This window comes from Myxine glutinosa, chromosome 2, assembly GCF_964187855.1.
Source record: "Myxine glutinosa chromosome 2, kmMyxGlut1.1, whole genome shotgun sequence".
NCBI classification, from domain to species: domain Eukaryota; kingdom Metazoa; phylum Chordata; class Myxini; order Myxiniformes; family Myxinidae; genus Myxine; species Myxine glutinosa.
The window spans coordinates 216,254,721-216,317,782 of record NC_136262.1 but is presented as its reverse complement, the minus strand read 5'-3'; the positions used below and the strand labels follow the sequence as shown (position 1 = coordinate 216,317,782).

The 63,062-nt window shown below is 50.6% G+C and overlaps 2 protein-coding genes across 2 annotated transcripts; both read right to left on the bottom strand.

Annotated features, from left to right (window-relative positions):
• Nucleotides 1-3,457: 3,457 nt before the first annotated feature.
• Nucleotides 3,458-13,492, bottom strand: LOC137420846 (uncharacterized). The gene has a single exon (XM_068106284.2). The coding sequence runs from the start codon at nucleotides 12,430-12,432 to the stop codon at nucleotides 4,306-4,308; it is 8,127 nt and encodes a 2,708-aa protein (XP_067962385.2). The 5' UTR covers nucleotides 12,433-13,492; the 3' UTR covers nucleotides 3,458-4,305.
• LOC137422164 (uncharacterized) lies at nucleotides 12,906-45,280 on the bottom strand. The gene is made up of 9 exons (XM_078772697.1): nucleotides 45,111-45,280; nucleotides 42,562-42,716; nucleotides 36,723-36,810; nucleotides 26,196-26,325; nucleotides 20,638-21,119; nucleotides 20,038-20,174; nucleotides 17,904-18,030; nucleotides 14,069-16,434; nucleotides 12,906-12,936 (listed from the first exon to the last, which is right to left on the bottom strand). Exons 1-9 carry the CDS (start codon nucleotides 45,246-45,248, stop codon nucleotides 12,906-12,908), a joined length of 3,654 nt encoding a protein of 1,217 aa, XP_078628823.1. The 5' UTR covers nucleotides 45,249-45,280.
• Between the last annotated feature and the right edge of the window lie 17,782 nt (nucleotides 45,281-63,062).

The window sequence follows — 63,062 nt, the reverse complement described above, 5'->3', positions numbered from 1 at the left end:
TCAAATGATCAAAAGATGCCCTCCTCAATTTCATCGAAATTGTGCCCATAGTTTCAGAGGAAAATGCAAATACCTATTTTGGGGGGTGGGTCAAACCTGGATCCACTTTGACCTCGGTAAACCCCCTTAGAACCCGAATTTTTTTTCATGCCGTTAACAAACTGTAGTCACAGCACAACAAATATAATTTGTGCCAAGTTTGGTCACAATCCCTTCTGCGGTTTCGGAGAAGAAGTTGCAAGTGTTTATGGACGGACAGACGACGCGCCATCCCAGTAGGTCAATGGGGGACCACTAGGAGACCAATAGAATACCAATACATAAATGAACAGGATTAAGAATAACAAATGGACATACACTACATGGCCAAAAGTATGCGGACACACCTAATTAGTGGCTGAATTAGTTTCAGCCACACCCATTGCTGACAGGTATATATAATGAAGCACACAGCCATGCAATCTCCGTAGACAAACATGGGCAGGAAAATGGGCCGTACTGAAGAGCTCAGTGACTTTCAACATGGCGCCTTCATTGGATGCCACCCTTCCAACAAGTCAGTTCGTCAAATTTCTGCCCTGCTAGAGCTGCCCCGGTCAACTGTAAGTGCTGTTATTGTGAAGTGGAAACGTCGAGGAGCAACATCTCAGCCGCAACGTGGTAGGCCACACAAGCTCACAGAACGGGACCGCCGAGTGCTGAAGCGCATAGCGCATAAAAATCGTCTGTCCTCGGTTGCAACACTCACTACCGAGTTCCAAACTGCCTCTGGAAGCAACGTCAGCACAACTGTTTGTCGGGAGCTTCATGGAATGGGTTTCCATGGACGAGCAGCTGCACACAAGCCTAAGATCACCATGCGCAATGCCAAGCATCGGCTCGAGTGGTGTAAAGCTCGCCGCCATTGGACGCTGGAGCAGTGGAAACGCGTTCTCTGGAGTGATGAATCACACTTAACCATCTGGCAGTCCGATGGACGAATCTGGGTTTGGCGGATGCCAGAACGCTACCTGCCCGAATGCATAATGGCAACTGTAAAGTTTGGTGGAGGAATAATGGTCTGAGGCTGTTTTTCATGGTTCGGGCTAGGCCCCTTGGTTCCAGTGAAGGGAAATCTTAACGCTACAGCATACAATGACATTCTAGACGATTGTGTGCTTCCAACTTTGTGGCAACAGTTTGGGGAAGGCCCTTTCCTGTTTCAGCATGACAATGCCCCGTGCACAAAGCGAAGTCCATACAGAAATGGTTTGTGGAGATCGGTGTGGAAGAACTTGACTGGCCTGCACAGAGCCCTGACCTCAACCCCATCGAACACCTTTGGGATTGACACTCCAACTGCGGGCCAGGCCTAATCACCCAACATCAGTGCCAGACCTCACTAATGCTCTTGTAGCCGAATGGAAGCAAATCCCCGCAGCAATGTTCCAATATCTGGTGGAAAGCCTTCCCAGAAGAGTGGAGGCTGTTATAGCAGCAATGGAGAGACCAACTCCATATTAATGCCCATGATTTTGGAATGAGATGTTTGACGAGCACATACCGGTGTGATGTTCGGGTGTCCACATACTTTTGGCCATGTAGTGTATGTGGGAAAATTACATGCCCATACTGGGAATTGAACCCACGTCCTCAGTTGAACTGCACTAGTGCTCTGTCAACTCAATTATATATGGAACTGTGTGTTTTGCATTTGTTTTTCACAAAATATAATTAAAGTATTTTGGTTTCTGAGTTTCAGACCAGTTGCATCAAATGGTTTCTCTTGGTTTAAACCGAATCTGCTTAGGTTTCTAGTGGAAACTCTACTGGTTTCTACAAAAGCCAAGATTTCCAATAGATCATAGAAATGAGACCCATATAAATGTCCTGCTGATCTCTATTGCTTTCTATGGGACTGAGACTAAGCAAAATCAGAAGGCCCAACATCAGCGCCTCCTGTTTCCATGCAGACAGATTGGTGCCTTGTCATTCTCTATCACTTTTGGAAGAGTCGTGTCTCTTTTGCAATATTGACCTTTTGCCCAACATCCCAACATTTTGGTAGTTGGCAACAACATTTTGCTTTTGACCGGGGCAACATCCCAAGGCCCAACATCAGCGCCTCCTGTTTCCGTGCAGACAGATTGGTGCCTTGTCATTCTCTATCATCGTTGGAAGAGTCGTGTCTCTTTTGTTATATTGACCTTTTGCCTCTCCCATGCCCCATCATGTTGCACACATTTATCCGGTTACCATCTGCTTTTTACAATGCATGGATCAGTTTCATGCTCACTTTCACTCTTTCATCTCCAACATCCCTCTCGAGGGCTCTTCTATGAAACAATCCCCCCACATTTGTTTTCCACATCTTTCATGACACCAAGTCATTGCCCTCATATCGTCTTCCCATACACACCGATGATCTTTTGTGTTGTTTTTTTTTTTTTTTGGATACAGAATCGAGGCTCGTGTATGAGCTAACACATTGAACATGAAAACATGCACAGACACATAAAACATGCAATGAAGGGAGCGGGAGACAAGAGGGGGAGAGAGGGGGAAGCACACAAGTACAACAGTAGAGAACAAGGACGTCGGTAGATCTGTGGAAGGGGGAGGGCTGGGAGGAGGGAGGGGTACATGGTATAAAGCAAATGAACACCACGAGGAATTTCACTACTAGGAATTTCAGGAAAGAAGTTGGGGATTGAAAGAGGCGGATTTGGGGTGTTTTAACGGGGGTGGAAAAGATCAAGGTTTTGGATGGGGGAAGACAACAGATGGTGGTGAACAGCTGTTTTAAAGACCTGGAGGGAGGAGAGGGATTGGAGGGAGTGTGTTATTGCTAAATTACCTTCTTCCTCTATATACCTGCAGCTTTATCTATTCTGATATTGTTTGTTGTCTGTCCTTTTCTGCTTTGCCGCCTACACCCTGTTGTTAGTTTGTCAACCTTCCATCTACTGTTTAACTCTTCCTTGAACTTAGTCCTCTAAAAACACTAGCAAACACACACCAAACACGAGAACGGCACTCCGCCAGTGGAGTGCATAGCTCCGCCAGTCTGAACAGTTTACCCTTTGGATCGCAATGAAAGGCCGGATCGGACCTGCTCCAAAACCTAATCGGCTTGTTCTTGTCACCTAACCACCTCATTCACCAAGTTTTGTCATAAATCATCCACAACTTCTTGAAATATCATGCTATATATTGTTTTTGGTCCCATCGCTCAATGGTGAAGAATCACTAAAAAATTATTTGATCCGAATCTTCACCAAAATGTAATCATTTCATCCTTGTTACATACTCAACCTCTCCACCAAATTTCGTTCGAATCCATGCACAACTTTTTTTGAGATATCCCATTCACAAAGAAACAGGACAGACAGACAAAGAGACAGAGGGGGTGAAAAGATAACCTCCGTCTACCTTCGGTGCCGGAGGAAATAATATTCAAACCCTCAATAAGAAAGAATACATTTTCACGTAATATTTATAATTATATTGTACAAGAATTCTTTTTCTGAAAAGCTCATTTTCATTGAATACTTTCTTAAATAGAGAAAACATGAAGATAACATCATAAGATCAAGCCTTAGGCTTCCAAGTTCAAGACATCTACAAGCAATGCAACTGATATTACAATTTTCCTCATTGCTATTTACAACATTTTCTAGGACAAGGAAAATAAAATAAACAATAAACTTTTCATTACAGAACTGTTAACGATGAGAAGAGTCCTCTGGGTTTTGCAAACCAATTTTTACAAAATAATCCACTGTGCAATCGTGGAACGCTTTTCTTTTGCAGGCATTTCTACCCGTTCGTCCTGAGGACAAGTCTGCAGATCCTGCAGGTAGTTCAGCAAGTTTATAAGGTGTGAAATGTCTCTCCAAGGCATACCGCTATGGCTGATAGAGGTAGGAGTGATGAAAAGGTAAGGGAGAAAGCTTTCAAGAAAACCTATTATAGACCAACATAATCCATCCTGTAGATTGTACAATAATGTTGCCAACTGTACACAGAGAAAAAGAAAATAGAAAACGAAACAAAAACCTTTTAGAATAATGACAATTTTTTTGGAGAAAGTGGAGAATTTTGTTCCTGAACTACAAACTCGTACAACTGTGGAAATTTTTAAATAGAAAAGAGAATATTCCTTCCATTAAGAGTTAAAGGAGCACCTGCTCACCCCTATTAATTTTGTTGCCAATCAAACGTAACAAAAAAACGATAACTAAGAAAGTTGCACCAGCTCTGATACACCAGAAGCAAACATTGGGTTAAACCAACCCTTAAAATCAAGTTGGCAGGATAATATGGTCAGTGGGCAGGTGCTTTTCCAACCGGGGGATATAAAGAAAAAAGTGAATGGCTATGATCTCGAGATGTTTGACGAGCAAATTTATGCCGGACCACAGCGTGATTGGCCAAGGCCTGGCGGGTCTGCCCCACAAAAGAACACCTGGAGCATGGAAAGGACAGTGGGCGAGAGACAAGGGGAAACAAGGCATTTCGAGCAGATGGACTAGATGGTGCTGAAACGTGGGAAGTGCAACTCTGATGAGCTTTAGTAACAATTGTACTGTGGGAATTTGTGTTTGAGAAAATCAGAGGCTGGGTTTTCAATGAAACCGGAACACAGCGATTTGGTGAATAAGGTAACTGGTTTTGATGTGGTAACGGAGGATCTTGTTTCTGCGCGGGACAAGGACCTTGGAGCTGTGTGGGCCGAAGATCTTGGAAATGTGTGGGCCGAGGACCTTGGAGCTGCACTGGCTGTGGACCTTGGAGCTGCGCTGGCTGTGGACCTTTGAGCTGCGCTGACTGTGGATCTTGGAGCTGCGCTGACTGTGGACCTTGGAGCTGCGCTGACTGTGGATCTTGGAGCTGCACTGACTGTAGACCTTGGAGCTGCGCTGGCTGTGGACCTTGGAGCTGTGCTGGCTGAGGATCTTGGAGCTGCAGGGGTCGAGGAACTTGCAGATGCGCAGACCGAGGGCGTTTCAGATGTGGGGACCGAGACTTGACAATTTGAGAAGCAGAAAGGTTTAAAGGAGCTGAAGGCCCTGCATTTAGAAAATGAGAAGAAGCATCTAAAATATTTGAATACATTTTTTCCTCTTTGTCAAGTAACTCTTCAAAAAGTGGGCTGCAAGCATGAGTTACAAAGTCTGAATCAGAAGTGTAAAGAAAGAAGCAAGAATGACAGAAGCGGTGGCGGAGAGATGATGCAGTAATATTTGGTGGGGAAGGTGTGTTAGGCTTAAATGTCCTTGTTTTCTTTCTTTGTGGGTTTGATTGTTTTGTTTTCTTTGTGGGTTTGATACACAAGATTTGTTCTTTACCAGCTGTTTCATGTGGAACAAACACTCTTTTTGAATGCTGTTCTGTTTTTTGAGCCCAACAAATCTCTTTAATAACTTTGCTGTCTGTCTTTTGCACTTCCTTCTTCAATAGTTTTAATGGCAATCCATTCGCTTGAGAATCATTTCCTTCTCCATTTGCATTACATTGAGTTACTCTTTTCCTTTTCGTTCTTTCTTTCAGTTGTTTCAGCTTCAGGCTTGCACCATCATTCTTATTTCCATGGGTTTTATCATGTCCACTCTGCTTTCCTCGTTTTTTCTGTTCAACATTTTGATTTTTCTGTTTTGCAATACATTGATTTTGTTTGAGTCCAACTTTTTCAGATTGCATCCTGATTTTATTTCCATGCAGCTCTTTCTTCCCTTCTATTCTTTTCTTTTTTATCTCCACATCAGAAACAATTTGTTCTGCTCTTCTTTTACTTTTCTTTTTTATCTCCACATCAGAAACAATTTGTTCTGCTCTTCTTCTTTTGCTTTTCTTTTTTATCTTCACATCAGAAACAATTTGTTCTGCTCTTCTTCTTTTACTTTTCTTTTTTATCTCCACATTAGAAACAATTTGTTCTGCTCTTCTTCTTTTACTTTTCTTTTTTATCTCCACATTAGAAACAATTTGTTCTGCTCTTCTTCTTTTACTTTTCTTTTCAGCTACAATACTTTTCTGTTGGTTCTTTCTTTCAGTGTTCACCCTTTTTGTAAATGTAACTTTTTGACGAAGACTAGCCTTCACCTCCTTCCGATGGAAAACATAACCCGCCTTATTCTGATGGGAAGCAACTCCAGCATTCTTCTGATGGGACTCGGCGCCCGCCGTCCTCCGACGGGACTTGGCGACTTCCTTCCTCTGGCGGGACTCGGCGACCGCCTTCCTCCGGCGGGACTCGGTGACCGCCTTCCTCCGACGGGACTCGGCGACCGCCTTCCTCCGACGGGATTCGGCGACCGCCTTCCTCCGACGGGATTCGGCGACCGCCTTCCTCCGACGGGATTCGGCGACCGCCTTCCTCCGACGGGATTCGGCGACCGCCTTCCTCCGACGGGATTCGGCGACCGCCTTCCTCCGACGGGATTCGGTGACCGCCTTCCTCCGACGGGATTCGGCGACCGCCTTCCTCCGACGGGACGCCGTGAGCGCCTTCCTCCGACGGGACTCCGTGAGCGCCTTCCTCCGATGGGACTCCGTGAGCGCCTTCCTCCGACGGGACTCCGTGAGCGCCTTCCTCCGACAGGACTCGGCGACCACAGTCATCCGACGGGACTCGGCGACCACAGTCGTCCGACGGGACTCGGCGACCGCTGTCTTCTGACGGGTCTCGATGCCCGCCGTCCTCTGACGGGTCTCAACGCCCGCCGTCTTCCAACGGGACTCGGCGACTGCTATCCTCCGAAGGGTCTTGACGCCCGTTGTCCTCCGACGGGTCTCGGCGCCCACCGTTCTCCTATGATTCTCGGTGCCCGCCGTCCTCCTATGATTCTCGGCGCCCACCGTCTTCCTACAATTCTCTGCGCCTGCCATCCTTCTATGGGTCTCTGCACACGCTGTCCTCTGACGGGTCTCGGCCTCCCCTGTCCTCCTACGATTTTCGGCAACCGCCGTCCTCCTACAGGTCTCAACACCTGCCGTTCTCCAACGATTCTCGGCACCCGCCGTCCTCCTATGATTCTCGGCACCCGCCGTCCTCCTTCGGGTCTCGACATCCGCCATCCTCCTATGGGTCTCGACACCTGCCGTCCTCCTACGGGTCTCGGCGCCCGTCGTCCTCCTATGGGTCTCGGCGCCCGTCGTCCTCTGATGGGGCTCGGCGCTCGCCGACTTCTGACGGGACTCAGCACATGCAGTCTTCTGGCGGGACTCGGCACACGCAGTCTTCTGGTGGGACTCGGCGCATGCTGTGCTTCTACAGGACTCAATTTTCGTCCTCCGAAGTGACGCCGTGCCTACTGTCTCTCTACGGGATATAATGCCTGCCTCTCTCTGGTCAGATGCTGCCTGTACCTCCCTCTGCCTGGACATCGCCCGCGTCTCCCTGCCACCAGATGCCGCCAGTGCCACTCTCCAGCCATATTCTGCCCACACATCCTTTATATAGGATGGAATCCGCAACGCTCTCCTGCAAGACACCACATGCCCCTCATTCTGGCTGGATGCCGCACACATCCCACTCCGGCAGGGATTCTGTCTGGAAGCTGCATGCACCTCCCTCCATGCAGATGACGCACATGCTTTAATCACTCTCTCACCATTTCCGGTTTCCGTTTCTTTCCCAAAAACTCCAACTACGGTCCCTCTTCGGATACTTACTGATGTTTTAACTGTCTGACTAGCTTTAGGTCCTATCCTTCTCCAACTAGCATTAGCTCCTCTATCCCGCACACTAGCTACAATTTGAGTCTCTCTTTGACCATCTTCAGATCCAGTGCTTTGATCACCCCTTTTCTTACAAGCCAGTGCCTTAGCTCTTATGGAATATCGGCTTGCTCCCCTTTTATGTTGTTCTTTACCTCTTGTAAAACCAAATTTCCTGGATTCTTTCTTTTGCTTTGGAGATTTGTCTACTTTTGCATTGCTAACATTAAAATACTCTTTTCTTTTTCTCTTTTTTCTTAATCTAAAAAATGTCTGAAACTCTCTCACTACCTGTGACTCCATCCTCATACTGACCTTGTTTTTTCTTGCAACTGACCTTGTTTCTGGCCTCTTTCCTCCATCTATTAACTCCAAATTTTCTCCATCTATTAACTCCAAATAATTTCCAACTTCTTCAAAGTGTGCCACATCTTCTTCCGCAAACCAGTGCCTTGTATTATCTGCAACTTCTTTAACTAGATTTTCTAACTGATTATGATTAGCAAATCCTTGGCCTTCTTCCACCACAGCGTGAGCCCCCTCCTCCACTGGCACATCAGGCCCCTTTTCTGCTGGTGCATCAGACCCCCCCTTTGCCAGCGCACCACGCCCCTCTTCCGCAGGTGCACCAGGCCCCTCTTCTGCAGGCGCATCAGGCCCCTCTTCCGCAGGTGCACCAAGACCATCTTCCGCAGGCGCACCAGGCCCCGCTTCCACAGGCGCACCAGGCCCCTCTTCCGCCGGCGCACCGGGCCCCTTTTCCAGCAGTGCATCAGGCCCCTCCTCCACTGGCGCATCAGGCGCCTTCTTCACCAGCGCACCAGCCCCCTCTTCAGCCAGCGCAGCAGCCCCCTCTTCAGCCAGCGCAACAGCCCCCTCTTCCGCAGATGCACCAGGTTCTTCTTGCACTCGCACAAATGGCCCCTTCTCCGGTGGCGCACCAGGCTCTTCTTCCACCGGTGCCCGAAGACCCTCGCCCGCCAATGACCGAGGCCCGTCTTCTGCAGGCACACTAGACCCCTCTTCTGCAGGTGTACTTGGTCCCTTTTTCACCAGAACGCACTCTTCTTCACAGATATTTGTCTCAACATTGATCATGGTTTTATAACCTTTTGCTGGTACCCTTGGCCCTACCGCTGTTGAATTACAGATATCCACATCAATCAGGATCCCCTCATCTACTTTCAATGAGAAGTGAGACCCTTTTTTTGCTAAGACCAGAGAAATGTCTTCGAGAAGGACAGAAGAGCACATAACCATCAAGGGACTAGAACCGTCTGTCGCAGGGATCAAATAATCTTCTGCTCGGAGATGATTTCTAAGACCTTCTTTTGGTGGAACTTGAGAACATTCCACCGCTATTGCCAAAAGCCCTTTCTCTGCCATAGCCTGGGTCTCCACATGTGCCGGCATCTTAGAATGTACAAGAGAGCCTTCCTTTACTGAGACTGGGGATTTCTCACCCATAAGGGCACCAGAATGCAGTTCCTCCAGGACTCGAGTTCCTCTTTCTTCAGAGACTGGAGTATCATCTTCTGTTGTAAAGTAGGGATTCACAGCTGTCAAGGCCTTTGACCCTTCCTTTGGTAGGATGCTCGAGCCTACCTTCTCTGCTGGGGCACAAGCCACTTCCTCTTCTGCTAGGACAGGAGCCCCTACCATCAGGGATATTCCCCCCAGCGTTGGAACCTGAGAAACTTCCTTTGGAGGGACAAGAGCCACTTTCTCAGGAGGAGTGCAAGCTACATCCTGAGGAGGGACACTAATCACTTCCTCTTCTACCAGAACAGGCATGCTGGAATCAATCAAGGTCCTGGAACCTTCTCTCACTAGAACATGAGTCCCTCTTTCTTCGGATACCAGTGACCCTTTTGTTGGGAAGCATGTCTCTACATACAAGGCCCTAGACCCTACCTCAGGAAGGATCTGAGGAACTTCTTTCTCTGATGGAACTGGGATATTTGCATCCATCAGGGTCTCAGAACATTCTTTTGTCAAGTCTCGAGTCTCTTTTTCTTCTATCGAGGTATTTGGCTTGTTCTTTGCTTTAAGGTGAGAATGCTCCTCCACTACGACTGGAGAAGACTCCTCAGCTGCAATGCAAAAACGTTCTTCCTCCGCAACACAAGAATGTTCTTGCAATGGAACGAGCATCTTTACATTCTCTAGGGTCCCAGAACCTTCTTTCACTCGGACTCGAGTCCTTCTTTCTTTTGACACCAAACAAGCATCTTCTGCTGGGACGTGCATCTCCGCATTCATCAAGTTGCAAGACACTTCCTCCCCTGTAAACTGAGAGTTAGCCTCTGCCACAAACCGGGTCTCTGCCGATGCCCGATGCTCCATATCTATCAGGGTCCTAGAACCCACATATGGTAGGACACGCGCCTTCAAATTTGTCAAGGTGCTCGAATCTTCTTCAAACAGGGTCTGACAATGCTTTTCTGTCGGGACCAGAGATCCTTTTTTTGCCATGGCAGGGATATCCACAGCCACCAGAGTCTTAGATCCCTCTATTGCGTGGTATGTGGTCTCCAATTTAGATGGACAAACCATCATTTCTGCTGCCATGCTTATCCCTTCTTCTTCCACAGTGCGGATCCCTTCCACCACACCCACTGTGCGGAGCACTTCCCCCTCCTTGGCTACCTGGAGCCCTTCCTCATCTTCCAACATGCAAAGTGCTTCTTCCATCTCCTCTTCCAGAGAGAGCCTTTCCTCCTCATCCTCCCCAACCACACATAGCCCTCCTTCCCCCTCTACCACACATAGCCCTTCTTCTTCCTCCACCACACAGAGCCCTTCCTTCTCCTTCATTGCCCTGAGGCTTCCCTGCCCCTCCTTCACTATTCTGGGCCCATCCTTCTCCTCCTCTGCCTCCCTTTGTATTTGCTCCTCCTCTACTGGCCTAAGTATTTCCTCCTGCTTCTCCTCCACCATTCTAGGCATTTCGTCCTCCACCACAGTGAACCTTTCGTCCTCCTCTGCCACTTTCAGTCTTTCGTCCTCCTCTGCCACTTTCAGCCTTTCGTCCTCCTCTGCCACTTTCAGCCTTTCGTCCTCCTCTGCCACTTTCGGCCTTTCCTCCTCCTCTGCCACCACTTTCGGCATTTCGTCCTCCTCTGCCACTTTCGGCCTTTCGTCCTCCTCTGCCACTTTCGGCCTTTCCTCCTCCTCTGCCACTTTCGGCCTTTCCTCCTCCTCTGCCACTTTCGGCCTTTCCTCCTCCTCTGCCACTTTCGGCCTTTCGTCCTCCTCTGCCACTTTCGGCCTTTCGTCCTCCTCTGCCACTTTCGGCCTTTCGTCCTCCTCTGCCACTTTTGGCCTTTCGTCCTCCTCTGCCACTTTCGGCCTTTCCTCCTCCTCTGCCACTTTTGGCCTTTCCTCCTCCTCTGCCACTTTCGGCCTTTCCTCCTCTGCCACTTTTGGCCTTTCCTCCTCCTCTGCCAGTTTAGGCCTTTCCTCCTCCTCCTCTGCCACTTTAGGCCTTTCCTCCTCCTCTGCCACTTTAGGCCTTTCCTCCTCCTCTGCCACTTTAGGCCTTTCCTCCTCCTTTGCCACTTTAGGCCTTTCCTCCTCCTCCTCTGCCACTTTAGGCCTTTCCTCCTCCTCCTCTGCCACTTTAGGCCTTTCCTCCTCCTCTGCCACCACTTTCGGCCTTTCCTTCTCCTTTGCCACCACTTTCGGCCTTTCCTCCTCCTCTGCCACTTTCGGCCTTTCCTCCTCCTCTGCCACTTTCGGCCTTTCCTCCTCCTCTGCCACTTTAGGCCTTTCCTCAGCCTCTGCCACTTTTGGCCTTTCCTCCTCCTCTGCCACTTTCGGCCTTTCGTCCTCCTCTGCCACTTTCGGCCTTTCGTCCTCCTCTGCCACTTTCGGCCTTTCGTCCTCCTCTGCCACTTTGGGCCTTTCCTCCTCCTCTGCCACTTTTGGCCTTTCGTCCTCCTCTGCCACCACTTTCAGCCTTTCGTCCTCCTCTGCCACCACTTTCAGCCTTTCGTCCTCCTCTGCCACCACTTTCAGCCTTTCCTCCTCCTCTGCCACCACTTTCAGCCTTTCCTCCTCCTCTGCCACCACTTTCAGCCTTTCCTCCTCCTCTGCCACCACTTTCAGCCATTCCTCCTCCTCTGCCACTTTCAGCCTTTCCCCCTCCTCTGCCACTTTCAGCCTTTCCCCCTCCTCTGCCACTTTCAGCCTTTCCTCCTCCTGTGCCACTTTAAGCCTTTCCTCCTCCTCTGCCACTTTCAGCCTTTCCTCCTCCTCTGCCACTTTCAGCCTTTCTTCCTCCTCTGCCACTTTCAGCCTTTCCTCCTCTGCCTCAGCCACCTTGAGTCTTTCCTCCTGTGTTTCTGCCGCCCTGAGCCTATTCTCCTCCTCTCCTTCCTCCACTGACCAGCACTCTTCCTCCATCAACCAGTACTCTTCTCCTGCTAACCGGTGCCATTTCTCTTCCTCCACCTCTTGGACAACATCCGCTTCCTCTTCTGCCAAGAGCCTTTCCTGTGACCCTTTTTTACATTTTATGGCCTTGCTTTTAGATATATGATGGACCTTATTTTTCCAAATCACGTCATCCATAATCTTACTTTTCTCCATATCCTGAGTTGACTTTTCCCTAATCTTAGCATTGACTGTGCTTTGTTTTCTGTAATTATTTTGCTTTTGATCCACTGCCTTAATTTGATTTTTCCAGACTGTTCTTTCTTGCTTTGGCTTAGACTCTTTCACTTGCATGACATTTTTAGTTGAGTTATTTTCATTACCCTCTTTGTTTTGCTCAAATATATCCTCTTGCACCAACACTGTAGTACATTTCTCCTGCCAAATTTCTCTTTCCTTCAGAGAAATATCATCATTATTACTTTGAATGTTTTCTTTCACTTTTGTTTTCTTAACAAATCCCTTACAATCCACAATGCTATTCCGACCGTTACCGTTTACTTTATACTGACTTTCTCCACTCACGTCAAGGCACAAATGGAGTCCTTCTATCCTTTTATTCTCCTGTTTAGCAGATGTCTTTCCATAAGTTTTCAGTAATTCTCTGCCCACCTCCCCAACCGTTTTAATTTCTCCGTGTGAGCATGTCCCCACCTGAGCATTTTTTCCTTCCTCTGTCTGTTTATATCCAGGTTTCCCCACATCTGCAGCCACAGGCCCTGTACCATGCAAGGTGCCAGGCCCCTCACCTTTTGCCACTTCAACTACTACTCTCTCTTCCACTTTGTCTTGTTCTCTCTGATGGTACAAGAAACTTTCGCCATCATGCCCATTCAACAATTTATTATTTTGCCACTCTCCCAACTTTTCTCTCTGGAACTCTCCTAACCTCTCTCTCCCCAACTCTCCGGACCTGTCTCTCCCCAATTCTCCGAACCTCTCTCTCTTCAACTGTCCCAACTTCTCTCTCCTCAATTCTCCTAATTTCTCTCTCAACTCTCCCAACTTTCTCAACTTCTCTCTCCCCAATTCTCCCAACTTCTCTCTCCCCAATTCTCCCAACTTCTTTCTCCCCAATTTCTCTCTCCCCAACTCTTCTCTCCCCAACTCTTCTCTCCCCAACTCTCCCAACTCCTCTCTCCCCAAGGTTTCTCTTCCCAACTCTCCCAACTTTTCTCTCCCCAACTCTCCCAACTTTTCTCTCCCCAACTCTACCAACTTTTCTCTCCCCAACTCTCCCAACTTTTCTCTCCCCAACTCTCCCAACTTTTCTCTCCCCAACTCTCCCAACTTTTCTCTCCCCAACTCTCCCAACTTTTCTCTCCCCAACTCTCCCAACTTTTCTCTCCCCAACTCTCCCAACTTTTCTCTCCCCAACTCTCCCAACTTTTCTCTCCCCAACTCTCCCAACTTTTCTCTCCCCAACTCTCCCAACTTTTCTCTCCCCAACTCTCCCAACTTTTCTCTCCCCAACTCTCCCAACTTTTCTCTCCCCAACTCTCCCAACTTTTCTCTCCCCAACTCTCCCAACTTTTCTCTCCCCAACTCTCCCAACTTTTCTCTCCCCAACTCTCCCAACTTTTCTCTCCCCAACTCTCCCAACTTTTCTCTCCTCAACTCTCCCAACTTTTCTCTCCCCAACTCTCCCAACTTTTCTCTCCCCAACTCTCCCAACTTTTCTCTCCCCAACTCTCCCAACTTTTCTCTCCCCAACTCTCCCAACTTTTCTCTCCCCAACTCTCCCAACTTTTCTCTCCCCAACTCTCCCAACTTTTCTCTCCCCAACTCTCCCAACTTTTCTCTCCCCAACTCTCCCAACTTTTCTCTCCCCAACTCTCCCAACTTTTCTCTCCCCAACTCTCCCAACTTTTCTCTCCCCAACTCTCCCAACTTTTCTCTCCCCAACTCTCCCAACTTTTCTCTCCCCAACTCTCCCAACTTTTCTCTCCCAAACTCTCCCAACTTTTCTCTCCCCAACTCTCCAAACTTTTCTCTCCCCAACTCTCCCCTCTCCAACTTTTCTCGAGCCAACTCTCCTAACTTTTCTCCTCCCAACTCTTCCAACTCCTCTCTGCAAAACTCCCCCAATTCCTCTCTCTGAAACTCCCCCAATTCCTCTCTCCGAAACTCCCCCAATCCCTCTCTCCGAAACTCCCCCAATTCCTCTCTCCGAAACTCCCCCAATTCCTCTCTCCGAAACTCCTCCAATTCCTCTCTCCGAAACTCCCCCAACCCCTCTCTCCGAAACTCCCCCAACTCCTCTCTCCGAAACTCCCCCAACTCCTCTCTCCGAAACTCCCCCAACTCCACTCTCCGAAACTCTTCCAACTTTTCTCTCCCACACTCTCCAAACTTCTCTCTCGTGAACTCTACAAACTTCTCTCCTTTCAATTGGATTTTATCACTCTTCCATTCACCTGAACTGTTGCATTGAATCCTTGATAATAATGGTGCTCCAAGAATCCTCCTGCCTCTAGTATTAAATGCGGTAATCAGTCTAACTCCTGGGCTCCTTCCTTCCCGGTTACTTGTAACCCCTCTACTTCTTCCTGAACCACACTGCACTGCAGCCAGTAATCCCACCATGTGGTTCACTCTAACACCTCGACCTCTTCTGACTCCACGGTTCCGTCCACCTCTCTTCCGAGATCCACAGCACGATCCAAGTGCTAGAGCAGCTCCTTGTCTATTCCCAGTTTGTTGAACACCTCTAGAACCTCGTCCTCTCCTGGATTTTTGGCTTGTTCCTCGAGACTGATGAATGAGACTTCTCCAAGAAATATAATCTTCTGCAGGACTCCGACGTCGACCTTGCTTTCTGCTGTCTCTGCAGCTCTCTTGTCCCTTCTCAAACTTTGCTTCGACTTCCAAAGTTAAATCTTCCCCCCTTTTTTGAACATCTCCATCTTTTTGTCTTTCTTTCCATAGTGGCCCATCATCAATGATGAATTTCCATGGTTCATTGTTCCTCTCAATGAAACTTTCTAGTTCCCATTCTCGATTTATTTCACTGTAATGCTGTCGATGTAATTCTCTTTTTTCACATACATCTTCATTTTTTCTTGCTCTGTTTGCTCTGTCCATGCCTCTTCCACCCTCTTTCATAGTCACAAATGTTCCACCATTTCTCTTAGCAATATCTAGTTCGCTGTCAAACTTTGGAGCAATGGAGCTTTCTGTGTCTACTTCTCCTATCTGGTAAATACTTTCCCTCATTTCTATTGTGAATTCTGTTTCTGATGTCCTAGCTTCTCTTTCAAGTTCTCTGTTCAAAATCTCCCATCCCCAAAATTCTGGATCAAATGTCCAACTAGATTTCAGCTCAAGGGACATCTCACAATGTAGAGCAGGTGACAATAATGAATCCAATGTGCAATCTGGTGGATGTAACCCAGATTCTAAAACTGTACCTTGCAATAAAGACCTGGATTCGAATGCTTGAACTAGCAAATGATTCAAAGAATCAAACCTATAATCCTGTTCTACAGCCCATGCTCGTTTTAAAGTGAGGTAAGTTGAAGGACAAGGGCAGGCTAAAAAAGCAGCCAAAAGCGCAACCTTCTGTAGGTCCCTATCCCCAGTGGGAGTGAGGTGGGCAACAGTGAGGCAAAGTGTAGCACGGAGAGTACTGGATGCCACAGAACGTGACTCAGGTGGTTGAGCAAGGGCACTAGAAGGCAACTGAAATGCTCCAGAAATTTCATGGTGGTTTTTGTGTTGTGAAACTATGGGTAGATGGATGTCGGGGTCATCAGCAACAGACCGCACGTTTTCAGTACAGCACTGTAAAGTCTCAACATGAGGCTGTGAAGTTGCAGCATGGAATTGTGGAGCCTCTGCAACAAGGCATGGAGGCTCAGTACAAGACCATGATATTTCAGCAACAAGATGTGGGGGCTCAACATTGTAAAATGATGGCTCAATAACGAGGTGAGGAGGTTCAGCGATAAGGTCTGGTGGCTCATCACGAAGTTGATCTGACTCAGTAATGACGAGTGGGGGCTCTGCGATGAGAACTGGAGGCTCAGAGTTGTGCTCTGGGGACTCAGTTCTTTGCTCTAACTGTTCAGTGCTATGCTGCAAGGGCTGTGTTTCTTGAACATTAAATGATTGGGACTGAAACCCTGCTGTAGGAAATAGAGTGTTTGATGCCAAAGCTTGTGCAATGACACCAAGGAAGGAGTTTGAAGATACAGGGAAGTTCCTGTTACAGAGAGCTGGGAGTTGCAGTGGTGCAGTGTGACGAAGTCCCAATAAACACAATTCCATGCAGAGAGAAAGCTCCAGAGATCCAAACTAGAGGAAAAAAACAGGAAAAAAGAAGAAAATATTTAGAACGAGGGAAACAATTACATGTTATTATCAAATGACATAAATTTACGTGAGGGGGAAAAAAACTAGTCAATGTTTTTTTTTTTGTTTTTTTTCAACAAATAGAATGGCACTCTTCAATGTCGCGATGTTGACCAATATGCCTGGGCCAACATTATTACATCATTATACATACTTGTACCGAGTTTGATTTAAATCCCCACAGATGTTCTCAAGTATCACATTTTTATCTCACATGACCTCTGAGATTTGACCTTTGATGCCAAAATCTAATCAGTTCATCTTTGCATCATCATATACGGTATACTTATATCAAGTTTGGTCAAAACCCCATCACTGGTTCACAGGTTAGTGCAGTAACAGAATTTTTACCAAACAGGACCTCTGACCTTTGACCTTTTGACCCCATAATGTAGTCCGTTTATCATTACATCATTATACATAAAAAACCACCGTTTAGAGGCCATTTTTCCCCGCAAGCGGGGGTTGGCCTTTTTCGGGAACCGTGGTTGTTGTTGTTTTTTGGTCCCCTTTTTGAAGCAATGTTTTACGGCCGGATGCCCTTCCTGACGCCAACCCTTTTTGCCGCCTTTAACGACAAACAGGGAATTACCAGTGAACTGGTACTCAATTTGCCGACCTCGGAAGGATGACAGGCTGAGTCAACCCCCCTGGCGTTAATTCAGCGATCGACCGAGATTCGAACCCAGGATCCTAGGATCCTAAGCCGGCACCCTAGCTGCTAGCCCAACACCAGGGATTATACATACTTATACATTATACATACATCATTATACATACTTGTACCAAATTTGATTTAGTTCCCTTCAGCCGTTCTCAAGTTATGGCGGTAACGAAAACCTATCACAGCTGGACGCACGGACAGACAACTTGAAAATGAAAAGATAATTCCTCCGGCGACTTTGTCAGTGGAGGTATAATAACACTGCATCATCATAATCTATGACTTACAAATTACAGAACTAGCAAACTCTAGTGGGAATTCTTTGCAGAATACAACAGTTTGAATGCTAATAGCATATTGGGGCACATGCCAAACCCAAGATGTGCATACAACTTGAGAACAAAACTTTAAAAACATTGTTATTTATCCAAGTAAATTATGAAGCCAAATAAACGCTTGGAATGGTTTATTGGCTATCCTTAAGAATATAAGTAATACTCATGCAGTTATACAATATCGAATGTGTGAGTGAATGTTTGACATCGGTTTGTCTATCATAAACACGAGATTCTTAATCGACCAGTCTTCAGCCCAGTCCGATGAAAGTACAGAATGGGGGCAGGAAACAAGAGAAATAAGTTGGGAGAGTGGGGAAGAAAGGACAAAGGTTAAAGAAAGGGAGGAAATTTAATAGAATATGTGTCATGAGAAACTGTGTATTCATAGGGAGAAGAGGATTGGATCTTACCTGTTGATGAATGGCAGAGGTGAGGGCAAGTAGGAGAACTGGAGGAATCGATGACAGAGGGAGGAGTTGAATAGAATTTGCCAAGTGGCCTTTGCATTGAAATGAAACCCAAAGTCTGCACACAGCACTGGGAAATAAGAGGTGGGGTGAGAGGAGGTGGAAGAGTGGAAGAGGGAAGGTGATGACATACAGAGTAAAATATAGGTCGAAATACATAAATTACGGAACTTTTGCAGTGTGACAAGCAGCACAGTGGAAGGGTGTTAGACTGAGTAAAATTCCGGCAATAGGAAAGTGACTCGTTCAGAGTGAATGACTTGTAACCAGTGCTAGCGAGTGTAGAATGAAGAACTGGTCTTGGTGGTGAAGGCTAATGCCAATCTGCATCAACGGACAGGTAGACCGATGGATGAAATCAACAGGACGTTGACTGAGGTATGCTAACCACTGTGGGAAGCAAGGAGGAGCTAACGTTTTTGAGCATTAACCCTTAATCGGAGCAAAAGAGAGAGAGAAGGGATAAGGGGGAGAGGGTTGATATAGGGGTGGAGTGAGAGATGGTTGGGTCAGAGTGGGGTCAGGGTTCAGGGGGGGATGTGGGGTTAGTCTGATTGGTTTTAATCTAGCAACGGTCTTTTGCAGAGAATCAACAATCCTTTTCATGACTCGCACCACGCTCACCTGCATACACAGTAGGTCTCACCTGCACCTCTCACTCACCCACACCACACACCCTGTTCGTTACCATGTGAGCCATCCGGCTCATGTATGGGTGAGGACGGGGTCGACACCACACCTCACCTACTTCACTCTTGTCTATCACGCTTTCTTATCTCGTTTCCCTGGAATGACCGAGGCACCTGTGTTATAGAACCTGTGACTAAGTGACTGACTAGGACTAGGCTTCTGTGCTAGGGGCAAGACCTTTTTCTGTGATACTGCTTGTAACTACGTGATTTTGTTGATCTTTAGAAACCGTTTCCCAAACTGCCCGATCGTCTTCTTCCATTGGTTAGAACAATGTGTAAATAGTGACTGGGAGTTCAGCCCTGCAGTTTCGTTATGGTCAGCCATTAGCCAACGTTCCACTTATGATATCACTCGGCCGTTGTGATCGATAGCTGTGTAGAGAGTTGGGAAGTACAGTCCTTAGCTGGGGTGATTAATTTTGGCCGGGAAGGTAGAGCGGGATTTGGACGGTGGGCCCCACCTAAATTAAGCGTCCCAGACGGCGTCTATGCTTGCTTAGTAACCCGTGCAGCGGAGATACTCGTGTGTGTGCGTGAACGAGAGAAATCAAGGGAAGGAAGGAGAGAGATGTTTCGCTCAGTATGTTTTCAATATACCATAAAAACACAATGTCAGTTTGTGTGTTTGTACAGATGTCTGTCCCCCGTCATAGGGGTAAGCTGGAGTTTTACCACGAATGCCAATTTTTTTTTTACCACGAATGTGTGTCCGCTACGGTCTATTTTTAAGGATAAAACAAACTCGAATTTTTTTTTTCCATAAAAGAGTAATTATGTCTCTTCTATTGGAAATGTATACAGTGGCTTGCAAACTGAGCCTCAAGGGCGGTGTACAGAAGCGTTTTTTTAAAATAATAATAATAAACACAAGGCGCAGGGAGGTGAAATTTGTTGCACGTGATGAGCAATGCATGCAGAGTAAAACGAGTGTTCATTTACATCCGTATGATGTCTAATAAATAAAGAAGATATACGCACACCTCACACAAGGCTGAGGCTTCAGACTTTGGCACGCTCACGAGGCTGCACCGTCAAATAAACTGTTCCAACCCATCATATTTGACGGGCTTTTTACTAGTAGTGGTATAAATGTCCAAAATGAATGAACAAACCTCACATGATTCAAAAATCAGTTTTTTTTTTAGTGCAGCACCATTGACCCCAAAATCGAATCAGTTCATCTTTGCGTCATAATACACCTTTATACCAAGTTTGCCAAAAAAAAAAAAAACCCTTCAGCGATTCACAAGTCATCGTGGTAACAAAATCATCACACACGGATGGACGGACAAACCAAAATAATCATGCCTCCATCATTGGCACATCTTGGTAGGTATGAAAACATTTTCCAACCCTTGTGTTAATACAATGCCATCATAACTTACAATGCAATGTCGAAATGGCCCGTGTCCAGCAGTAGATTTGTGACCGAGCAGAAAAGCTGTTTAATTCCAGCGCGCAGCCCCTCCCCCCAATTCTCAGATACAGTGGCGAAAATATCTCGTTCTCCAATTGCTTTGACCTGAAATGGCAAAAGAAAAGGGAAATCACACGAAGAGCAACGAAGGACTTGTGACAGAGAGGTTTTTAAATAAATGGTGGTATGAGAGGGGGAGATGATAAGGGGAAAAGGATGGTGCATGAGAATAAATGTGGGGGTGCTTGGTAATGGATGAGTGAAACAGGGGAGGTATCTTTAACATCCCCCAACTAATGCCGGCAGACGGGACGCTCAGTTTAACTAACGTTCATCCGAGTGGCGGCACACACATTGATGAATCACTCTGCCTGTTAAACACCGGCATGACAGTTTATAGCTGCGCCGAGTTACAAACCCAGGATAGACAGCTTAGAGGCGAGTTGGCATACCTCTTGGCCATCCTGCCATCCCCGCCAATTACAAAACAGCAACATTTATTTTTCCTGATATTTATGTCTATCATTTATTCATAAATTGCTTTACAGTTTGATGGTGGAGTTCTAACCTGATCAGGAAGTTTTCCTCCATTTCTCTCAGAAGCGCAAAGGATGTAAAACTTCAGAAACGTGGAAGGAGAAATATCCCAAAGGAAGTCCCGTGCTCTTCCCAACACTTCATCATCTTTCTTTGGACTTGCTCTTCCTGAATCCATTCCACAAAGTCTTTCTGATCCAACACCACTCACACCTTCACATGTGTTTTCCTCCTTGCACATCATCACCCCTTGTCCACTCAATCTTGATAGCCCTTCTCCGTCGATGCATTTTGCCTCATCACTGCTGATTCTCCCTAGCCCTCGAGTAGCCATCTTCCCTGGACTTTCTCTGTTCATTCTCTCTCCATGACTCCATTTCCTGTGCATGCCCGCTCTCTTCAAGCGATGGTAGCAGAAGAGAGAGAGGCTGGCAGAGGAGGCTTGACGCTTTGAAAGGAAGAGGTGAACAACCCGTATCAGAAGAAAAGCTGGAGGTTCAGGAGGAAGGATGGCTGAGGAGAAAGGGAAGGAAACAGATGGTCTCATGTAGTCGCAAAGAAAGGTAAATTGAGAGAAATAATACATACAGCTCACAAGATTGATTTTTATTTTATTTTTTACTTGCCTGACTGATTATATATCAGAGAGGCATTGGAAAAAGAAAAGAAACATGGCCACACATATACACCATTTCATATTTGTCCTTCATCAATGTTTTCAATATTCGGGAATTTTAGTAATGATCAACAAAATAAAATGGAAATTGGGTTTTCTTGCTATTCGATTATTTATATTAAATTTTTCCGAATAAGTTATTTCGGTATACAAGTAAAATAATATTTGTGTAGTGCAGTGTAAAGGCATAATTTCTCATTAGGTGACACTGGACCCAACAAAATTTTGGCCAACAACACGACCAACTAAACATCTCCCATTTGTTTAAACACATTCGTGTAGCCATCAGAGCAAAGTAATCTTTCAAAGCTTCATCCATAGACGACTCTCGCTGTATCTCTCTCCAAAAGGACCATCTGGCAAATTCCTCCCCTCCCATTCCTCTACTTTCATAACAATTCTCTCGAGGATGTCCAGTCATTCAAACACCTGGGTCACACTATCATCCATGATCTTTTTGGACAAACCACATTTCAACGTTGACCTCCAAAGCCAGACTGGGCATCCTCCGTCGTACAAAATCCTTCCTTGGCACACCTGAACTCCTATTCACCTACAAGGCCTTCATCCGCAGCTTGATGAAGTACAGCTCTACCCTCTGAGCTGGCTCCCCTGCCTCACATCTTGCTCAGCTCGACGTCGTGGAAACCAAGGCCTTCAAGATTATTGGAATCTCCCGTGATGAAGCTGCGTCTATGGGTCTATTACTTTGACATCGCAGACAGGTCGGTGGTCTCTCTATCTTGTATCGCCTCCTTTCTGGTCTTGCATACACAGCTCTTTCCATGCTTTGTCCCCGTCAAGTTTCTGCAGGGCACACACGGTCCACGATGAACCTCCTTCTGGTAAAACTACTTAAATCCAAGTTTTTCCCCCATCCAAAACCTTGATCTGTTCTACCCCCGCTAATTTCACCCCAAATCCTCTTTTTTGAAATACCAACTTCTTTCCTGGAAGTCCTTGGTGTCCTGGTGTTTATACTTCTCCCACCCCCCCCCCCCCCCTTCCCACACTGCCTCCCCCCAAGCCCTCTCCCTCCCACACATTCCCGATGTCCCTCACAAATGTTGTGTTTCTGTGCTTCCCCTTCTCTCCCCATCTTGTCTACCGCTCCCCTTTTTATATACTTTGTTTGTTTGTCTGTTTGATTTGTTTGTGTGATAAATGTTAGCTTTCACGAGCCTCGATTATGTATACAAAAAAAATAATCCATGATAACTGCTCACCTTCACTCATCCATTCCTCTTTTTTCCTGCCTATGGAACCAACTTCCACATCCTCTTCAATCTCATCCTTGTCTCCAGGTCTTCAGGACAGCTGTTCCCCACCACCTCAGATCATCCCCAATCCAAAACCATGATCTTTTCTACCTTCATTAACCTCCACCCCCAATCCCTTCTTCCAAATTTACAGTTTCCATCCTGAGAGTTTGCTTCTGTATCCATCTTGTCCACCATACGCATCCTATCCTGCTCCTCATTCCTCCCCACACCCATTGTTTGTCCAAGTGTGCCTCTATCTTGGCTTCCAACTCTGCTGTTGGTGTTTCCCCCCAATCCCCCCCCCCCCCCCCCTCTCTCAACGGTTCATTTTGCCCTGATATGTTCAGTGTACTAATACCAACTCTTTCACAAGCCTCAACAATGTGTAAAAAAAATTCCCCCAAGACCACATAATAAAGCCCATTGACTGGGTCAATGATGACTCGAGAGACAACATGTGAGGGAGCAAGAGAGCGAGAGAGAGAGGGAGAGTAGAGGCTGCAAAAGAAATAAGGACTTTGCATCAGCTGTGATGACAGAGTCTATGACTTTCATAATTGTAAGAATGCTAACCAGCCTGCAGTTTAGAGGACCTGGTTTTGCACACATTTGTGTATTAAAGTAGTTTTGGCGGTCTTACAAGCAGATGAAAGTTGGCCTAGGATCAGTGCTGAAAGAGAAGGAATAACAACAGAGTAAGATGTTGGTGCTCCTATGGCTGGCGGCGAGTGCCCCGGAAGCATTGACGGAAAGAGAGTGGCAACTATATGTGTGGGAAAAATTGCATGCTTGGTCAGGGTTGCCCAGATGGCAGAGCACTGACCAATGGTACACCAGAGGACCTGGGTTTGATTCCTGGTCTGGGCATGTAATTACCTCCACCACGAAAGGTGAATGGAGGTTATGTTTTCACCCCTGTCTGTCTTATCTGTTTGTGAACAAGATATCTCAAAAGGTTGTGGATGGATTCGGACGAAATTTGGCAGAGAGGTCGTGTATGTGACAAAGATGAAATGATTAGATTTTTGTGAAGATCCAGATTCGGATCCGGCTAGTAGAAAATTTTAAGTGATTCTTCACCATTGGGAGATAGGGCCAAAAACGATATACGTAAGGATATCTCAAAGGGTTATGGACGGATTTGGATGAAACTTGGTGGATAGGTTTGGTGTGTGACAAGGATGAATCGATTCGATTTTGTTGAAGATCTGAATGTGGATTCGGATACGAGGGTTAATTTTTAGATATATTAAAATTATTAGCAGGATATTAAAAAAAGTTATCGACGAGTTTTGACTAAACTTGGTGGACGAGTTTGTTAGGTGACAAGAACAAGCCGATTGGATTTTGGTTCAGGTCCGAATCCAGATCCGGCCTATCAGTGGGATACAGAACAAACTGTTCAGCCTGGCAGAGGTATGCGCCCTATTGAGTGCCATTGTAGTATACAATGTCTTTGGCTTTCTCTTCTGCCTTGATGTCAATCTGTGAACCTTAATGCCCTCTGTTAATTATCTCATCTTTAGCTGATATGTCTGTATACCAAAAAAAGAAAAAGAAATAGAGCAAAGTATATCTTACAAATTTCAGCATATTATTTTAAAGCCTCCCATTCAGGACAGGAGAACAGGTATCAATACCTGTCATCAGATATGTTTCAATTTTCCTCTGAATTTCATGATGTTGAGTTTTATAAATAGATTATAGATGAGGACATATTTTCTTAATGTACACCCTATTTCTAAATGTTGATGGTCCCGCGCCGAGAGAGGTCCGCACTCCGCAAAGAATATGTCCATCAATGGATTCTGCGCCGAGAGAGGCTTACTCTTGGCAATCACTTTGCTATTGCAGATATATACAGTCGTGGCCAAAAATATTAGAACCCTTGAACTTTTTTCAAATAACTCACAATTTCCTCGAAAAATAAGTTGAAATTGACAAAAGTATTTTGTCTCCACAATTCTTTATTTCACTGTTAATATTACAAAACCTTTGTTTTTGATTCAGAACTTGATATATCCTTTTGAATCAGGAAACAAAACTAAATGGCATTGACAAAATTATTGACACCATAGACTTAATATTTGGTAGCACAGGCTTTGGACAAAATAACTGCAGTCAATCACTTACGATAGCCATGAATGAGCTTCCTACACCTCTCTACTGGCAGTTTGTCCCACTCTTCTTGTGCAAACTGCTCCAGTTCTCCCAGATTTGAAGGGTGCCTTCTCCCTACTGCTGTTTTCAGATCTCCCCACAGGTGTTCAATGGGATTTAGATCTGGAGTCATTACTGGCCCCTTCAGAACAGTCCAGCGTTTTGTCTTCAACCATTCCTGGGTGCTTTTTGAAATGTGTTTGGGGTCATTGTCCTGCTGCAAGACCCATGACATTTGACGGAGACCCAGCTTTCTGACACTGGGTTGAACATTGTGCTCCAAAATGTCTTGGTAATCTCCTGATTTCATGATGCCATGCACACATTCAAGGCACCCAGTGCCAGAGAAAGCACAGCAACCCCAAAACATCACTGAACCTCCTCTATGTTTGACTGTAGGGAAGGTGTTCTTTTCTTTGAAGGCTTCATTTTGTTTTCTGTAAACATAGAGATGATGTGCTTTACCAAAAAGCTCTAATTTAGTTTCATCTGTCCACAGGACATTCTTCCAGAAGGATTTTGGCTTGTTCAGGTGTGTTTTGGAAAACTCCAGTCGGGCTTTTTCAGTAGTGGGGTCGTCCTGGGTCTTCTACCATAGAACCCTCTTTCATTGTGTTGGTGACAGATGGTGCGAGTTGAAACTATCGTACCTTGTGTCAGAAGGTCAGCTTGAATCGGTTTGGCAGTTGATTGAGGTGCTTTCTCCACCATTTGAACAATCCTTCGCTGCAATCTTCAATCAAGTTTTCTCTTGCGGCCCCATCCAGGGAGGTTGGCTACAGTGCCATGGACCTTAAACTTCCTGATAACATTGCATACGGTGAACACAGGAACATTAAGGTCTCTGGTGATGAACTTCTAGCCTTGAGATTGTCCATGCTTGGCTACAATCTTGTGTCTGACCTCCTCAGATAATTATCTGGCTTTCTTTCTTTTCACCATGCTCATTATGGTACACACAGTGACACAAAACAGCAGAATGACTCCTTTTCTCTATTCAAACTGGTTGAATGAGTGATTTTTTTTTTATTGCAGGCACCTGCAACTCACAAGTGAGTTCAATTCCAAGGTGAAGGAAAATCACCTGCTTGAAATCTAATTATTTCTAACAACTTCTAAAACGTGCCAATAATATTGTCCGGGCCATTTTAGGATTCCTGTGTGGAATAAGCAAAGATTGAGCAATTTTTTTCAGCTTTTTTTTTTGTTCCACTGTAAACCAAAGAAATACATATGTGGATACCAAAAGATTGTTTAATTTCAACAATTTTCTATAAGAAATGGTGCATTGTTTGAAAAAAGTGCAAGGGTGCCAATATTTTTGGCCACGACTTACATGTATATATATATATCTGCATTGAAAATTGTTTTCGCAAGGTTTGGGGATTACCTATTTCCCATCCACCCACCCCATCCCCCCAAAAGTATACAATTCAATTTTCAAAATGTATTGATATTGGATGTGGTATGGAAACTGAGAATGTTTACTACCTTTTTCTAATGTCATTTCCTTTAGGAGAAGCTGAAAAGTATGGTGTTTCCAGCCACCCATCTCTTGAGCAACCATGGCAAGAGGTGCCAAAGATGTGTCATCCATGCTGGCAAGATGATCATGGCAATACTGCAGAAAATGAAGTCGATTAAAAAATAAATGAAGGCTGACAGATAAATAAGTAAACATTTGTATCGAAGAAGAAATGAGAGCAATTCAGAAAATGTCATGTTCAGACTACGCTGGATAGCTGCAGGCACCACACACCAAGAAAGGTTGATCTACCGACAAGGCTCAGGTCTTACCCGTCCGAGTCATACCAAAGACTTTAAAAATATTACGTACTGCTTCTTTGCTTGATGATCATCATTTAAAAATGTAATGCCACGGACAAACAATTATAGGTTGGCAACAATTACAAATGCAACAAATTTTATCCCTGCGCATCGTAAGAGGTGACTAAGGGTTGGCGTCAGGAAGGGCATCCGGCCATAAAAACATTGCCTCAAACAGGGAACCATGATTGTCATGGGGCCCGCAAGGCTAACCTCCGCTCTAGCGGGGGAAATGGCCTTAAAACGATCATTCATTCATTCATTCATTCAACAATTACAAAGACTTGATGGGCTTAATAGCTTCCTCTGGCATTGAAGTTCCTTGAAAGGGAACTCAAATTAATTAACTTTCAGCAGTCAAAATCATGGCGTCAGATTTTTGGGATGCCAAGATAATCCTGCTGATTGAGTATATGCCTCTCAAAACTGCAATCAAAGGGGAAGGCAGCCTCAGGCAAAAATTGCAGCAGGCCAAAAAGAACAAACCCCAAGGGATGTTGACCAAAGGTGTGCCCGTCCTTCACAACAAGCAGGTATGCAGGACCCACATTGTACAGAATGCCATTTGTAACTGTAACTTTGAGAAACTGGAACATCCCCTACACAGCCAGGACGCGTCCTTGAGTATTACCTGTTTCGACATTTGAATTCCCACCTGCATGCCTTCCAAATCGTCGATGACGAACTGATTAAAACAACTGTGATGTGACTGAAGGAGCGTAACCCCTACCCCATTTTCCCTTCCAATGTACTGGCATGAATGTGAACTTATGCAAATAAATGTGATCATTGTACACAGCCCCCTTTGGGTGGTGGTTTATGGTAATGCCCTGTGGAGACAGCTCTCCTCCCTTGAGGATATATTAATCCCCGGGGAACATCGTCTGCATAGTCCTTGTTGCAGATCACTCGGTGACCGAAATGTCAGACCCGATCCTTGTCAGTAGACAAGGTGTTCTGTCGGTGGTGCCTGAGACCAAGCTGCATATCCTGAATAATAAAATTAAAAAATGCATTCCAAAGGTTCCGTCACCCCATTTGTATCTGCTTAACTAAAAGGTCAACATGATCACAATATTTTATACCGTCTCATTATTTATTGACCAGTTTGGTAAATATTAAGTTTATCACACTATTTGTTTGGTTTCAGGAATCAAAATAACTAGCCGAAACCCGTGGAACATCCACGGAAGGGAGGATGTGGTGTATGGATAGAGTGCACCATTATGGATGGCATAGGGGATTTGCTTGTCCGAGTAAGAGTTAGGAAGAAAGATGAGAATGAAGAGTGCGTATATGAACAACGATCGCCGACACCGGCACAAATGCATGCTCTGGATTGTCCACTCAGTGGACGGCTTGCTTTCGCCTTCGCCTGTCCAATCAGCGGACGGCTTGCTTCGCCTTCACCCAGCAGACGCCAATAAGATGGCGTCGTAAGATGGCGTTGTATCGGCAGTTAATCGGATGCTTTTGGGCCCCAACGTCGGCTAATTCAGATTTTTCGAGTATGGCTGTATGTGATAAACAAAGAGCGCGGTTCATAGATCGTAAATCCATTAGTGCCGTGGGCATCGGGTCACTGGGTGCGGCGTAAAAGGGATAACAAAGTCGAGTCCTTACGCTATTATTATATGGATGGCATATAGTACCAAGGACATGATACCATGACATAGTACCAAAGACATGATATCTCAACCCCCCAAAAAAAATCACTGGATTCATGCCACTTATTAATGAAAATTAAAAACAAGCTCAGGGAAGACTTTTTGCTTCTGCTCAGGAGGTTACCACAGCTATGTCTACTGCATTGACACTTCAGAAACAAGGCCTCTGTGTTAGGTTCATTGCGTCAAGGACACTTCAGAAAGGATGTGTTGACTTCTGGACAAAGAGCATTGAAGAGGATGGAGATGATGTGGAACAAGCATTCTGAGTATTGCGTTGCAATACATGTCCCCTACCGGCAGTCTGTCGTCTGGAAAACTGTTGGGGAAATTACCAAGGGTTATTTATCCACAGGTTCTGAATCGTTCCCAATCGCTAATTACCTCAGGACGGGCTCACCTGTGATTCGCACTTGGGACTTCGATTTATACACCTTGCAGACAGGTCAGCAGAAGCACGACAAAAAAAGTTGTTGATAAAGAACCTTTCGAGTCGCTAAATATCAGTAATCTATATATATAAAACACAGTTTGTGTGTGTGTGTGTAATGTTACCGATAGACTCCTAAACGGAGAGGCTTACGTGCTTGATATTTGACATAGACATGGCCATTGAGCCTGGGACGAACATGGCCTAACCCAAAATATTTGACGATCCATATTTTTTATTCATATTTACCTCAGCGCATTTCAGCGAAGTACCCGCTAATCTCAGCCGGTTCCAGAGCAGCTCGCTGATTCGCTCAGAGCGATCACGTGATGTTCCATTCCCGCCGCCAGACTGATTCGCTCAGAGCGATCACGTGATGTTCCATCCCGTCACACGTCACTTCACCTTTTATGCGATCGTGTTTTGTATCGATTTTGTGCGATATGAATTAAATGTCTTTGAAACAGCTGTGAAACGTCTTTCCACAACCCTTCCGTAACCGATTGGAGCAGTTTCTTGCCGCACAAAACGAGATCCGCGAAGCGAGTTGGTCGAGTCGTGCTGACCAAGATGGCGACACGGCGGCTTCACTTTTCACGGAGTATGAGCGTTCTATATATTTTCAATTCAGTGCGCCCGTGATTTGTGGCATAGACATGACCATTGGGCCTTCACGGTGTAATTTGTGCGAGGCTTTTGTCCGAGTGAGCTTGAGTCGAGAGGGCGAATGTACGGGTTGGGAATGTACGGGTCTCCCTTCCCCCGCCCGGCAACGCCGGTACTGGAGGACGTCACAGGATCGGTGAGTCTCCAAAATCCGCTTCGTGCTGTTGCGAATATGCAGGACTATGTCCGATTGTTGTGCTGCTCTCCGACCATGAGAACTGCAACGTCATTGTTGACTGGCCATCCCCTTCCCTCCCCCTCCCTTCCCCCTCCACCCTACCCCCTCCCTTTTCCCCCTCCCCTCCCCCTCCCTTTTCCCCCTCCCTCCCCCCTCTTCTCCCCTCCCCCCCCCCGTTCCCCTCCCCTCCCCCCTCCCCCGCCCAGCAATGCCGGGTACTTCTGCCGGGTCCCCCCCTCCCCCCTCCCACCCCCTCCCATCCCTCACCCTCCCCATCCCCCCCCTCTTCCCTCTCCCCTCCCCCCATTCCCCCCTTCCCCCCTCCCTTCCCACCCTCCCCTCCCCCCTCCGGCCCCTCCCCTCCCACCCCTCCCATCCCTCACATCCCCCCCTCTTCTCCCCTCTCCCCCTCCCCTTCCCACTCTTCTCCCCTCCCCCCCCGTTCCCCTCCCCTCCCCTCCCCCCCCCGTTCCCCTCCCCTCCCCTCCCCCGCCCGGCAATGCCGGGTACTTCTGCTAGTTTATTATATTTTCCGGTTCACGATCAATGATCGATGTGTATATATATGTTGCATTCTGCTCAAGGATTCTGAGTATTGCGCTGCAATACATGTCCCCTACCAAAGTTCAAAGTGCCATAACTTTGTCAAAAATGATCGAATATGCAAATTTATGCACGGTTGATGCTAGTTTTCAAACTTGATCTGAGGTATGCTGAGACACATGTGTGTCATGCCTCGCCTCGTTGATTCGGACGTCTCAAAATCGGACGTCTCAAATTAATTAATTATTTGTTAATACATCTCAGTCGCCCGCGACCTCTCTAGCGCGGGCGTCGAACCAGTTCATTTCCGGGCGACCGGGCCGAGTATCGGCCCGGCCGTGGCCGAAGCCGTTGATTCCGCCGTAGCACGCTAACGTGTAGGCTCGCGCGTCCCTGGTCCGCCGGGGCTCCGCGGGTGTCCTACCGTGCCCGGCACCGCTGATCTCTCAAACTTCCCGGAGTAGGTGCCGGTGCCCGGGGACGGAGTTCGCTGTCTAAACATGGTAGCGCTAGGCCAGTGGGACCGCCGGGACCCACGTGCACTCACACGTTGTTCTGCGCGTGGGCGGCAGTATCAGACCGGGGCGCCCAAACGCTCCCCGGCTAAAGTTATCCTGGAAGCGCCCACATTGTGCGGACAAACCCCACCAAGTCGAGGGCCACGTGGTCAGGAGAACCTCGTCCCTTCTGGTCACACTGTGCCTATCGGCCGGCCTCGAAGACCGAAATAGTGACTATGTCACCCTAAAAATCATGCAGCGAAAATGAATGAAATTCGTTCATTTCGTCATCTAACCAGTGACGCGCATGAAGGGATGAACGAGATTCCCACTGTCCCTATCTACTATCCAGCGAACCCACAGCCAAGGGAACGGGCTTGGTGGAATCAGTGGGGAAAGAAAACCCTTTTGAGCTTGACTCTAGCCCGACTCTGTGAAGGGACTTGAGAGGCCGGAGGCGCTCAATAGGGCTGGACCCGTGAAATTTCGGGGATTTTTGGTAAAATTACCTCAGGGTAAAGTTACATAGGAAAACACCGGGTTAAATTTCCGTCGCCGAAGGACTTCATTTTTTATTGCGAAATTCATCCCGACTTCGCCTCTAGGAGTTATTGAAAATATTAACTTATATAAAAATTAGTTTTCTAAGACTGAAGCGCAGTGACGTCATCACGCCCCCGCCACGAGTGTCGAAGGTCTTTCGAAGAAGAAGAGTTCGGAGTTGGACTGGACACGAGGCGGAGCAGACGCCATTTGGAAGAGCTGAGAGGATTCAGTCGTGATAGGGTGAGTCTGAGTGAGTATATCAAGACAAGAACAAGAACTAGAAGGAGGTATGTACGGTGCGAGTCATATAATATATTGTTTAGTTATCGTCGATGAGGAATTTGGTGTCGGGATGCGTGGTCGGCCTGGGTGACTTGGTCTTGACTAGATGCTAGGCCGCACCTCATTTTGTCCAATAAAGTGGTTTTAAAATATTTTTTGATGGTTCTTATGCTTATCATTAGATGCATAACGTTCGTAGCGAGGTGTGAATATATGGATTGACATCGGATGGCATGGGAGTTGGGATTTAGGAACTCCGGAGTTTTTTTCATTAGAAATATATGCGATTTGTTGTGGGGGGCCCTTAGAACTAACGGAGGCTCGGATTTTAATTCTGATTCCGGATTTCGCAGTCGCTAGTACGTCTTAACACTCGACAGAAACTGGCCCCGCGAAATTTCCAGGATTTTCGGTAAAATTACTTCAGGGTAAATTTACATAGGAAAACCCCATGCTAAATTTTCGTCGCCGAAGGACTTTATTTTTTGCGAAATTCATCCTGACTTCGCCTCTAGGAGGATACAGGGGTGTCTGTGGATAACGGGAACCTTTATTTGGCGAAATTCGGACTGGTATTGACCGAGTTATTCAAAATATTAACTTATATACTGTTCCTGTATATGAGTATAGTTATATGAGTATATGAGTTATATTATACACCTGTTCAACACTGCATTCAACATTTAACCCACAGCATCTAACCCCTGACTATCTCCTCTCCTTCTCCCTCCTTTGTGCTTTGAATATTTCCCTATTGATTCTTCTTTTTTTGCAATTGTTTTTATGTTTTGCTATGCATTATGTTTTGCACTCTGTCAAAGCGTCTTTGGGCTTCCTGAAAAGCGCTATCTATCTATAATTCCAGCAATCTCTGTGTGTGTGTGTGTGTGTGTGTCTGTGTGTCTGTGTGTGTGTTTGTTTGTTTGTCTGTGACCGCTGTTTCTCGACAACCACGGGTCCGATATACTTGAAACTTGCCAGGTATATTGCTGGGGACCCGAGGATGTGCCTTTTCAAGGTTTCATATTAATCGGACAGGTAGTTACCGAGCTATGTCCAAAAAACGATTCAACCAATCAGAGAGCAGCGAGCTATCACGTGTGCCGAACGTGCCGAACAGACTCTGCCTCGGACGGCACATTTGAGAGCGTATTCATTTATTTCACGTTGGCAAACTATGTTGGCGTTAAACTATGTTTTAAAACTAATTAAAACTAATTTGCGATTCATCGTAACTGCGATTTGCGACCTTCCGGACAGTGAAGACTTCACTTCCGGCAGCCAATCACAGAACGCGTTGTTGCGAGCCGAGCCGAGCGCGTGCGCCATTACGGTTCGTAATTCGATTTCTTCCGGAGAAAAAAACAATTTCTCGATTTCTTATGCGCATTATTTCTCCCAGAGCGAAGGGCGGAAGCGAAGAGCGTTGTTTTTTTTGTTTACGGGCGTACGGGCGTACGGGCGGGGTAGAGCGTACGGGTAGCGTTTTTTTTTTTTTTTGGCAAGGAATGGGCACCCACGTACGGGCATGCCCTAGTATAAAATAAATGCATTATTATTATTATTATTATTATATAAAATTGCCGGTTAAGCCTGTAAACGCAGTGACGTCACCACGTTCCGCGGCACGACTTTGGATCCGGAGGAGATTTTGTTACATTGTGCACGCCTTCGTTTTATTTCCAAATTAGAATCTGTTTTCACTTCTGCCGCAAAAACGACATCAGTGCATTGAGTGGGGTATTTTATTTGGTAAAAATCCGTCGATTTGAAGTACGTAAAAATAAAATGTGATCGTGGAAAATCGTAGCGAGGGGCCATTTTGAATCGGCTTTCGATTATTGCACCGGGTTCTTCTACAGGGTTGGTTTTCTAAGGCTTATATCAAAATATTAACTTATATCAAATAAGTCTTTTAAGGTGAAAGCGCGATGACGTCACCACGTCACGCGGCACGAATGCGCGCCTGTATCGTTGGAGGTATTGACTTCTATAGGGTTGGTTTTCTAAGGCTTATATCAAAATATTAACTTATATCAAATAAATCACCCATCACCTTCCCATCACCCTCCCATCACCCTGCCATCACCCTCCCACCCCCCTCCCATCCCCCTGCCATCACCCTCCCATCACCCTGCCATCCCCCTCCCATCACCCTGCCATCACCCTCCCCCATCACCCTGCCATCACCCTCCCATCACCCTGCCCCATCACCCTCCCATCACCCTCCCCCATCACCCTGCCATCACCCTGCCATCACCCTCCCATAACCCTGCCATCACCCTGCCATCACCCTGCCATCACCCTCCCATCCCCCTCCCATCACCCTCCCATCCCCCTCCCATCACCCTCCCATCACCCTCCCATCCCCCTCCCATCGCCCTCCCATCCCCCTCCCATCGCCCTCCCATCACCCTTTATTGGACCATTTGACTTCTATAGGGTTGGTTTTCTAAGGCTTATATCAAAATATTAACTTATATCAAATAAGTATTTTAAGGTGAAAGCGCGATGACGTCACGCGGCCTTGCCTAGATGTAGGCCGCACCTCATTTTGTCGAATAAAGTGGTATTCGGGTGGTTCCGGTATTTGGGCCGCAGGGACGGAAAGTGCAGGTACGGGGTGCCAGTCACTCCCCAGCCGGCCCGCTCTGAAGGTTCGGATCGGGACACCGGGATTCATTCCGGTCGCCCGGTCGGCCCGGAGGTGGGGGTGCGGGGCCTGTCACGGAACGTCAAAACAAACGGCCTGCCGGGGCCGCCCAAAAGTCGGGCGTGAGGGGCGCGTCCACTAATGGAACGCCTCTCGCTTCCCAGATCGAGGGCCACGTGGTCAGGAGAACCTCGTCCCTTCTGGTTGCCCTGCCGTCCCACCGTGAGCGCTGGCAGGGTGTACTTCAAACTAAGCTTAAGTGTCAAGTGTTAAGTTCCTCCTTGCCCTCGCAAGGGAAAGGCTAGGGTCAAGCTCTTCCAAATTTCCAAACACTAGAAATCGGACGTCTCAAATTAATTAACTAATTTGTTAATACATCTCAGTCGCCCGCGACCACTCTAGCGTGGGCGTCGAACCAGTTCATTTCCGGGCAACCGGGCCGAGTATCGGCCCGGCCGTGGCCGAAGCCGATGATTCCGCCGTAGCATGCTAACGCGTAGGCTCGCGCGTCCCCGGTCCGCCGGGGCTCCGCGGGTGTCCTACCGTGCCCGGCACTGCTGATCTCTCAAACTTCCGGGAGTAGGTGCCGGTGCCCGGGGACGGAGTTCGCTGTCTAAACATGGTAGCGCTAGGCCAGTGGGACCGCCGGGACCCACGTGCACTCACACGTTGTTCTGCGCGTGGGCGGCAGTATCAGACCGGGGCGCCCAAACGCTCCCCGGCTAAAGTTATCCTGGAAGCGCCCACATTGTGCGGACAAACCCCACCAAGTTGAGGGCCACGTGGTCAGGAGAACCTCGTCCCTTCTGGTCACACTGTGCCTATCGGCCGGCCTCGAAGACCGAAATTGTGACTATGTCACCCTAAAAATGGCTGTGTGCATGTGTGTGTGTGTTAGGGGTGGGGGGATATGTGTGTGTGTGTATGTGTGGATATGTCGTTGGAGGTATTGACTTCTATAGGGTTGGTTTTCTAAGGCTTATATCAAAATATTAACTTGTATAAAATAAATCTTTTAAGGTGAAAGCGCGATGACGTCACCACGTCACGCGGCACGAATGCGCGCCTGTGTCGTTGGAAGTATTGACTTCTATAGGGTTGGCTTTCTAAGGCTTATATCAAAATATTAACTTATATCAAATAAGTCTTTTAAGGTGAAAGCGCGATGACGTCACGCGGCCTTGCCTAGATGTAGGCCGCACCTCATGTTGTCAAATAATAATAATAATAATAATAATGCATTTATTTTATATAGCGCTTTTCAGGAAGCCCAAAGACGCTTTGACAGAGTGCAAAACATAATGCATAGCAAAACATAAAAACAATTGCAAAAAAAGAAGAATCAATAGGGAAGTGGTATTTGGGTGGTTCCGGTATTTGGGACCGCAGGGACGGAAAGTGCAGGTACGGGGTGCCAGGCACTCCCCAGCCGGCCCGCTCTGAAGGTTCGGATCGGGACACCGGGATTCATTCCGGTCGCCCGGTCGGCCCGGAGGTGGGGGTGCGGGGCCTGTCACGGAACGTCAAAACAAACGGCCTGCCGGGGCCGCCCAAAAGTCGGGCGTGAGGGGCGCGTCCACTAATGGAACGCCTCTCGCTTCCCAGATCGAGGGCCACGTGGTCAGGAGAACCTCGTCCCTTCGGGTTGCCCTGCCATCCCACCGTGAGCGCTGGCATGGGGTACTTCAAACTAAGCTTAAGTGTCAAGTGTTAAGTTCCTCCTTGCCCTCGCAAGGGAAAGGCTAGGGTCAAGCTCTTCCAAATTTCCAAACACTAGAAATTGGACGTCTCAAATTAATTAATTAATTTGTTAATGCATCTCAGTCGCCCGCGACCTCTCCAGCGCGGGCGTTGAACCAGTTCATTCCCGGCGCGACCGGGCCGATTATCGGCCCGGCCGTGGCCGAAGCCGTTGATTCCGCCGTAGCACGCTAACGCGTAGGCTCACGCGTCCCTGGTCCGCCGGGGCTCCGCGGGTGTCCTACCGTGCCCACGTCGCCATGTCTCACTGAATAAGAGAGTCAGACGTGGTGCCCGGGGACGGAGTTCGCTGTCTAAACATGGTAGCGCTAGGTCAGTGGGACCGCCGGGACCCATGTGCACTCACAAGTTGTTCTGCGCGTGGGCGGCAGTATCAGACCGGGGCGCCCAAACGCTCCCCGGCTAAAGTTCATCCTGAAAGCGCCCACATTGTGCGGACAAACCCCACCAAGTCGAGGGCCACGTGGTCAGGAGAACCTCGTCCCTTCCGGTCACACTGTGCCTATCGGCCGGCCTCGAAGACCGAAATTGTGACTATGTCACCCGCAAGGTCGCTCCGTGGCCGTGCTCCGTGGTATGACCGCAAGGTCGCTCCGTGGAGCAGCCTGCACGTATTGCACTGTGTGAATTATATAATTACCAACTCACGGTCTGAGGTACTAGCGATTCAAGAGATATCCTTTTTTTTTTTTTTTTCGTTTAATTAACGATATCTGCCAAACCACGTGCCCTATCGCAAATTCCAAAAGGACATTTTAGTAGACCGACATGCTGAACAGATCTGTGCATAATGCGACAATCAAATATGCCAGTGGCAATTAAGTAGGTGAACTGAGATTTGGGATGACCAACAGAAAGGGTAAATATAATTTCCAACTGAAACTAAGAATGGGGAAGGCATGAGAGAACATTGGCAATTTTTGGGAAAGGTAAGATTGAGAAAGAGACAAATAAAGAAGAGGTACCTTGATGTGTGAACAAAAATGTTGTGCTTCTTTACTCAGTGTCACATTGTCTGGGTCTGATAGAACCAGCAGATGCTCAAAGCAGCTTCTGCAGGCAGAACAGGCATATCAACTGCAACCAACAGCCTGCAACCAACAGAACTGCAACCAACAACTTATAATAAAGGCTTAGGCTAGACAATGTAAACCAGTATCATGACAACATACGAATATGGAAAAAAGTAAGCTGAGTTATTGACATTTACAGGGAACAAGTGTTCAGCCTTCCAAATATATCAAATATAAAAAGGGCAAAGTTACGTGATGTCACAAGATGGCGTCACCAGCACCCAGTGCGTGTTTGGTGTTTAAAAAGTTCAGTACAGTGTTGTCTAACATTCTTGTCTGCATGTGTGCACATGATTTGTGTGGCAATATTTCCATTAGCCTTCAATTCTGTAAAATAAAATTTAAAAGCAATAAAAAGAGGGTTGGGAATCGGGATTAAAGCAAATAAAGGTAAGAGTAAGGAAAAGTAAGGCTGTTGAAGTGTAGGTGAAGGGGTAGGTGGAGAATCCCAAAGTGGAAGGGCTAAAAAAAAAACCTACATATACAAAAGCCCAATTGTATTTATTTATCTGTCACACTGGAAGTGACATCAAGTTTAGGGAAGTGACATCACGTTTGTCACTGAAAGGGAGCACAAGCAATATCAGTGTTAGCACCATTCGCCATTTTGTTTCCATTCAGGAAAGGTGAATTTATGCCGTCCAAAACTTTTACGACACACATCTAAATTTTGGTTGATTGCTTGACCATTCCAGTTGTTTTCACAACGATATGCTGGAGGTGAGACGTTAATAATCTTTATTTGCAGTATTCATGGGTCATGGGTGCAAGGGGAGGATGATGAAACCAAAGTGCCAAGGGGAAGAAAGGGAAACACCTTATGTATACAGAAGTACAAGAATACCTGAAGTTAATTACAGTTAAGAAAAGAAAAAGGCATCATCGGTCCGGACCGCAGGCATCATTGGTCCGGACCGCAGGCATCATCGGTTCGGACCGCAGGCATCATCGGTCCGGACCGCAGGCATCATTGGTCCGGACTGCAGGCATCATCGGTCCGGACCGCAGGCATCATCGGTCCGGACCGCAGGCATCATCGGTCCGGACCGCAGGCATCATCGGTCCGGACCGCAGGCATCATCGGTCCGGACCGCAGGCGTCATCGGTTCGGACCGCAGGCGTCATCGGTCCGGACCGCAGTCATCATCGGTTCGGACCGCAGGCATCATCGGTCCGGACCGCAGGCATCATCGGTCCGGACCGCAGGCATCATCGGTTCGGACCGCAGGCATCATCGGTCCGGACAGCAGGCATCATCGGCCCGGACAGCAGGCATCATCGGCCCGGACAGCAGGCATCATCGGTCCGGACCGCAGGCATCATCGGTTCGGACCGCAGGCATCATCGGTCCGGACAGCAGGCATCATCGGCCCGGACAGCAGGCATCATCGGTCCGGACCGCAGGCATCATCGGCCCGGACAGCAGGCATCATCGGTCCGGACCGCAGGCATTATCGGTCCGGACCGCAGGCATCATCGGTCCGGACCGCAGGCATCATCGGTCCGGACCGCAGGCATCATCGGTCCGGACCGCAGGCATCATCGGTTCGGACCGCAGGCATCATCGGTCCGGACAGCAGGCATCATTGGCCCGGACAGCAGGCATCATCGGTCCGGACCGCAGGCATCATCGGTCCGGACCGCAGGCATCATCGGTCCGGACCGTAGGCATCATCGGTCCGGACCGCAGGCATCATCGGTTCGGACCGCAGACATCATCGGTCCGGACCGCAGGCATCATCGGTCCGGACCGCAGGCATCATCGGTCCGGACCGCAGGCATCATCGGTTCGGACCGCAGGCATCATCGGTCCGGACCGCAGGCATCATCGGCCCGGACAGCAGGCATCATCGGTCCGGACCGCAGGCATCATCAGTCCGGACCGCAGGCATCATCTGCCCGGACAGCGAGCTGATCCTAATCCTCTGTAAAAAGGCCTCTGGTGTTTATCCATTCAGACCAACTGGATATATTATAAATTCTGGAAAGGATTAATGCAGGAGGTGAACATCATTTATGTTTCCATCTATGTAACAAATAAATTGTCGCAGGAGGTGGCCATTCAGCCCATCATGGCTATGCTATAACCAACACCAGGGAAGGTCTATCGGCAAACAGCTTGCTATTGCTTGCCAAGTCGCCTGCTTGAATCAAAGCGCTCAAGCAAACACTCCAACGGAACAGGGGGCTCGACAGGGGGCTCGGCACCGCTTAGCAACATGGTGGTTTCCATGTAAGCAGTGCTATTGTGGTACTTGAGCAAATGCTGTCCAGGTCGTCATTTTCAGTTTTACTCGATCCTCTTGTGGCAACAACTTCCCCAAACATTTATTGTTTGCATGGCTACAGAGCACGAGGAAGAGGAAAAAAAAATAAAGAAATGGGGAATCAGAGGGATGGGCCCCTGGACAAGCTTATCTATGGACCTACCATTGTGCATTTTGGAGAGGTGGAGGGGATAAAGACAGGAGGAAAGGTAAGGCTGCTGAAGTGTATCGTGAAGGAGGGGGTTTGCATGTTTATAGATCTTGAAGAATTCGGATGAAAAGTAGAAGTAACAATAAAGGTATGAATTGCATGTTTACATCTGGGTTTTCAGGCAATAATACATTTTGGCAACAAAAAAAAGCTTGAAATTGAAGGTGCTTCCTTTAATTCGTTATATTATTTCAAAGAAACGTGGCAGAGGCCGTTGGATTAAATGCTCAGAATGCACCACAGATAAAATCAACAATTTGCAGGGGCTATACTTTCCCGGTCATCATTATTGGCTCGTGATTAGCACTTGTAATATCCTCTGTAAAAAGAGTAAAAAGAACTTGATGTTCCTGTGTCTCTCGTACACAATGTTATCAGGAAGTTTAAGGCCCATGGCACTGTAGCCAATCTCCCTGGATGTGGCCGCAAGAGAGCACTTGATCGAAGATTGCAGCGAAGGATTGCTCGAATGGTGGAGAAAGCACCTCGATCAACTGACAAACAGATTCAAGCTGACCTTCAGACACAATGTACGACATTTTCAAATCGCACCATCTGTCGCCAACTGAATGAAAGGGGGTTCTATGGTAGGATACCCAGGAGGACCCCACTACTGTTGAGAGAGAGACTTAAGAAAGCCTGACTAGAGTTTTCCAAAACACACCTGAACAAGCCAAAATCCTTCTGGGAGATGTCCTGTGGACAGATGAGACCAAATTAGAGCTTTTTGGTAAAGCACATCATCTCTATGTTTACAGAAAACAAAATGAAGCCTTCAAAGAAAAGAACACCTTCCCTACAGTGAAACATGGAGGAGGTTCAGTGATGTTTTGGGGTTGCTGTGCTTCCTCTGGCACTGGGTGTCTTGAATGTGTGAATGGCATCATGAAATCAAGAGATTACCAAGGCATTTTGGAGCGCAATGTTCAACCCAGTGTCAGAAAGCTGGGTCTCCGTCGAAGGTCATGGGTCTTGCAGCAGGGAAATGACCCCAAACACACTTCAAAAGGCACCCAGTAATGGTTCAAGACAAAACGCTGGACTGTTCTGAAGTGGCCAGAAATAAGTCCATATCTAAATCCCATTGAACACCTGTGGGGAGATCTGAAAACAGCAGTTGGGAGAAGGCACCCTTCAAATCTGGGAGAACTGGAGCAGTTTGCAGAAGAAGAGTGCACCAAACTGCCAGTAGAGAGGTGTAGGAAGCTCATTCATGGATATAGGAAGCGGTTGACTGCAATTAATTTGTCCAAAGGCTGTGACACCAAATATTAAGTCTAGGGTGTCAATAATTTTGTCAATGCCATTTTTTTTTTTTTTTCTGATTTAAAAGGATATATTGAGTTCTGAATCAAAAACAAAGGTTCTGTAATATCAATAATGAAATAAAGAATTGTGGAGACCAAATATTTTGTCAATTTCAACTTATTTTTAGAGAAAATTGTGAGTTATTTGAAAAAAGGGCAGAGGTGCCAATATTTTTGGCCACGACTATATCAAATTTCTTCAGATATACTTTTACGTGTATCAAAGTTTAGGTTATCTGGAAGTACTACCGATTGTATTATTCCCTTGAAGCAAAAGTTAAGATTTTATTTGTGTGCTACAATCGTGTCCTTTTAATGTTTTTGATTACCTGGAGTGTTCAAAATGTTCTCGGAATGAGAACATCCAATATATCATGAAAACTAAATAAAAAAAAAACTTTGGCATGTTTTGAACCTTGTTTGTAAACTATAAACTATCTTAGTTGTAAAATAACCTATCTTGTTTGTAAAACGTTTTTGCGCCCGTCATATCATTGTGTTCAATGCATTTTCACAATAACACGGGAAAGTGATCCACATGATGCATTAGCAAACGTTCAGCTCCCACGACCCATCGCTGATGGAAGTAACAAACAGTACAAGCTTAAAAATCTGCAGTGGACTTTGTTAAAAAAGTAAACGTCTGGTCTTCAAAATAAAGTCAACATAATCTCAGATTGTTGTGTACGGTCCATATTACTGATCAATAATGAACAGCAGGAAACGTCACCGACCAATATTTTAGTTGACTCAATATGTGCAAGACCATGATCATTCTTGGACAAACCACACCTACAAAGCCAATCGCCGAATGGGCATCCTCCATCGTGGAAAGACCTTCTTTGGCCCACCTGAACTCTTGTCCACCTACAAGCCCTTAATCTGCATGTTGATGGAGTAATGCTCTCTCCTCCGGGCTGGCGCCCCTGCCTCACACTTTTCTCATATTGATGCTGTGAAAACCTCAACATCTATCAGGGACGCCTCTTTGTGGTGGTTGTATCCCCCAACACAAGTCGGGGGTCAAATCTTCCCCATTCTTCCCTGCTGCCCGGATTCGTCAGGGCAGCGCGGTCACAGTACCGATCAGTCCCATTGGATCGGCCCTTTCCCTCTTGTCTCTGTCTTTCTCTCTAAATCTGTCAGCTTTGTGAAGGCAGGGGTACACCATCCTGGATGTGGGGGATCCCTGGGTCACTCCTGCGAGATCAATCGGCCGTCTCCCTGCCGCGTGCTTGTTCAAGAGAACTGTCTGGGGCTATACAACAACAACAACAACCTCCACATTGCCTTCAATCTCATTCTTCGATCCAGGTCTTCAAGGCAGCTGCTCACCACCATCTCAGATCACCCTCCATCCAAAATCATGATATTTTCTACCACCACAAACTCGCCCCAAGCCCACCTCTTTCTAGATATCCTGTTTTCCTTTCTGAGAGTTTGCTTCTGTATCCACCTTGTCCATCCCCAGTGTCCTCCACTAGTCCTCATCCTTCTTTGCATCACTCATCTTCAAAGTCTCTCCTTTTTTTGTTCCTCGACCGTGCTGTTGAGCCCACGCCCCCTCCTCCTGTTCCTGTTCATTTTGTTCTGTTGCGTCCTGATCCATTCTATGTTCAAACTCTTCCGTGAGCCTCGACTCTTTACAAAAGCAAAAAAAACTTGCTTCAATCTTTGAATCATAAAAGGGAGGAATCTTTGTTATTGTATGCATTTTGCAATTTCTCCAAAGGTATTTGTATTTTACCTTGAAACAAGCACTTTTTTGTAAACCCTTCTATGAATCTTCCCCCCAAAAAAATTCACAATGGCAGATTTAGCTCTCATTACAAAGCATCAACCACAGGTCAAACACGAGTTTTAAAAATAAATAAAGTTTTAAAAAACAGAAATTGACACAAGCATACAAGGCAATATATGAAGTGAGCAAGCCAAGTGGACCTTACAAAGTCAGCCTCTGTAACAGAGCATCAGTGAGGCCTAGTTTCTTGATGCCCAAAACATGTCGCACTCCAACCAACTTTTCAAGGGAGATGGAAAGAGCTGATGCAGAGAGATTTCCACTTTCCCTCCCCTCTCCATGCAGCAACTGCACAAGTGCCTGAAAAGATAAGCAACTACATCACTTGTGCTATCTATTACCAATGTCTACAAATGAAATCCTTGCCCTTCCTCTTCTTACTTTAATTCACCTTCTTACAAGAATAAAATACAATTATCAGCATCGCGGTATTCCCCATGATAGTAAAACAGAGGGCGAGGGTGGGGTGGGACCAATAACTAGTCATGGTGTCATTTTAAACATCTGGCACTTTCAACCCTCAATCCCATAAAATCATCAATGTGGTCAAGTTTCATCAAAATCACGTGTGCATTTTCAGAGAAAGAAGCAAATACTTATTTTGGGGGGTGAAACCTGGACCACTTTGACCCCCGGTAGACCCCCTAAGACCATGACTTTTTAATACTGTGAACAAACTTTGGTACGTCACGGGCGATGAAGGTTATGGTCAAGATTCATCAAAATCGTGCGTGTAGTTTCAGAGAAGAAGATCCGAGAGTTTACAAACAGACAGACTGACTGACTGACTGATTCACGGACACCTCACGATGCTAATATCTCACCTGCACTATGTTCCATATCAGGTGAGTTGTTCCAGGTGAATTTGGATTTTTTTTAGAATCTCTTTTATGTCTACATCACCTCCTCCTCAACCTGCGGAGCCTTTGTTCAACCTCCCTATAGATCAATAGATCATGGATAACCTCTAAATATCACCAGAGTATAGAACAATCCTCGTTATGTCAGCAATCAATCAATGTACATACAACATCGATGGAAAAGTTTAATCACAAGCAAACATACTTTAAAAGTATACACCCGTACAATCATGTACGCAAGTACACACCCACACACGCACATATGTACACGGACACACACACACATGACTACACGCACGCACACGGCCGCAAACACATACGACTACAAGCTTGCGCACACACACACACACACACACACACACACACACACACACACACACACACACACACACGCACACACACGCACACACACACACACACACACACACACACACACACACACACACGAGTAAATGCTCACTCATGCACACGACGACGCAACCACACACACGTGAGTACACTAGTACACAACCGCAAACGAGTACATGGCCACACACATATGCGAGTACACGACCGCACACACATGCAAGTACATGACTTCACTCGCACTCGAGTACATGCCCGCACACACAATTGAGTACACGCATGCAACGTGCATACACGCCCGCACCCACATGCAAGCGAGTACACACACGCACACGAGTACACGTACAGGAGTACACGCACGCACACGAGTACACGTACAGGAATACACGCACGTACAGGAATACACGTACAGGAGTACACGCACGCACACGAGTACACATACATCAGTACAGTACACGCATGCACACGAGTACACGTACAGGAATACACGCACGCACATGAGTACACGTGCAGGAATACACGCACGTACAGGAATACACGCACACGAGTACACACACGCACACGAGTACACATACAGGAATACACGCACGCACACGAGTACACATACAGGAATACACGCACACGAGTACACGCACGCACACGAGTACACATACAGGAATACACGCACGCACACGAGTACACATACAGGAATACACGCACGCACACGAGTACACATACAGGAATACACGCACACGAGTACGCGCACGCACACGAGTACACGCACGCACACGAGTACACATACAGGAATACACGCACGCACACGAGTACACATACAGGAATACACGCACGCACACGAGTACACATACAGGAATACACGCACGCACACGAGTACACATACAGGAATACACGCACACGAGTACACGCACGCACACGAGTACACACAGGAATACACGCACACGAGTACACGCACGCACACGAGTACACATACAGGAATACACGCACGCACACGAGTACAAATACAGGAATACACGCACGCACACGAGTACACATACAGGAATACACGCACGTACACACACGAGTACACGTACAGGAGTACACGCACGCACACGAGTACACGTAGATCAGTACACGAGTACACGTACAGGAGTACAAGCACGCACACAAGTACACGTACAGGAGTACACACACGTACAGGCATACACAAACGCACACAGGCTGATAATAATGTGAATACAATGCAACATATAATAAAAATAAAACAACAAAAAACTTAATTTTATCCCAAATCTCCCTGCTATGCATATACAAAGTCCTGGCCAACTGGTTTGAAACAAAGCACTTACAACCACCCAGGAGCTCCCAGATACTTATGCGAAATAATAATTAAATTGATAAACAAAAATAATCTATTATGTGAAATTCTAAATCGCCCTTTACACACTCCTTCGATTCCAGCCGAAGCAACCTCTGCTAGGCCTTAAGCTGCGTCCAGTGTTCCACGTAACCTCACCAGGCCCACGCCATGGCAGAAGGTCGCTCCAGCACCCGGCACGTCGGGATCCTCACAAAGATCTTTCTCCAAACGGCCGAGCTCAGCACAGAAGTCGCTCAAACCCCGTTGAGACCCTGAGGCTTGATCGAACGCCATCTTGATTATGGGGAGTGCCCACAGTGAGTCACGTGAGTGGGGCCGTTGCTTTGCCACAGGAGGAGGAGGCGGGAGCGAGAGGGGATGAGAGAGAGAGAGGGGATGAGAGAGAGAGGGGGGGGGGGATGAGAGAGAGAGAGGGGATGAGAGAAAGAGGGGATGAGAGAAAGAGGGGATGAGAGAGAGAGGGGATGAGAGAAAGAGGGGATGAGAGAAAGAGGGGATGAGAGAAAGAGGGGATGAGAGAAAGAGGGGATGAGAAAAAGAGGGGATGAGAGAAAGAGGGGATGAGAGAGAGAGAGGGGATGAGAGAGAGAGAGGGGATGAGAGAGAGAGAGGGGATGAGAGAGAGAGGGGGGGGGGGGTGAGAGAAAGATAGAGAGAGAGAGGGGATGAGAAAGAGAGAGGGGATGAGAGAGAGAGGGGATGAGAGAGAGAGAGGGGATGAGAGAGAGAGGGGATGAGAGAGAGAGAGAGTGGATGAGAGAGAGAGTGGATGAGAGGGAGAGAGTGGATGAGAGAGAGAGGGGATGAGAGAGAGAGGGGATGAGAGAGAGAGTGGATGAGAGAGAGAGAGTGGATGAGAGAGAGAGAGTGGATGAGAGAGAGAGTGGATGAGAGAGAGAGTGGATGAGAGAGAGAGTGGATGAGAGAGAGAGAGAGTGGGAGTGAGAGTGAGAGTGGGAGTGGGAGAGTGAGAGAGAGAGAGAGAGGGGAAGAGAGATGAGAGGGGAGATAGAGGTCATAGAGGGTGGAGAGAGGAGATGGAGGAGGAGAGAGGAGATGGAGGGGGGAGAGAGGAGATGGAGGGGGGAGAGAGGAGATGGAGGGGGGAGAGAGGAGATGGAGGTAGAGGACATGGAGGAGGGAGAGAGGGGATGGAGGGGAGAGGAGATGGAGGAGAGAGGCAATGAAGGGGAGAGGAGATGGAGGGGAGAGAGAGAGGAGGTAGAGAGGAGGAGGAGATAGAGGAAATAGAGGACATAGAGGAGATGGAGGGGAGAAGGCAATGAAGGGGAGAGGAGATGGAAGGGAGAGGAGATGGAGGGGAGAGGGAGGAGTGGAGGGGAGAGGAAGGAGATGGTGGAGAGAGGGAGGAGGCGGTGGAGAGAGGGAGGAGGCAGAGGGGAGAGGGAGGAGGCAGAGGGGAGAGGGAGGGGCGGAGGCGAGAGGGAGGGGCGGAGGAGAGAGGGGCGGGGGGGAGATAGAGGAGGTGGGGGGTGCAGGGGGAGAGAGGGGGGGTGCAGGGTGAGAGAGAGAGGGGCAGGGGGGGAGAGAGGGGGCAGGGGGGAGAGAGAAGGGGCGGGGGAGAGAGAAGGGGCGGGGGAGAGAAAGAAGGGGCGGGGGGGGAGAGAAGGGGTGGGGAGGAGAGAGAAGGGGTGGGGGGGAGTGAGAAGGGGTGGGGGGGAGAGAAGGGGTGGGGAGGAGAGAGAAGGGGTGGGGAGGAGAGAGAAGGGGTGGGGAGGAGAGAGAAGGGGTGGGGGGAGATGGAAGGGGTGGGGGGGAGAGAGAAGGGGTGGGGGGGAGTGAGAAGGGGTGGGGGGAGAGAGAAGGGGTGGGGGGGAGTGAGAAGGGGTGGGGGGAGAGAGAAGGGGTGGGGGGGAGAGAGAAGGGGTGGGGGGAGAGAGAAGGGGTGGGGGGAGAGAGAAGGGGTGGGGGGAGAGAGAAGGGGTGGGGGAGAGACAAGAGGTGGGGGGAGAGAGAAGAGGGGAGAGAGAAGGGGTGGGGGGAGAGAGAAGAGGGGAGAGAGAGAGGGGGAGGAGTGGGGAGAGAGAGGAGCGGGGGAGAGAGATGGATGGGAGCAGGGGAGAGAGGAGAGAGAGGAGAGAGAGAGAGAGAGGAGTAGGGGAGAGAGGACGGGGGGAGAGAGGATGGGGGAAGAGAGAGAGAAGGAGGGGGAAGGAGAGAGGGAGGATAGAAGGGGAGCGGGGGGGGAATGAGGGGGGGGGAGAGAGTGGGGAGAAGGAAGGGAGAGAGGATAGGAGAGAGGTGAGGCGTGAGACTAGGAGAGAGGGGAGGGGTGAGATTGGGAGAGAGCGGAGGAGTGAGACTGGGAGGGAGGGGAGCGGAGGGACTGGGCGGAAGGGGAGGAAAGGGAGGAAAGGATAGGAGAGAGTGGAGGGGTGAGACTGGGAGAGAGGAGAGGATAGGAGAAAGGGAGGGGTGGGACTGGGAGAGAGGGAAGGGGAGGATAGGGAATGAGATAGAGGGGAGGAGTGGGACTGGGAGAGAGGTGAGGTGTGGGATTGCGATCGACGAGAGGGGTGGGACTGGGAGAGAGGGGAGGAGAGGATAGGAGAGAGGGAAGGGGAGGATAGGAGAGAGGGGTGGGGAGGCTTTGAGAGAGGGGAGGGGAGGATAGGAGAGAGGAGAGAGGGGAGAGGGGAGTGGAGTGGAGGGGAGGGGGGGATCGGAGAGGATAGAGGGGAGGGGAGGATAGGAGAGAGGAGAAGGGAGGGGGATAGGAGAGAGGGGAGGGCCGGGGAGGATAGGAGAGAGGGGAGGGGAGGATAGGAGAGAGGGGAGGGGAGGATAGAAGAGAGGGGTGGGGAGGATTTGAGAGAGGGGAGGGGAGGATAGGAGAGAGGGGAGAGGGGAGTGGAGGGGAGGGGAGGATCGGAGAGGAGAGAGGGGAGGGGAGGATAGGAGAGAGGAGAAGGGAGGGGGATAGGAGAGAGGGGAGGATAGGAGAGAGGGGAGGGGAGGATAGGAGAGAGGGGAGGGGAGGATAGGAGAGAGGGGAGGGGAGGATAGGAGAGAGGGGAGGGGAGGATAGGAGAGAGGGGAGGGGAGGATAGGAGAGAGGGGAGGGGAGGATAGGAGAGAGGGGATGGGAGGATAGAGGGGAGGGGAGGATAGGGGGGAGGGGAGGATAGGAGAGAGGGGAGGGGAGGATAGAGGGGAGGGGAGGATAGGGGGGAGGGGAGGATAGGAGAGAGGGGAGGGCAGGATAGGAGAGAGGGGAGGGGAGGATAGGAGAGAGGGGAGGGGAGGATAGGAGAGAGGGGAGGGGAGGATAGGAGAGAGGGGAGGGGAGGATGGAGAGAGGGGAGGATAGGAGAGAGGGGAGGGGAGGATAGGAGAGAGGGGAGGGGAGGATAGGAGAGAGGGGAGGGGAGGATAGGAGAGAGGGGAGGGGAGGATAGGAGAGAGGGGAGGGGAGGATAGGAGAGAGGGGAGGGGAGGATAGGAGAGGGGAGAGGAGAGGATAGGCGAGAGGGGAGGGGAGGATAGGATAGGAGAGAGGGGAGGGGAGGATAGGAGAGAGAGGAGAGGATAGGAGAGAGGGGAGAGGAGAGGATAGGAGAGAGGAGAGGAGGGAGGAGAGAGGGGAGGTGAGGATAGGAGAGAGGGGAGGAGAGGATAGGAGAGAGGGAAGGGGAGGATAGGAGAGAGGGGTGGGGAGGATTTGAGAGAGGGGAGGGGAGGAGAGGGGAGAGGGGAGTGGAGGGGAGGGGAGGATCAGAGAGGAGAGAGGGGAGGGGAGGATAGGAGAGAGGAGAAGGGAGGGGGATAGGAGAGAGGGGAGGGGAGGATAGGAGAGAGGGGAGGGGAGGATAGGAGAGAGGGGAGGGGAGGATAGGAGAGAGGGGAGGGGAGGATGGGGGGAGGGGAGGATGGAGAGAGGGGAGGATAGGAGAGAGGGGAGGGGAGGATAGGAGAGAGGGGAGGGGAGGATAGGAGAGAGAGGAGAGGAGAGGATAGGAGAGAGGGGAGAGGAGAGGATAGGAGAGAGTAGAGGAGAGGCTGGGAGAGAGGGGAGGGGAGGATAGAAGAGAGGGGAGGGGAGGATAGGAGAGAGGGGAGGGGAGGATAGGAGAGAGGGGAGGAGAGGATAGGAGAGAGGGGAGGATAGGAGAGAGGGGAGAGCGGAGACGATAGGAGAGAGGAGAGGATAGGAGAGAGGGGAGGTGAGGATAGGAGAGAGGGGAGGAGAGGATAGGAGAGAGGGGAGGAGAGGATAGGAGAGAGGGGAGGAGAGGATAGGAGAGAGGGGAGGGGAGGATCGGAGAGAGGGGAGAGGGGAGTGGAGGATCGGAGAGAGGGGAGAGGGGAGTGGATGGGAGGGGAGGATCGGAGAGGAGAGAGGGGAGGGGCGGATAGGAGACGATCGGCTCATAAGTCGTCTTTTTATCCTGGCTCTACCTTTCCCCCTTCCGGAGAACGATGGCTCTTTACAATTACTCACATTTGACAGGACCTGGAGCTGCCAAGTTGCATCCATAAAATCTCTGGTCACAGTACAATGCCAGTTGTCTGGGCGTCGTCTCGTCCCCAACTGCTGGCTGGATTTGTCTTTGTTATCTTAGATACTATACATATATACATATATACATACATACATACATACATACATACATATGTAGCGGTTACCGGAAGCATGGCACAATCACCTTGCACCGGCCGATGACGTAACCGGCGGGCGGTTACTTGCCCGGACTCGCCCGGACGTGTCCGGACTTGCCTTGCCCGGGTGGACTCGATTTGCATACCACGCCCCGCCTGAGAGGCGTGGCTTTTGTGTGGTGAGCTTTTGATATAAATTGCCGCCGTGTTAACGGGCTATTCAGTGCTTTTGAGTTCTTTCGAGTTGAGCTGGAATAAATAGCTCAGTGAAACTTCGTTCCTGGTGTCATCCATTTTGTCCGCCTTTATCGTGCGAGCATACCTCCACAATTGGTGACCCCTTTTCAAGAACACGGCGATGGAGTCATCTGTAGCTTTGAAGCTCCCTGGCTTCTGGGTATAACACGCAGCCGTCTGGTTCGCCCAGGCAGATTCTCTCTTCGCCCTGCGGAACATCACGGAGGACACGATGCGCTACCACCATGTGGTCTCCGCGCTCAATGCCTCCACTGCTGCCCGGGTCCTGAGCTTCCTACAGAACCCACCGAACGCCGATAAATACGGCGCGCTCAAAGGCCTACTCCTCGGTGCGTTTGGACTCACGGAGACCGAACGCGCGTGACAACTGCTCGACCTCCCGGAGCTGGGTGAGGCCCGTCCATCCGAACGCATGGACCACATGCTTGCTCTACTCGGTGACCACAGCTCAGATTTCCTCTTCCGCGAGCTGTTCCTCTGGCAGCTACCCGGGCAGGTACGATTAGCTTTGGCTAATTCGCCCATCACGCACCCTCGCGCCCTGGCCAAGGAGGCCGATAAATTTTTCTCGGCCAGGCGACACGTCGGAGTGGCCGCCTGGAACCCTGGGCCGACCGAGGCAACGCCGGCGCCACGACCGGCGCCACCACCGGCCGAGTTAGCGCCACTGGCGGCGGTGGCCGCCGCGACGCCCCGTCGACCGAACCCGACGCGACCACCGGAGCCTCCACCAGAGCGGACCATGTGCGACTACCATGCCAGGTTCGGGCAGAAGGCCAGAACGTGCTGCCCACCGTGCACTTTCGGCAGGTCGGGAAACGACCAGGCCGGCGCTCGCTGCCTGCCATGAGCGTCGGCCATTCAGGCAGCCTTCTGTTTATTACGGACACAGCGTCCGGACGGCGTTTTTTGTGTGACACCGGCGCTCAGCTGAGCGTGATACCCGCCTCGGTGCAGGACAAACAGGCCGCGCTTTGCGGCCCCGCCTTGGTCACCGCAAACGGCTCCTCCATTCGCACCTTCGGTTCACACAGCGTTGCATTCTGCTTCGGGGGCCAGCGCTTCAGGTGGGACTTCATAACGGCGAACGTGCCCATGGCCTTGCTGGGTGCAGATTTTCTGTGCGCGCATGGGCTTTTGCTGGACGTCAAACGGTGCCGGCTCATCAACGCGGAGACCTTCAGCTCGCTCGCTTGCTCATTGAGCGGCTCCGCACCAACCAAGCTAGCCTGCGCGCTCCCGGCCGCGGATGATTTCACCCGCCTGCTCGCCGAGTTTCCCGCCCTCAAGCAGCCGACGTTTTCGGCCGTCGCCGTCAAACACGCCGTCGAACACCACATCCCGACCACAGGGCCACCGGTCTACGCCAGGGCTCGTCGCCTCGACCCGACCAAACTCGCAATGGCGAAGGCGGATTTCGACGCGCTGGAGCGATTGGGAATTGTGCGACGCTCGAATAGCGCGTGGGCCTCGCCCTTGCACATCGTGCCCAAACCGGGTGGCAGATGGCGACCATGCGGCGATTACCGCCGCCTCAACGACGCCACCACCCCCGACCGGTACCCGATACCACACATACAGGACTTTTCCGCCCGTTTGGCGGGGCGGGTGATCTTTTCCAAGGTCAACCTCATTCGGGGCTACCACCAGGTACCCGTCCGGCCGGCCGACGTGCCGAAGACAGCGGTAATTACACCTTTTGGCCTCTTCGAGTTCCTTTGCATGCCGTTCGGCCTTAAGAACGCGGCCCAGGCCTTCCAGCGGCTGATGCACAGCGTGCTGCGCATCCTCACCTTCGTTTTCGTCTACTACTCTACTTGGACGACATTCTCGTCGCCAGCACTTCCCGGGCGGAGCACCTCATCCACTGCGCACGCTTTTTGAGCGCCTCGGCCAGCACGGCCTCATCATCAACCCGGCGAAATGCCAGTTTGGCGTAACGGCCGTCGACTTCCTGGGGCACCACATCACGAAGCGCGGGGCCGTCCCGCTGCCTACCAAGGTGGAGGCAGTCACAAGTTTCCCGTGCCCCCGCTCCATGAAGGCCCTACAGGAATTTTTGGGGATGGTAAATTTCTACCACCGGTTCGTGCCTCGTGCCGCCCAACTCATGCGCCCCCTGTACGAAGCCCTCCGGGGCAAGCCGGCCAAGCATGATGTCGCCTGGACCAAAGAGATGGACGAGGCGTTCACGGGCGCTAAGCTGGCCCTCGCCAACGCGACCATGCTGGCGCATCCGGCACTCGACGCACCCATCGCCCTCACCACGGACGCTTCCGACTATGCGGTGGGCGCCGTGCATGAACAGTGGGTGAACGGGGCTTGGCAACTGCTGGCCTTCGTCAGCCGGCAGCTTCGCCCTAACGAGCGCAAGTATAGCACTTTCGACTGCGAGCTCCTTGGCCTTTACCTGGCCGTTCGCCACTTCCGCCATCTTTTAGAGGGCCGCCCGTTCACGGCGTTTGTGGACCACAAACACCTGGTCTTCGCCATGGCCAAGGTTGCAGAGCCGTGGTCGGCCCGCCAGCAGCGCCACCTCTCCGCCATGTCCGAATTTACGACGGACATCCGGCACGTCGCGGGCAAGGACAACGCTGTGGCCGATTGCCTCTCCCGGTCCGGCGCGAACGCCGTCCACCTCGGTGTGGACTTCGCCCGCATGGTGGCCGACCAGACCGCCGACGCCACGGTGCAAGCCCTCCGGACAGCGGACACAGGCCTGCGGTTGGCCGACGTCCCCTTCGAGGACACGGGCACAGTTCTCCTGTGCGACGTTTCCCTGGGTCAACCTCGCCCCATCGTGCCCACCAGATGGCAGCGGCACATTTTTGACGCCCTCCACGGCCTTTCCCACCCGGGCCAAAAAGAAGCACTGAATAGCCCGTTAAAACGGGCGGCAATTTATATCAAAAGTTCACCAGTCGCAGAAGCTCGTGGCAGCAAAGTTCGTCTGGCACGGGCTCCGTAAGGACGTCCGCGACTGGGCCAATGCCTGTGTCGCCTGCCAGCGCGCGAAGGTCCACCGGCACACCCAGGCCCCGTTGGCACCATTCGACGTGCCCGTGCGGCGCTTCGACCACGTCAATGTGGACCTGGTGGGACCCCTTCCCTCCTCGCGGGGCTTCACCCACCTCCTCACGATGGTGGACAGGACCACCAGGTGGCCGGAGGCCATCCCGCTGGCATCAACAACATCCACCGACGTGGCGCAGGCCTTCATTGGCACCTGGATTGCCCGTTTCGGCGCCCCCTTGGACATCTCCTCCGACAGAGGCCCGCAATTCACCTCCGAGCTTTGGGGCGCGGTCGCCCAGGCCTTGGGGGTCAAGCTGCACCGCACCACGGCCTACCACCCCTAAGCCAACGGCTTGTGCGAGCAGTTCCACCGCTCGATGAAGGCTGCTCTCAGGGCCACCCTCCAGGACGACGGTTGGGCCGACAGGCTCCCGTGGGTCCTATTGGGCCTCCGAACGGCCCCTAAAGTGGACCTCCAGGCTTCCACCGCCGAGCTGATCTATGGCCAGCCACTGCGCGTGCCGGGCGAGTTCATTCCTGATGCCACCGGCCCCTGGTCCGCGGCTCGCCAACGCTCGGTCCTCCAGGAGGCTGCCAGGATATTTGCCCCCGTGCCCACGTCCCACCATGGCTGCCCCCAACCCCACGTCCCCCCAGCACTTCGCACTGCGGAGTACGTTTTTATCCGGAACGACGCACACTGGGGACCGCTCCGGCCGCCGTACGATGGACCTTTCCGGGTCCTGAAGAGGGACGACAAGTCGTTCATCATTGACATTGGCGGCAAACCGGACAGCATCTCCGTGGACCGCCTCAAGCCGGCCCATTTGGACCTCGACCAACCTCCACGGTTGGCCCTTCCTCCACGACGAGGCCGTCCCCCGTCAACCAAGCCCGCCGCCCGACCATCCACCGCCACGCCACCTACCACCCCCACACGAATCGCCAGGGGTCGTTTCGGCCGGTCATCAAGCCCCCCCTCAAACTGACTCTCCCGGTGCAAGTTAATTCTGGGGGGGCGCATGTAGCGGTTACCGGAAGCATGGCACAATCACCTTGCACCGGCCGATGACGTAACCGGCGGGCGGTTACTTGCCCAGACTCGCCCGGACGTGTCCGGACTTGCCTTGCCCGGGCAGACTCTCGATTTGCATACCACGCCCCGTTGAGAGGCGTGGCTGACTTATTTGCATACCACGCCCCGCCTGAGAGGCGTGGCTTTTGTGTGGTGAACTTTTGATATAAAACGGGCTATTCGTGTTAACGGGGTATTCAGTGCTTTTGAGTTCTTTTGAGTTGAGCTAGAATAAATAGCTCAGTGAAACTTCGTTCCTGGTGTCGTCCATTTTGTCCGGCTTTATCGTGCGAGTGTGGCGGACACGAAAGCCCACTGGCGTGGTGACATCATTCCGCGCACCAGGTGGGCGACGGCCACGCCCGAGGGGTGGGCGTGGCCTCAGGATATACACCGGGCGCGCAGCCCGGAGCGCGCCAGTGCTACAGTGACCTCTTTTAATAAAGAACATTAAACTTACCGCGTTGTCCGCTTCCTCCTTGGTAGCAAGTCGCGCGCGTAGCACCGCGCACTTCATTGGTGACCTCCGACATTCGAGTCAGCCGTCGCTGACCACCCGAAACCGCCGCAACAATGGCTACCAACGCGGTCTCCATCAAGCTCCCCGAATTCTGGGAGTCATAAGCCGAAGTTTGGTTCCTGCAGGCAGAAGCCCAGTTCCGACTTCGAGGCATCACGGTGGACGAGACCATGTACTGCCACGTGGTCGCCGCCCTCGGGCCCGGCACGGCCACCCGCGTCGTATCGGTCCTAAGGGATCCGCCTGCCGACGGCAAGTATGAGGCGGTCAAGCGTCTCCTCCTCGCCACGTTCGTCATTACGATGGACGCACGGGCCGATCGCCTCTTGGACCTCCCCGAGATCGGGGACACGCGACCGTCGGTCCGTATGGATCATATGCTGGCGCTCATGGGCGACGAAACCCCGAACGCTCTATTCTGGGCGTTATTTCGACGCCAGCTGCCAACACGAGTCCGCCTCGCTTTGGCCGGTTCCGCGTTAACGGAACCCCGTGCGCTCGCTGCCGAGGCCAACAAATACTACGCGGCTTTGGACACGCAGGTGAGTCTTGGCGCGGTTGCCGCTCCCGAGGCTCCCGAGGCTTTCCCTGATGCACCGCACCTCATGTCCGTCACCACGCCCCGCCCACCACCACCGCCGCCGCCACAAAGAAAACCGCGGCCTCCGACGCCGCAGCTGCCCACCTGGTGTTTCTTCCACGCCAAGTTCGGCCACGAGGCTCGGCAGTGTCGCCCGCCGTGCTCATTCGGCAGGTCGGGAAACGGGCGAGCCGACGCTCGGTGGCAACTGTGAGCGTCGGCAATTCAAACAGCCTTCTGTACATAACGGACACCTTGTCCGGGCGCCGTTACCTGTGCGACACGGGGGCACAGGTGAGTGTCGTTCCTGCCAGTACGTCCGACAAGCACACCGCGGGCCGAGGTCCCGCACTGCTTGCGGCCAATAGTACGTCTATACGCACGTACGGAAAACGCTGTCTCTCTCTGCGGTTCGGAGGGCAGGTTTTCCGTTGGTCGTTCGTTACGGCCGACGTGCCTATGGCACTGCTCGGCGTGGACTTCTTATGTGCTAATGGATTACTGGGCGATGTAAAGCGCAGAAGGCTTGTCCAGGCTGAGACGTTCAGCTCGCTCGTGTGTGCGCTGCCCGCCTCGTTGAGCAGCTCACAGAGCGGCTCACCGAGCGGCTCGCCGAGCGGCTTGCTGAGCGGTTCCGTTCCGGCCAGGTTCATCTGTACGCTTCCGGCAGCGGACGAATTCGCCCGCCTCCTCGCGGGTTTCCCGGGCCTCAAGCGGCCCACCTTCTCGGTGGCGACCGTCAAGCACGGGGTGGAACATCACATCCCCACTGCCGGGCCACCGGTCTACGCCCGGGCACGCCGCCTCGAGCCGACGAAGCTCGCCATAGCTAAAGCGGAGTTCGCTACGCTGGAGCGGCTCGGCATCGTGCGGCACTCCGAGAGCGCGTGGGCGTCCCCGCTCCACATCATGCCCAAGCCCGGCGGGGGATGTCGACCGTGCGGGGACTACCGGCGCCTCAACGACGCCACCACCCCCGACCGCTACCCCGTCCCCCACATCCAGGACTTCGCTGCCCGGTTGGCGGGGATGTCCTTCTTTTCAAAGGTGGACCTCGTACGCGGCTACCATCAGGTCCCTGTCAGGCCGGAGGACATCCCGAAGACGGCTGTCATCACGCCATTCGGGCTTTTCGAATTTCTTCGGATGCCCTTCGGTTTGAAAAATGTGGCTCAGGCGTTCCAGCGCCTCATGGACAGCGTCTTGCGCGGCTTGGATTTTTTGTACGTATACCTGGACGACATCCTCGTCGCCAGCGCGTCCCGCGAAGAGCACCTTCGTCACCTCCGCACGCTCTTCGAACGTCTGGGCCAGCACGGCCTGATCGTGAACCCCGCCAAGTGCCGGTTCGGTGTCGCTGAAATCGACTTTTTGGGGCACCGCGTCACCAGGCACGGGGCCGTCCCCCTACCGGCCAAGATGGAGGCGGTGAAGGGGTTTCCGCGCCCCCGCACGATCAAGGGGCTCCAGGAGTTCCTGGGCATGGTAAACTTTTACCATCGGTTCCTGCCCCGCATCGCCCAGCTCCTGCGCCCCTTACACGAGGCCTTTCGAGGGAAGCCGGGCAAAGGTGACGTTACCTGGACCGAGCAGATGGAAGCGGCGTTCTCGGGCGCGAAGCTCGCCTTGGCCAACGCCACCATGCTCGCGCACCCGGCGCCCGATGCGCCGATCGCCCTCACCTCCGACGCCTCGGACTACGCGTTGGGCGCGATGCACGAGCAATGGGTGCGTGGTGCATGGCAACCGCTGGCGTTATTCAGCCGGCAGCTTCGCCCGCCCGAACGCCGTTACAGTACCTTCAACCGCGAGTTGCTTGGGCTTCACCTAGCGGTCAGGCACTTCCGCCATCTGCTCGAGGGCCGTGCGTTCACGGCCTTCGTCGACCACAAGCCGCTGGTTTTCGCGATGGGCAAGGTCGCCGAGCCGTGGTCAGCCCGGCAACAGCGTCACCTCGCGGCCGTGTCCGAGTATACGACGGACATCCGACACGTCGCGGGAAAGGACAACCCGGTGGCCGACTGCCTTTCCCGGGCCGTCGCCCATGCAGTCCACCTTGGCATCGACTATGCCGGGATGGCAGCGGACCAGGCCAGCACCACCCGGGGGCCGGAGGCCGTGCCTTTGGCGGTGACGACGGCGGCAGACGTCGCGCAGGCATTCATCGCCACCTGGGTCGCCCGGTTCGGCGCTCCCTCGGACATCTCGTCCGACCGCGGCCCCCAGTTCACCTCGGAGCTCTGGGCCGTGGTCGCGCGGGGGCTCGGGGTCCAGCTGCACCGAACCACGGCCTACCACCCCCAGGCCAACGGCCTGTGCGAGCGGTTCCACCGCTCGATGAAGGCCGCGCTCCGGGCCACCCTCCGCGACGGCGGCTGGGTCGACAGGCTCCCCTGGGTCCTGCTGGGCCTCCGGACGGCGCCCAAGGAGGACCTGCGCGCATCCGCGGCGGAGTTGGTCTTTGGACAACCGCTGCGGGTGCCGGGCGAGTTCCTCCCCGACCCCACGGCACCTTGGTCCGCGGCGCAGGAGCGTTCTGCGCTGCAGGAGATCGCCCGGAGGTCCGCCCCGGTGACAACACACGTCGCCCCGGAGCTTCGCGCCGCGGAGTACGTCTTCGTCCGGCACGACGCCCACCGGACACCACTGCGGCCCCCGTACGACGGGCCTTTCCGCGTGCTGGAGACCGGGATGAAACATTTCACCCTGGACATCGGCGGCACTCCTGACCGGGTCTCCATAGACCGCCTCAAGCCGGCCCACCTCAACGTGGACCACCCACCGCCGGTGGCTCGGCCCCCGCGTCGGGGCCGCCCCCCTGCGGGCGGACCCCCGGCGCCGCCCAGCACCGCAGGCACGCCGCCCCCCGGTCCGGCACCCATCCCGGGTACAGCCGGGGGCATCCCACCTGGCATCCCTGCACCCCGGACGCCGCCGGTCGCCAGGGGGCGCTTCGGCCGTGTCATCCGTTTGCCCCGCAAACTGGCCCTCCAGGTGCGCGGGAATTCTGGGGGGGCGCGTGTGGCGGACACGAAAGCCCACTGGCGTGGTGACATCATTCCGTGCACCAGGTGGGTGGCGGCCACGCCCGAGGGGTGGGCGTGGCCTCAGGATATACACCGGGCGCGCAGCCCGGAGCGCGCCAGTGCTACAGTGACCTCTTTTAATAAAGAACATTAAACTTACCGCGTTGCCCGCTTCCTCCTTGGTAGCAAGTCGCGCGCGTAGCACCGCGCACTTCACGAGCATAGCTCCACACATACATAGTTACACATATATCTGCACATGTTGACAATATTTGTTAATAAACTGTTGACCCATAAGAATTTTAATTTATCAGGAAAAATGTACAAAGAAAATCCTCCACCTTTCATCGTTCAGGAAAACTCGTGTATAAATCAGACAAAAGAAGAAAGTAAAACATTCCTGTGACGTTTTCAAGATGCCATTTTGGGCTGGCAAGACAGCTCAGAAGAATGCAATCTCCCCTTTCAGCCACTTTGAGCTGTCTATCCTGGGTTCGAATCCTGACCCAGCTATAAACTGTCATCCTGGTGCTTCACATGCAGGACGAGGCATCCACGTGTCCAGGATTCCTTTCTGTAGATTATTGTGTTCAGTTGAAGTTGTTTGTCTAAAATTACAATATATGGTACTTGTATTGTTCAAAGTCGTTACCCTGCGCTCACGAAGCGAAAATCAAGGTTGCGTATGTGCGTGCATTAAAAAAATTCCTTTTCTCGGCAATATTGACACGAAATTTTACCATAGGAGTGCCTCTGCCTGTAAAATTTTTGTTATCCATAAGTATGACGTCATAGGTCACGTGGTAGGACACCATCTTGGAAAAACGTTACCCCTCTATCTCCAAAACTGCTCAATGGAAAAAATTGAAACGTGGCTCATTATAAAGTACTCCCAATGGGGAATAAGACATGTTGATGATGTCATCGGCACCTTCATTATGACATCATCATGGACACGAAATTTTCAGAATATGAGCGGCTCCTCCTGTAGAATTTTATTAACGATAATTATGACGTTGAAGGAGTCCGGGCTCCAGCAGAATACGGACAAAAGGATGGCAAGGCACAAACTCGTCCGAGAAGGTATTTATTCGTAAAACCAACTCGGGAACCCTGAAAAGCCCGTTTATCGGGCTGCATTATAAAGCACAACCAGAAACCGAAACCGAAACCGAAAGCGAAAGCCACGCCTCTCAAGCGAGGAGTGCTTCGGTGGTCACGTGATCGACAGGTGTAGCTGATTATACCCGCATGCGCGGCACGCTTTGGTGGTCACGTGACCAGCCACTCTGGCGCCGCGGATCCCCGCCGGTGACGTCACCGGCTGGAGCAAGGAGATTCTGATGCTGGTCTTGCTTGGGGGACCCATGGGTCGCTACACACGCCCCCCCAGAATGGACTTGGTCCAGGGAGGTCAACCTGAGGGGGGTCCGGATGACCCAACCGAAACGACCCCTGGCCAGTCGCGGGGGGGGGGGGGGGGGGTCCGGTGTGGTGGCGGGTGGTCGGACGGGGGGTGCAGGCAGGGGGGGGGTCCGGTGTGGTGGCGGGTGGTCGGACGGGGGGTGCAGGATGGGGGGGGCGGCCGAGGGGCCGGGCAAGTCCTCGGGGGAGGCTACCGAGGTTCCTCGCGGTCCTCCCGAGGTTGCAGTTCGCGGGTGCAGTGTCGAGAAGGCTCGAGCGGTGCACGCGAAAAGCGGGTGAGCCAACTGAGGGGCTGGTCAAGGCCTCGGGGGAGGCTGCCGAGGTTCCTCGCGGGCCTCCTGAGGATGCGGGGCTGGTCAAGGCCTCGGGGGATGCAGTGGACGGGGGGCGGCCGAGGGGCCGGGCAAGTCCTCGGGGGAGGCTGCCGAGGTTCCTCGCGGGCCTCCCGAGGTTGCAGTTCGCGGGTGCAGTGCCGAGAAGGCTCGAGCGGTGCACGCGAAAAGCGGGCGAGCCAACCGAGGGGCTGGTCAAGGCCTCGGGGGAGGCTGCCGAGGTTCCTTGCGGGCCTCCCGAGGATGCAGGGTCGGAGAAGTAGTTGCGGTTGTAGTTGTAGTAGTAGTTGCGCGAGGGTGACGAAGCGGCCGTGCCTTCGGAGGGTCTTGGAGTAGGCTCGCCCCTCTGGTCGTAGAGGAGGAGCTGAGCGTGGTGCGCGAACCTCATAGTCATGGCCGTCGTCGTTTCCGAAACTCCGGCATTTCGAAACCGCGTTCGAAACTGCGCCGAAGCCGTGCGGGAGAAGCCGGCGTCACCAGCTTAGGTGGCTTCCCTGGCTAGGGCGTGCTTGCCGTGTCCGTTCGTAGCCCCCGCATCCGTGCGGGAGCAGTCGGGGTTGCGTGTTCAAATTCGGGGTCACCAGTGAAGGAGTCCGGGCTCCAGCAGAATACGGACAAAAGGATGGCAAGGCACAAACTCGTCCGAGAAGATATTTATTCGTAAAACCAACTCGGGAACCCTGAAAAGCCCGTTTATCGGGCTGCATTATAAAGCACAACCAGAAACCGAAACCGAAACCGAAAGCCACGCTTCTCAGGTGAGGCGTGCTTCGGTGGTCACGTGATCGACAGGTGTAGCTGATTATACCCGCACGCGCGGCACGCTTTGGTGGTCACGTGACCAGCCACTCTGGCGCCGCGGATCCCCGCCAGTGACGTCACCGGCTGGAGCAAGGAGATTCTGATGCTGGTCTTGCTTGGGGGACCCATGGGTCGCTACAACGTCGTAGGTCATGTGGTACAGCAGCCATCTTGGAAAAATCTAAAACGTTGCACCTCTATATATCCGAACCAAAAGACTCAAACAACCCCGAGGACCCAAAAGACACAGCGGACCCAAAATACCCCAAGGACGCAGAAGACCCCCCCAAGGACTCTGAAGACCCAAAATACCCTGAAGACCCAAAAGACTGAAAAGACCCAAAATATCCCAAAAACCCTTAAAGACCCAAAAAACCCAAAATATCCCGAAGACCCAAAAGATCCCGAAGACACAAAAATACCCCAAAGACCCTTAAAATACCATTAAATACCCTGAAGACCCAAAATACCCAAAAGATCCTGAAGACCCCAAATGACCCAGAGGACACAAAAGACCTCAAGGACATAAAAGACCCCAAGGACACAAAAGACCCCAAGGACACAAAAGACCCCAAGGACACAAAAGACCCCAAGGACACAAAAGACCCCAAGGACACAAAAGACCCCAAGGATTCCGAAGACCCAAAAGAAGATTAGTTATGCCTCTTACATTGGAATTGTAGACGGTGGCTTGCAAACTGAGCCTTCATGGTCGGTGTGCAGAAGCAGTATTTTTTTAAATCACAATAAATGCAAGGAACAGGGAGGTGAAATTTGCTGCACGTGATGTGCAATGCATGCAGAGTAAAACGAGTGTTCATTTACGTCTGTAGGATGCCAAATAAATAAAGATGATATCAGCACCCCTGACACTAGGCCCAGACTTCAGACTTTGGCATGCTCACGTGGCTGTACCGTCAAAAACTGTTCCAACCCGTAATTTTTGACAGCTTTATATAAGCATATATATATTGTCACGTGACTACCCTTGGTGAACACCTTAGGGTAGCATGGAAGGCCAAACGAGCTTTAACTCCAAAGTGTTCAGTTCAAATGGCAGAGAATACGCGTGGGGAAGCAAGAGGGAGGGGGAGGACCGGAACCTTACTTTGTCGATCCCACCGGCAGTATCCAAACCCTGCAATAAATAAACTCAAACGAAAACGGATTTAAAATGTACAAAAAAAAATTATGTAAATAACAGCTTTATTTAAATAAATGCTGGTACAAAGAAAATGCGCGATAAACTAAATTCCTAAATTGGGACGTCCCCACAACAGACTTGCACACGGACAAAGGATAAAATAACGTTGTATAAAATAACTGTGTGTGGTTATTTAGTGCACTTAGTTCGACTCGACCGGTGGGTCTCGTCTGAACTCTACCAGGCCCCGGCCGCGCAGTCTGGACACGGCTCCATTCTTGGCGGGAAGTCCGCTCGTTCGTTGGTGCGAGTAGGCCTCAGTCCATCCTCGTCTCACGAGGCCACGCCCGCTGGTGCGACGTAGGCCCACCGTGCGAATTGAATGGGCAGCTCGCTCCTCCCGCCGTGCCTGTCTTTTTTTTCTTCTTTTTTTTTTGTATACATAATCGAGGCTCGTGAAAGAGCTAACATCTATCACACAAACAAATCAAACAGACAAAGAACCAAAGTATATAAAAAGGGGAGCGGTAGACAAGATGGGGAGAGAAGGGGAAGCACATAAACAACATTTGTGAGGGACATCGGGAATGTGTGGGAGGGAGAGGGCTTGGGGGGAGGCGGCGTGGGGAGGGGGGAGGGTGGGAGAAGTATAAACACAAGGACACCAAGGACTTCCAGGACAGAAGTTCTTATTTCAAAAAAGAGGATTTGGGGTGAAATTAGCGGGGGTAGAAAAGATCAAGGTTTTGGAAGGGGGAAGATAAGAGATGGTGGTGAACAGCTGTTTTAAAGACCTGGAGGGAGGAGTGGGATTGAAGGGAGTGGGGGAGTTTGTTCCAGAGGCGGGAGAAAAGCGGCATGAAAGAGTGAAGGTGAGCAGAGAGTCTTGATTTTGGCAGTTTAACCATAAGAGGGTTGCAGGCAGATCTTGTGCGACCTTTAGGAATATTTGGGGGACAGAGCTCAGAGAGAGCTGGAGGAGCAAGGCCGGAGAGGAGTCGGTAGAAGACAGAAAGACCACCAACCTGCCTGCGGTGAGTAAGTGAAAGGCCCTCGGAGGTAGCTTCATCACAGGAGATTCCAATGATTCTGAACGCTTTGGTTTCAACAGCATGAAGACGAGCTAGGTGTGAGGCAGGAGCACCAGCCCAGAGGGGAGAGCAGTATTCCATTGAGCTGCAGATGAAAGCCTTGTATGTGGTGAGGAGCTCAGGTGTGCCAAGGAAGGACTTCGCACGACGAAGGATGCCCAGATGGTGACTGGCTTTGGAGGCCAGATTTGAAATGTGGT

Excerpts from the sequence above, each read along its gene's own strand:
- LOC137420846 (XM_068106284.2), bottom strand. The coding sequence starts at position 12,432 with ATGCAAGTGAAAGAGTCTAAGCCAAAGCAAGAAAGAACAGTCTGGAAA.
- LOC137422164 (XM_078772697.1), bottom strand. The coding sequence starts at position 45,248 with ATGGCGTTCGATCAAGCCTCAGGGTCTCAACGGGGTTTGAGCGACTTC. Across the intron at positions 20,175-20,637 it reads GAGGAAAACTTCCTGATCAG|GTCAAAGCAATTGGAGAACG; the intron begins GTTAGAACTCCA and ends TTGCCATTTCAG. Across the intron at positions 16,435-17,903 it reads CCTCTGCCATTCATCAACAG|TTTGGATCTCTGGAGCTTTC; the intron begins GTAAGATCCAAT and ends TTTTTCCTCTAG.